The sequence below is a fragment of the Chaetodon trifascialis genome, chromosome 1, assembly GCF_039877785.1.
Source record: "Chaetodon trifascialis isolate fChaTrf1 chromosome 1, fChaTrf1.hap1, whole genome shotgun sequence".
NCBI lineage: Eukaryota > Metazoa > Chordata > Actinopteri > Chaetodontiformes > Chaetodontidae > Chaetodon > Chaetodon trifascialis.
Genome location: NC_092056.1, coordinates 12,069,334 through 12,137,816, shown reverse-complemented (window position 1 = coordinate 12,137,816; position 68,483 = coordinate 12,069,334). Strand labels below are relative to the sequence as shown.

Here is a 68,483-nt window from a genome sequence, read left to right as displayed (position 1 = left end):
TTAGTGGTGAAGTTCCAGAGTTGCTGATTCGTGGGTTAAAATGAGCTACGGACTTTCATTGTTAAGGTTATTATTGGGAAACAAATTTGAGCCTGTTTTGCTGCAGCTCAGCACATTTCAGGACGTGCATGCAGCCTCAAATCAGCCACTTTATTACTTTACCTTTCTGCACATGTATTCTTTCAGTTGTCCGCTGTTGCACGCAGCGTGGGAGGGAAGCAGCGACTCGTTTGTATAGCACAGATCACTCAGCAGCTATTTGAATGGCGGGCTTTCCGTGGCAGTGGCCGGGGTTGGCCTGGAGGCCAGGTATAATCCCTTAGTGATGCTCATCTATTACTAAACGTGCTCTGAAACTGTGTCAGATTGAAAACAGATCTCAAGGAAGCAAGCTTCCACATGTGTCAGCCATTACTGCAGACAACTCTAATTGCCTTTTTTTAAGTGCTGCACTGTGGCACACAAGGGGGTAGAAATTTTGATATCATGTGCCGCATGTTTTTCTTTCCCTCTCTCTCTTGTTTTCTTTGGCATTGTGTGCTTCATGTTGAACGTGACAAAACATGCTGTGAGGTTAAACAGCTGGAACCGCCGCGTTCTTGGGGATCTGAACAAGGATCCTCACCCACAAGGGAGCAGTGGTAACAAACAAATGTTGCCATAGGTCATGCATTTCTATTCAAATGTAGTGGGCACATTTCCCTCTTTCATGTCTCCTGTTTGATGTTTATTTTCCTTTCTAACGGTTCCTAAGATATCACGAGCGCTGCTGGGGAAGATGAAGCCATAAAGTGTGCTGACATGTGCGGGGAGGCGGGGGAGCATCAATGAATGTGTAATAATACTGGCTGTGCTAGTCCTTTCATGCTTTAGAGAAACTTTTCAGCATCTGTCAAAGGAGGCATTTATCACTTTAATCCCCACCTGGCACAAAGAATAAATGCGAGGGTAAGTTACATATGCCGACCGTACAGCCGTGCTCCCAAAGCAGATGAACAGGTGGTCATCTGGAGACAGTAGACAGAGTCCACACACTCACCTGCTCCCATTGTTCTGGGTGTTTCATGCTCGAGGTGCGTTGTCATGAATAGAGGCGTGTTTGAGCAGCGGTTATTGCAGCTTTATCTCCTTCCACTCCATGTTTAAGTGATTTACATTTTTGGTGAAAGAACTGTTATACTTGGACGGCCCTGACACAGCTGGATAGGTGGGATGCTCCTGGATTTCATTATATTTTAAACAATCTATATGGGAGAAATGTGCTCAGCCGCCTCCTCGTGCTCAGTATTCTCAGAATAAAACCAACTGTCTCAAAGCTGGTCCAAGAACAGGACATTTTATTCCAAACATTCCTCCATATGTAGCTACTTTATTATTCATGCCCGTTGTGTTAACTCACAAGCCTCTTTTTTATTAACTGCGAAGCTCAGCAGTGCACGTAAAATGTGCCTTCCTTGGATGTATAAAACAAGCGCAAACCAATCAGTTGTCACATTTAGCCTCTAGTAGATATAAGCCAGAGATTCTCCGCCAGTCCCACAGCAATTAAATGATTCATTGGCTTTATCGCATTTTAACAGGATGTTGATTGAGAGCATAAACCATATTGATTGCCCTGATGGAAACAGGAAATCACAGAGATAGAAATAAAATCATTTGTTGTTCCCGGTGTGAGGATACCCAGGGGAATGGCATGCAATTGCACACTGTTGAGTGGCATTACCCCCAGCAACTTCCTCCCCTCCATTCTCTCCCCTATGGAGACCTGGAAGAGACGTCATCTGTGGTTGTTATGCTGCGAAATGACGCTGGCACTCTCTCCACCCCCTGCTACTGCAATATTACCCCTGTGGTCTGTTACGGAAGATGCAGCACTCTTCGTCTGCACCATTTCCAGCATGAAGTTTGACGCCTAACAGTAATCAGCCCTCTGCCTTCATTTCCTTCATGTGGAAGTGGAACCATTTGAGTGCGATGCTGATAATAATATCAGCCTAAATGCATCCTACACATAAAGCTCGTGACTGGCCTCGATCCCGTAAAACCTACATGATTTTCTGTGCTGGGAAGCCTTGCAGAACACTCTTGTTCACAATGTGCAGGATTTAATAAGCTTGATTTTTGCATGTTAAATACGCTTTTATGAACAATATATAATGAAAGATGGATAATTAGGTCCTTCTTCTTGGCTTTGTCCTCATTGTTGTTTTAATTGGTGAGAGGAAAAATACCCCATCTCCGTGCAAACACATACAAGGCAGCCCCTCCCCATGCCCTCCCTCTAACACACACACTCACACACTCTGGAGGAGCACGTCACTGAGCTCGGGGAATGAGTGGCTCATTAAGAAGAAGGATGTGATATTCTGAATAGAGACTGTGAGACTCCCAGCACTTCTATTTTTAGATGAGATATCTCTATGGCAGTCACCGCGGTGTTGGTTAATTGCAGCCACGGCCCCAGATACCAATTAAGAATGAAACAAATGCTTTTAAGGTGGGGTTTCGCTCCTCCTTACTGTAAAGGTCCTGGTGTCCATTCTGAGTGGAGGCAGGAGTGTGTCTGCGTGCCGTGTTTTCCTCTATCAAGTTGGGACATGCAGAGTGCAGTCAAAGCCTCGGCCGGGCTATTTTTAAATAAACCCCTGTGGAAAGCAAGATCTAGATTATCTTTTCATTATTGTTGCTTTTATGTCTCGGGCTGTTGGATGTCCACCAATTCATTGATTTGCTGTGAATCTTAGAGCTTCTCAAAGGTAAGGGATGCATATGTGCTCAAGGATGTATGTACAGTATTTCCGCTACACCTGACCCCCACCCCCAGTGCTTTGCTTTTGCGAGATGCTCTCCGGAGCCTGGACATTGGTACTGTACAGTGCAGGGAGGATGACACATCTTTCTGTCATTCAGCTTCCTCATGACATCCTGTTAGTTCATCCTGCAGCGCTCTCGCCATCCACCTGCCAAAAAACAAACAGTCCCTCAACAAGCTCCCGGTTCCCATTCATGAATGTAAGGTTTAGTATATCAGACCTGTCTTGCAGCACGGACCACTTTAAGAAATCATAATAACCCCGCAGCACCGGTGTTTGTCAGAGCTGACACAAACACACCGTTTCCCACTCAGTCAAGTGCCGTCCATGTTGCAGGTTCCCTGAGTGTTGATAATGGTGATTTTGTCGTGGGGCAGTGTCGTAGTCAAAAGATAATATTGTACGTGAGCTCTTTAAACAAGCAAAACAAACAAAATCATATCCTTATGTCAACACACGCAGAGCCTCTCTACCCTTTGCCAGCTCACAATTGACCCTCATGTGGTTGGAGCCCAACATGCATCCACTTGATCAGGTATATTACAAAATCTAGCAATCCAACTAACTACTTTGGCTAAAAAGCATGAAGTTTGAGAATATAAACATATCACTGATGACAACACGCTGATTCAGGCGTCTTTGAATGATATAATGCTGCACTTCCTCATGCGCTCTGGAAACAAACTGTGCAGTTTAACATGCCAGCTCATAAATAATAGCAAGCCAGTACGGATGTAGTGACATCTATTTGTGTAATCTTTTGTAATAAGCGATCTCTCTGATGCTCAGCACAGTTTTTGTGCATCGCTGCCAACAAATTCAAATCTAAGCCAGACCTCACATAGGAACACAATGATTACAGTTTGCAAACAGTTTGAAAACACTGATGACACAGTGCCAGTATTAGTTTAATGACAACAACATTTTGTGTTTTTTTCAAAGCTACCGGCTCCCCTTTTGGCTTGCAAAGAAGCAGTAGAGAGTGTAAATAAGGCTTACATGGTGCATTATGGATCAAGAATATGATAACTTCATTGAAAATGCTCTTTGACTAACCCGTCTTGTTCCCTCTCTCCCCCCTCCTCCCCTCTTGTTTTCTGTCTTTGTCTCCCCCTCCAGTTCCACCAGGTTAGAAGAGTGATGACCATCCTGTTCCTTACTATGGTTATTTCATACTTCAGTTGCATGAGAGCTGCGCCCCTGAGAGACGCCCCGGGCATGCGGGGCCATCGGACGGAAGGCTACTTGGGCGCCGCTGCGACGGCCGCCAGAGGCCACGGGACTCCACAGAGTGGTGGTGGGCCAGGCCAGCGCGGGGAACTGCCCTCACTCACAGACACGTTTGAGCAGGTGATAGAGGAGCTGCTGGAGGTGGAGGGAGAGGCGGCACAGCTGGGACAGGGGGCTGATAAGAACCAGGGAGGTGGGGGCCCATCCTCAGTGGTCACGACAGAGACCAAGGATGTCGACCTGTACGACTCGCGGGTGATGATCAGCAACCAAGTGCCTTTGGAGCCGCCGTTGCTCTTTCTTCTGGAGGAATACAAAAACTATCTGGATGCCGCTAACATGTCCATGAGGGTGCGGCGACACTCCGATCCCTCGCGGCGTGGAGAGCTCAGCGTGTGTGACAGTATTAGCCAGTGGGTGACAGCTGTGGATAAAAAGACGGCAATAGACATGTCTGGGCAGACAGTTACCGTCATGGAAAAGGTCCCTGTCCCCAATGGCCAACTGAAGCAATACTTTTATGAGACCAAATGCAACCCCATGGGGTACACAAAGGAGGGCTGCAGAGGAATAGACAAGCGGCATTATAATTCCCAATGCAGGACAACCCAGTCCTACGTGCGAGCGCTTACCATGGATAGCAAAAAGAAGATTGGCTGGCGGTTTATAAGGATAGACACTTCATGTGTATGCACATTGACCATTAAAAGAGGGAGATAGTGTATAAAATGTATAGATTTTATTGAAGAGTTTAAAAAAGAGAATAAAGAGAAAATATCTATTTGTATATATACATAACAGGGTAAATTATTCCGTCAAATGAAAATTTTATGGACTGCATGTAAAAAAAGATGAAGTTTATACAGTAAAAGTGATACTACAGTCTATTTATTGAACATATTCATGACCTTGTAAACAATTAAAAAAAATCTGATCAGTCATTTGCGCCCAGTTTAAATTACTATATCACATTCCTCAAGACATTGTGATTTGTTTACGTTGCCAAGAATTAGAAAATGAAGGAAAAAAAAAACAGGCAAGGAATGAGAGAGGACAGTTCCATCTTCAAAAGCTTGCATGCTGCTTCAATTGTGAATTGAGAAATTCTCCACTTACAAAAAAGGATATGATGCTGACCAAAAAAACATTCCGTTTACATATTCAGCAGAAAACAATTTTCCTCTCAAGTAATTTATCTGTTTACTGTTCTAAACTTCTCAAGGTAATGTTGGAATTACATACTATGTCAAGGTGCTGTTGTCAAAGCTTTGCTGTTTATTTTTTTATCCCCACCAGAGGACAAGATATATATAAAAAAAACCATATATATATATATATATATATATATATATATATATATATATATATATATATATATATATATATATATATATATATATATATATATATATATATATATATATATATATATAATTTATTCATTGACATGTTTCTGGGTTAATATTATTCATTTTGTATGTTGTGAAGTTGTTTGCAATATTAAACTGAAATATTTGAAGAAATAAAAATGACTATAGGCAACTGAAAAACAAAATCAATGTCGATAAAGTTTCAACACTGCATTTCTAGGCAGGATAAACTTTATTATACAGACAGGCAAGCAGGGAGGGAGGGAGGCATGCACACACATACACACACATGCATTTGCACAAATGCTGCCAAAAATGGGCAAATTCAATCAGGAACGACCAGGATGCACAATAATAGTGGAAGTAGTTCCTTCAGATTCTACCCACTGCGAGAAAGTAATGTATTTTCAGTAGCAGAGGAGTCTGTGCATTTGGTGATATGTAGTGACAGCAATACTGACTGAGTTATGGGTGGAGAGAATGCAAATTATGCAGCTCTTGGTGCAGAAAAAGTGGGAAAAAAGTGCTCCTGAACCACTTCCTGCTCCGCACCAGCTCCATTTCTGCAACGCAAACCTACTGTAAGTCTTATGATGTGTTTACACGCAGGGACTTACTTAACTGTGACTCCAGCTGCAATTACAAGAACTTTGCATCACAAGAAAGTGCGTACACACACAGGAGTAGACTCGTACAAGTAGGCTACAGTTGTACATGACGCATGCCTGAGTTTGACAGTGATGGATTCAACCACCCATACATTTGTGTACATTAAAAATACACACGCATTTTCTCAGTACACAGTAATCCCACCTTTAAATCTTCCTTTTCTTTATGCAGCTGTACATTCACTGGAAATGGTATCTGGGTTAAAAGATGGCTGCAGCTTCATATCAACCTTCCCTCCATCAGATTATAACTCAGCGCGTCACATAGTGACAGCCCCTTGCTTGCCAAGTCTACAGGCCATAGTTTAAGGTTGTAGTGGGACAACAATAAAATGTGTTAAACTTCTCATCTTAATATCATGAAACACTTCCAAACTTACCCATGACATATCTCAAAAAGAGAAGACACCCATATATTAAAAACGAAGATACAAACCGTCATCAAAAACTTCAGCGATGTCTTACGTTGGTGTTACATGTGATCCCAACCACCTCATTTTACTTCATCCACCTAAAGGTAAGTGTGAGCTCTGAAGACACCTGGATCTACCATGTTGAGATTTGGAAAAACACATTTTTTCCTGACCAGAGGAAAGACTTTCCACGTCCTTCGCTATTTCGCTTGGATGGTCCAGAGGAAGCTGATGAAGATGCTGTAAGTTACTATTCTTATTAAGCTAAGAATAAATAGAGTCTCTATGCCATCATCTGACAAAAGATGACAAGCACCCAGTAGTGTCTCTCAAATGATCCATTGTCTTGAATTTCCAACAATAGGTAGTGAGGTTTCTTGTCATTGCCACAAAAACCAAGTAAGAATTAAAATTACCCTGAGTCATTCTCTATTATCCTGCAGTAAGAGTAGCAGTTGTTATGTCTTGCTCTACAAAGAAAATCCACCTTAAGATAGAACTGGAACGACATAGTAAAATCTGATCAACGTGTCTGTGCACTAACATAACGCCAGCACACAGGACCATGAATCAAACCCTCTGCAGTGTCTTTTAGACAAGATATTCTGAGATGCTCCATTTATCATGAGTAGAGGCTTCAGGCTATTTTTGTTTAACAAAGCTTGAGTAATAGAAAACTGCCATCCACCAGTCACACATGGATTAAAGTAATGGATAAATTGACTGTGAAATCACCAGTTGTCTTTCAGCCAGACTGAAGTCCATATTATCTTCACTGATCATAAATCATGCATGTGAGTAGATCTGAGAGTATGATATAGTATATCTTTGACCCAGAGCAGCTGAAGCTTAGAGACAACAACAAGAGCAAGAAAAATCAACATTTTTGCACAATGTGAAGCTGATTCTGTTGTATGGAGAAAAAGAAAAAAATGCTGCAGATCCACTATGTGGGTCCTGCATTCAAATGTGATGTGTCTCTAGCCTCATTATTGATGTCACAGCAGGTATATTTCATCAGCTGTTAAAGGCAAACACTTTGTATGTCATCAGTAGCTGGGTGTGGTCAGAGGTGAATCATGCTTGCTTGAAGTTTCAGCCACAAAGAGCAGTGCAGCAGCAGTTCTGCAGACTTGATGTGCTGAGGTCTCAAGGTGTGCCGCAGACAAACAGTAGAGGGGAGCAGAGAGAGCATTCCTCCCAGGTGTCAGCAAAAAGCCGAAGAATCTTCTGGCTTGTCCCTTGTCACCTATACACAGGGCATTATGTAACAATCCCTTGAGCTATGACCATCCATATGTACATTCAGTGCAGCTATTCAATGAATGATGCACTAGCCCACAGATGACAGCTGATTTTGTTGATTGTGGGATGGAATAGTGAGAAGGGACTATGATCAATGTGGACACCTTTAATCACATTTTTCCTGCATGAGGTGTAAGAAGAAAGGATCCTCAAGAATAATACAACTTTCATGGTCCACGACAGTCATGGTGATATTGTTATATAATGATATATGATATATTAAATAGTAATATATGTATAAATGGGTGAGGTATAACATAAATACTTAATTTCCTCCGGGTTCTTTAGAAATGTATAATATATTTAGTAATTATTTTGAGATAAATAATTTAAAACATTGACTAATTCACAATAATTAGGGAAGAGGCCTTCCATGTTCGCTCGTGAGCATCCATTAACCACGGAATAGAACGTGCAGTGTTCGGTGGCGTTTCCACTTTACGAGGATTACTGAACACACCATGACACTGGCAGCTAGCCTAGCCGGCTAACTTGGCTAATCTGATTTATCGTCTCGGTTAAGCGCACGTAACGCCAGCCAGGATTACCAAATTTAGTTTTCCATATCAAGCATTTAACAGAATATCTGTCTGACGTCAAAAACTGTCATTTCAAGAATGGCATCGCTTGGGGAGCCCGTGCGGTTGGAAAGGGGTAAGGTTAATCGGCTAACTAGCGTTAGCTGAGAAGTATTTGTTGTGCTAGCAGGGAGACATTTACCCTAACTTTAGCTTAGCTAGCGTTAGCCAAATGGCATACTTTGTTATTTAGTCCTCTAACGTTGTGTTAACGATGTCGTGCTAATAGCTGTTGGCTTTTACTGATTGTGGAGCTGAATTCATGGCAACGAGCGAAAGTAACGATAGTTTATTCGGCTACATTATTTTACTTTACGCTTCAGCTAACAAGCTAATATTAGTGCCAACACACAGTAATAAGTAATCATAGCTTGTTTGTCAAAGATCAAAAGTGTGCTTGCAAATGAAATTGAGGTTTCATAGATGTAGTTTTACTAGCTTGATCATTAGTAGCAAGAAGGATGAGCAAGAGGAAGTATTTACAAGTCAATTCAGCCTCGATCTTCCTTTTAACAAAATGCTTACATTAGCCCCTGCTGGGCCTGGTAATACACTGTGGACAATACAGAAACCCCAAATTAACAAACCCCCACACATGTAACGTTAGCTGAGATTGCAGAAAATCACATGTAAATACATGTGAATGAATCTCTTCGCTATTTGGTATGTTGAAGGAAATTGTAACGTTAGCTAAGGATTTCATTAGTAATTACCACAAATCCAGAGAATAGTCTCCATTCCAACGATTTAAGACTAAAACTAGAAATGCAAAACTATAAACGGAATAGTGGAGGAAAACGGCTCACACTTAATGCAATTTCACGTGGCTGTAATTATTTAGAACAGGTGATAATGTTTGCCCTGTGTGGTGGCAGAGAAAATGACCGTAAACCTTGATGAAGGTGCAGAACATCACGAAGCCATAACTTGTTCTGAATGTAGCTCTTTTTTGTGGTAGATAGACATCACTGTAAACCAAGACCAGCTTTCCCACAGCCACAAAGTCTCTATAAGCAGATCAAATATAGTACAAGTCAGGGTAGGTTAAACCTCAAACTAATTAAAAGACATTTCTGTCAACAAAAAATGACTCCAATTATAATGATTAGACATTAGCAATTTGTTAAGTTTATTCATAGATTGAGTTCTGAGTTTCAAACAGGGAATTGGTATTGTGCATGTCTCAATTTGCAGATACTAGTGAAAACCTTGACTGGTGTGTGTGTGTGTGTGTGTGTGTGTGTGTGTGTGTGTGTGTGTGTGTGTGTGTGTGTGTGTGTGTGTGTGTGTGTGTGTTCTTGTTGACAGATATTAACCGTGCTGTTGAACTGCTTGATAAGCTCCAGAGGACAGGGGAGGTGCCTCCCCAGAAGCTGCAGGCGCTGCAGAGGGTCTTACAGAGTGAATTCTGTAACGCTGTCAGAGAAGTGAGACACTTTGCTATTTTTAAAACACTAAACTGTGAGATGGCAGTCGTTCACTTTTCTGTTCTTATGTTAAACTTTTGTGTTTAAAAACAGAGTTTAGTTTGACATTTTGATGGACAGCTGTTTCTGGGATGTGACGAAATGTTGTCCAACAATGTCTCCTCAGGTTTATGAACATGTGTATGAAACCGTGGATATCAACAGCAGTCCTGAAGTACGGGCCAATGCCACAGCTAAGGTAGACCCCAGTCAAATACCATCTAATACACAAGCACTGGACTTGTGGACATGATTTTCTAATCTCAATTACAGACCATTTGTTTTTTAAAGTTGCTCCAGTTGAACACCTGCTTTTTAAATGCCACAGATACACCATATTTGCAAAGGTTACACACCACTTTGTTTTTATTTAGGCTACTGTGGCAGCTTTTGCAGCAAGTGAGGGACACTCACATCCACGTGTTGTGGAACTGCCCAAGACAGAAGAAGGCCTGGGTTTCAACATAATGGGTGGAAAGGAGCAAAACTCACCGATATATATCTCTCGGATCATCCCAGGAGGCATCGCTGACCGACATGGAGGACTGAAGAGAGGCGACCAGCTTCTCTCTGTTAATGGGGTGGTACGTACAATTCACAGAATCACGACTGACTCTGATGTTAGATTTGAAGCTTTGGCAAGACACGCACATCTGATTACACGTAAACATTTAACAGACGATTCAAGCATTTCCATAAATAGTAAATTACAGAGGCATACATGCAAAGCTGATATTTTTCTAAACTCAGCTTCATTATCCAGGAAATAAGGTGGTAAAATAAACAATAAACTACTATACAACTTTTCATTTTTACTATGCTCACCTCCAAAGAAGACAGAGGTGTCTCCAGAAATCAGGCCACAGAGAAATATCATCATGTTGGTTCACTATTAGTTATCAGAAGAACTGCATCTTAGAGGTTCCCTGTGGAGTTTTTGGCCTCTAGTTGTCAGTGAGATGGGATTGGCAGTTGGTGAATGTACGAGTTGTCACCAAACGCATGAAGCAATGCACCAAAAGTCAGGGAGAAGAAGGCTGTTAGCAAGCAGATACTGTGTGGTTGTAAAACAATGAAAGATTCTCTGCAGTAGTCTCAGCAAATGTTTAACGAGGAAGGAAATGCATTCAGCATGTTTATGAGGCCTCAGGGATACAGACTACAGACTCAGTTTTGGTGAGAAACTGAACATGAACATAAATTTTGTTTAGATTTTTGTTCGGAAAAAATAATCCCACAGGGTTCTTTAAGGCTCTTCCACATTAGACACAGCATTTAGCAGTTGTGATCGCTGCTTGCTGTGCTTAGGTTGCAGTTCCAGGATCAGCCAAAGATAATTATCCAATTGACTTTGTTTGTTGCTCAGTTTGTTCTGTCATTAAAATTTCCAAATTACAAACTTTTATATGGTATGTTGAACCAAAAGCCAAAGCTTATGCTTTATTCACTCAAATACCTATAAAATACTGAGATCATTGTTCCTTCCAAGTCACTACATACCTCGTGCTTACCAGTCGCCCACAGTGTGTTGCTTTTCGGATTAGAAATCTATAAAAACTGTAGATTTTACTGCAGTTGTTATGCCTCTTCGTCATAAAATCTTACAATACTTTTCTGTGTTTTTCCAGAGCGTGGAAGGTGAGCACCACGAGAAAGCTGTGGAACTCCTCAAAGCAGCTCAGGGCACAGTGAAGCTGGTAGTAAGGTACACCCCCAAAGTCCTAGAGGAAATGGAGTCACGCTTTGAGAAAATGAGGTCGGCGAAGCGTCGGCAACAGAACAACTATCCCCAGTAGGATTTTTCTGTGTTGATGCCCGGCTCCCTTGTCTCTCCTCCTCTGGCCTTCTGGCACTTTGTTCTGGTCTTTTTCTTATCTCCCTGCCCAAGAACAGCACAACAAACATACTACAAGTTCAGTTGTAGTTCCTACTCACACATGCTGTATATTGTGCTTCTACCCTTTTCTGTAGCATTGTTAATATTCACCATTGTTACACTGGACACTACAACTCTAGAGAAACACTAGAATGATCATGATTGTCAGTGTAGGTGGTCACTCACACATGTGCATTAATTTTGAATTGACAATTTGAATGCGACTTTGAGTGTTTTTGAGACCAACTACACAATTCCTTAGACTGGAAAAGTTGTGTTATCAATTCTTTTATCACAGCCACAACCAAGTGCCTCAGGGCAAACAAGTTCATCTCATGTACTGTGTTCACCGTTCTCTTTCTTTTTAGTGGTTCAAAATCAAGAACTGCTGCTTGGGCAGGAATTACAACATGCGTTACATCTGCATCATGCAACAAATATCACTTGATTTGATATAAGTACACACTGAAAATGTGTAAACTCTTTTAGTTTGTGAAAGCTGTAAAAAGATGCTGGTGTGTTTGAATAGAAAAGCTTTGGAGGAGTTGACGGTTTGACTTAAAAGAGATAGTTTTATGGTTGGTAATAAGCAAAACCGCTGAAAGGATGCTTAATTACAAAAGTGATGGATTATCTTGTAAAGGGTTGCTCTGGGCTTACCCTTTAAGTTTTCTAACATCATATCACGCTCTAAAAAGCTCAGCAGGTACTGTAAGTGATGTAATGGGGTCTCAGCAAGTTTGAGCTGAATTCCTGCCACCACAGAGACTCACGTTATTACTGGTATCAAAGGAATAAACGAGACGCGTAAACCCTGCAGTCAGCATGACATGAGATGAAACCTGTTGAGCTTCTGATTAATTTGTCTCGACATAAATCAGGAATGTTCTGCGTGTCACGTTTCTCCTTTGCTAGGCGCATTACTGAATGCGAAGTCAGTTACTAAACATTTGTCTTTGATTTTTGCGAAAAACTGCTTGTTAGCATCTTTTGCATCATTCAGTGAAAGTTCAAAATGAGACAACATCAAGCAATCTGGTAATATAAAGCAATGATACTTAAAGTAAACTTTCATCGTTGTTCTGGTGAATGCACTGACAGATGTTGATATCACACATACTGTATGTGGATACTGCATGTTCATCAAGACTCTACACGATGTTTAGAGGATAATGCTGTAATCCATTCATTTTTACTTGTTTTTATCCTGGTAATCATTGACATCTTTAATTGGATTAAAGATAAAAGATGACACCGGTGTTGGGATAAGAGAACCATTAACTTTTATGAAGCTTGTACTCAGTTCAAACACACGGCTACGCCTGAACATGTCAAGCCTTGAGCTGAGCGATTAGGTTCAGCTTTTTCTGACTCGTGTCACTGCAGATTTATTTCTGACCGTATCATCACCAACAGTCGTCTTTGCTCCATTAAACCCAACAGTTCAGTGGCACCCGTGTAATCTGCATGTCAAATACAAACTGCACATCATGTTAGAATAATAAAACCTTTCATTACTGAATACTGCCAAACGGTCAACTTTGTTCTGACTGCAGTTTTAAGCAGACTGATATCAAAACAGTGTCAATAACCCTCAACATACCACATACCGAGGCTCCCCTCCCACATTTACAGCACTGACAAAGTTTTGGTCGTTTTAAAATGCATGTTTAACTATCATACTGATCATATGCATCACCTCTCTTGTGTCATGAGAAAACTTCTTATGATGTGGAATATTAATGCTTAAAACGACGGAGCGAGAAGCCCAAATCTTACATGTCAGTCAAACATCGTGGCTTTTTTTTCAAATACTCTGTTATGTAATATAAAACAACAAAAGGGAGTATTCGGCAATTTTTCTGGCTTTCCCGGCGAAGGGTTCATTCTTTCACTGTGTGCGATAACGAAACATCCCCAGGACAAATTTAAAGTCAGAGATTTATTCAGAAAAGTCTTCTGTTGCTATTGTAGATGCAGTGTCAGGTACAATATATAGCGTAATGTAAACTAGGCTTTGGCTGACTAACCCATGTTATCTCCCAGCCTCAGAATCAACACATCACATAATTTGGACGGGAGGTAGCAACGACGAAGATAGTCGTGATTTATCTGATGTAGAATCGAGATGGATGGTGGGTTAAGTAACAAAACACGTTGCAGTGTATGAGTGCAGGTCCTGCACAAATAAGTTCCTTTTAAATGCAGTGCAGTGTTAAATGTATATCCATTTGAGTAGCTGCTTATGTGATGAAGTTACAGAAATGTTTTTTTCATTGTTGTTTCTGTTGCTTTGTCCACCATCTCTCAGCATACAGCAGGGTTTATTAAGGGTAACAGCCTATGACATTACTTCCTCCAGCAAATTGTAAGTAGCTCATTCAAAAGTATTGAGGTCCATAGGTACTTTTTGGCCAATTACATAATAATTGGAACTAAAATTGCAGCCAAAATTTAGAGCAAACAAAGTGCATGTTCCACATCTTACTTTTGTCTGTTACAGTCCCTACATGTGTCCATTATTGGCCTCCATGTCAACCCAAAGTCTGCTGTTCCTTTAAATATCAACTTTACTTGCTGAAATATCGTCACTCAAACCAGTGGAAGGCGTTATTAACCTTTATTGAATTGTGTTACTTTAATATTTAACATGGTGCAAGAAAAATGATGATACACGATGAGCACATAGCCCAGTTGTATTTAGCGTATGTGCTCCCTGTAATCCATTCCTCCTTATGAAAAATGCTGAATTTTGGGACGAAGTAATTAAATATAACACACACAATACTGCAAAACTAAATGGCAAATTATCTATGCAAAGTTATTTAAAAAATATCCTCTAATGGTGCAAAATCCCTGCAATTTTACTGCAGAATGTGCTGAACATTACTCCTTTGAGACCACACGGACACATGTGTGATGTGATATGACGTTCAACAATTTTGGGACTGCTGCACTCAGACTTATTGGAGTTACTTAATGTTATGACACATTTGCAATGTCTATGACATTCTCATATTGATCACCATTGAAAGTAGTTGCAGTAAATATTTCCATGTGATATTAGCCTTGCTGTTTGATTAATGATTGTCAGGATGCATGTAGAACAATAAGCTTATGTGAAAGTGTGCTTAGCAATAGACCATTCCACAGGCTACTTTGAACACACTTTTTTTTTTTTTTTGAGGCAGAGAATTTAGCAGAAGAGTCGAGGTGTACATAGAAGTTGAAAGGTCTTAATATAATGTATAGTTTGTCCCTTGATTGTGTTTAATCCAACATTAGCTCGCTGGATTCACTGCTTACACTATTGTATAGTAAATCAGGAAAAAAATTGCAATGAGACTTGGTATTGATATTGCACAGTCACACTCTCCACTGAATGTCACTGACCATTGTCCAACCTTAATTGCAACATTTTGTGAAGTACCCTTCAACTTTCTACCCGTTTTCCTTGTCTATATATCGGAATGGTCAATAGAATATTTTTTATAATATTTTTCTTTTGATATTTTTCTCAATTTTTATAAGTGATTTTCCTAAAAACAAATACCAGGAATGATTGGTACTTCCATTTTGACGCGTACCAGGGCCATATCAGCAAAGGCTCTCTGAAAAGCAGCACTGCTGTCGGATGGCAGCTGTATGAACTTACAGTGAAACTGTCCCGATCAGCACGTCTTTTTCTGAGATCTGAGTTGATCTTTTTCTTTCTGGTACCAAGACCAAACTTGCAGCATTTGTGAAAACTTTGATAATGTTTTGAGATATTTTAGTCAGTGCTTGTTTAGGATTATTAACTGTAGATTGTGTTGTGTTATTTTGTGTTCTCTGGTTTCTTACCTAATTTACTGTGTTACATTGATGTGGAATGTAAAATGTTGTGATGTAGAACATGATAATGATTGGACTGGAGGCTCAATAAACAGTGGTTCAATTTATGACTTTTGAAGGTCTTCTTGAACATCCTTAATAGTGAGAATTTAGGTGGTGGTAGGTGGTGAAAGAGGACTGAGAGGACGTGTATCATCCCCTCCTTTCATAATCAAAATAATATGTCTCTTATCGTTTAGTTCAAGTTCCAAACCTGTAAGACTTGTCTTTTCTTTTAGAAGATGTACTTACACTTCATAATAGTCTTTACTTATAATAATGGCCATGCCTTGATACACACATGTATGATGGAGGTTGATAGAAGTTCAGCATGAAGAGCACACACGTCACACACTGAGCTCTTTTTGATGTAGAGGAAAATATAAAATGTTTGCAGTCAAACACTTTTGGAATAATGAACCCAGAATGAACTTCAATTTTCAACTATGGAGACGGTTTATTTTTGTAAAGATCTGACTCATTCCCTTGTTGATGTGCACTGCAGCAGCTGCACCATCAAATGTTTTCTCTCCACTTCAGCTCTCCTCTTTCACTGTGTTGCTTTCATTTTATGAAAAGCGGGAAACTGCTTCAGAGATGGAAACAGAGACTTGGTGAGGGTGTCACAGCAGTTCACAGTTAAGTTCAAATTTTTCACTTAAACTCGCTATTTTGTGGTCAAAAACTATTTATCATGGGGAAGTGGAGACATTCAGATATACAAGGATGGACAAAGTAGTTTCCTACTTCTTTTGTCATGCCCTCCAAAGCCAAAGACTGCATTTTTGCAAAATGAAAAATTTTTGCTCTCAAAGGAGCAAAAGCTTTCCAGTTATGTTGAGCATTAGCTGGAGAGCAAGACAGGCTTCTTCATGTTTTGGTTGTCCAAATCTCTCCATCTTGTACTTCAAAGCAAATGCATCCTATTCATTACCCTTCTCCAAAGCAGACATTTGACGTATCAATGCAGGAAAAGCACAGGTGCATTTAAATATCATGATGATTGAGATGCTGAGGTAATTATTGCAATGCAGAGGGACTTCAGGTGATCCCTGCATTTAATAAAATGTGGGGAAAGCTTCACATTTTTCCTTCGAGTCATGTGCGTCCTCAGCTTGGAAACTACAGATGTAACTGATCTGAAATCAGTCATATGGTGTCAGTAAGCCTGCAAACATCCACTTACTGTACCAACAAATGATAATGATACGTTTAAAATACACTGTTTTTAACATGTACTTCTCCATCATTGGCAAATACAAATCCTGCATGCTGTATATACTACATATAGACATACATAAATGCATGTACGGTACATAACTGCCGACTTCATGTATATCCATTCAATATTTATTTCTTTGTGTTTCCTTTTTTATTTGAAAATTAACAGAAAGACTTGTATTTAGACACTGTATGTATTCAACTTGTATTTAGACACTGTATGTATTCATTTACGTATATGTACTGTACACCTTTTTTTTTTTACTCACCAGTATTTACATTTACATGAAAAGTAAAATTGGGCTGTAGCTTTTGGTGTCACCCCCAAATGTCTGCTGCTTCTGTCAGTGTACTTTAAGTATTCACACTTTGGATATAGTTATGTTTAAAAGGTGGTTTCACCCAGATACATCCATACATTATGTGGATGTCTGACAGGAGCTCTCATCCAGGAACTCAGTGGTACATCAGTGGCTGGTTGCCTGGAACCAAACAGTGCACGTGACAGCGATTCATTAGAGCTGGTTGTTCACACTACAGCTTGAGACCAGAGCACAGCTGTTGGTTTCTCATGGTGTGGATCAAATCCATTGCAGAGCCTCGTGTTATTTTGTCCTCTCTGGCAGCCAAAATCAATCACACCCAGGAGCAGGTCCAGCAGCAGCAGCAGGGGATGAGGATGAAGCAGGAGGCCAAACTGGACCAGGAGCCAAACCAGCAGCAGGAGTAGACAAGGAAGAAGGAACTGATTCATGCTCATATGCTGTACAGTAAAACACACTCACTTAGACTTGCACAAAAAGTTTGTTTTGGGGAAAAAGCTGCTAAGATGGTGGCGGTGCTGAAAGGTGAATGGAGAAATGCTTTGCACCATTATAGAGCATTAACCCTGCCACAAAGTAGGTAATTATAAATAAAATTAAATAGTAATTAATTCCAAATACAGGTAAATTAAGATCTGAGACACAGTCTAGGAGAGATCAATATGACATGAAGACACAAAACCAAACTGCTAACTGAAGCAGGGTGACTGAGACAATTTCCGGTTTTTAAAGAGGATTTGATTGGACAAAATCTACAGGAATATTATATTTTCACTGCTTTTTTCTATTTTGGCATATTCAACAGAAATAAAATAGGCATTTTTTAGGTATTACATGGTGTGAATGGATTGATTCAACATTTGCCAAGTGTTGTAGAGGTTTACAATGAACTAACTTTTATGACTGTCCAAGAAGATATCCTTAATGTAGAGCTGCAACGATTGACCCATTAACCGTCAGCTATTAAATTAATCACCTAGTATTTTGATAATAGCTTAACCATACAAACACGACACACACACACACTCCTGCGCAGCAGGCAGTAGTTTGACTTGCTCTCGGTCTTTTAATGGAAACACAGAAGAAGAAAGGTTGTTTCCGCCTACATCCGGTAACGTAACTTCCTTTCTGTCCGAGCTAACCTCGAAGTGAACACGCGTTCGCCTGTCTAGCAAGTGAGTGTACTTTTTACATCATAATGAATGCATTAATCATTGTGGAAACAAGAATGTTTTCCCAAGAAACAAGTAAACTTCCAACCCCGGTCGCTCAGAAACCTTAATAAACGCCATTTCTACAAAATTAATTCTTTAAACGCACCGCAACGTCGCTGGCGGCTAAGTTAGCTAAATGCTAACGGGTCTGAAGAACACGCCGCCACATGGGTGAAAAAAGTGTATCTTTATTTAATAGTTTTTCTGTTGTTACATGTTAATATTAGTATTATATTCACCACAGCGACTTTATGTTAAACACTTGCTTACCTGGCGCTCTTGTCCATAACACATGCTCGGTAGGGGCTCATATTTGCTGCCTGGCCATCTAGCTTGCTTATACTGCTAGAGAATAACCACTAAACTTTGTTGTATTGTCTTAAATTTGTCATGCAAATTAACACAAACGATTTCATTTTAAGATCTTGCAATTTTTTAGTGTTACTTGTGATATACCGAAGCTTTAAAATGAAGAAACATGCTACAACACAAACATGGAGGATTGTGCTGCTTGACACTGTCACTGCATATATTTTACGCACAGATAAAACACAATTATAAGGCTCTTTTTCTGAAATTGAATATATGTATCCTCAAATAAGTAATGAGCCACTAGGAGCTGAAAAGGTTTGGCCTTAAAAGCTGCCAGTCTTAAATAGAAAACTAGTTAAAACTGAAACATGCAAGACAGCTACAGTCAATCTGTAAGGAAAGAGGAGAAAGCAGACAGACTAGAAATATTGGCAGCTGGCAAAAATAAAAGAGGCTGTTGATTTTTAAGGTGTGCAATTTAAGTAAAGTACATGAGTATTAAGATCGCAGGCGGCCAAACTTGCACATGTTTTTAATTTGTTTCTGTCTGGTAAAGTCCATCTACACATCTGCTGAGTATGAACCTTCCTGGTTATTTTTTTAGGATGCGTTACGTTGCTGCTTACCTGCTCGCTGCCCTGGGTGGCAATGAGAACCCTGAGGCCAAGGACATCAAGAAGATCCTGGAAAGTGTTGGCATTGAGGCCGATGACTCCCGCCTGGACAAGGTACAGGGCAGTGTGCTTCTCGTGTTTCTGGTGTTGTGGAAGACACAGTCCTGACAGCAGCTAGTCACTGTCTTTTATGTAACGTTCATGTCTCTCAACAGGTCATCTCTGAGCTCAGTGGCAAGAATGTGAATGAAGTGATTACCACAGGTAAGTGTGCGAACGTGATGCTGTTATTTTGATGAATTCTGGTTTAGCTGAAATGAGTAGGTTTTATGGTCTCTCTACTTTAAAGTAGTGCCAGGCAGGATTTTAATGTTGAATTTATTTACACTGGTGCTTGTCATATCCTTTAAAGAAAGTGTTAAGAGTTGGCCTGAATTTGTTTCTGAGGATGGATATTGTGACATTCATGTATCACTCAGTGGTTTCATAGGCAGCAGTTTTCAGACATTAGATCAAGTGGGAAATCCTAAAATGCTGTGGACCACAGTGATGGCAATCAACACATGAATCTGCCATTAAGTGTATGTAGATTTTTTTTGGTTTGTTAAAGATGTTAATGGTATTCTGTTAATACAAAATTGATTCACTAGCAGTCTACAAAGAACAAGATGCACTTTTTTTCAGCCTTTACTGTATGTGTGGATGTATGTTTTCCACATGTCTCAAACTGGACAGCAACTTTTGACTATGTATCCTCGTACTGGTACAGTGACAATGCCATGAATATTGGATAATGGTGCTTTCTTATTGTATTTACTATATACTTAGAGTACACAATGATGGTCTTCAAAGCAAAATTGCCTTAACGATTGCAGGCAGAGGCAATCTGTTAATTTCACTTAGCTAAAACAACAAACCAGATTAAACATGTTCCCCAACAAGAGGAGATCCCTAATCTATGTCAGAGTATCACTATACAGCTAAATTGCCAGATTATATGTAATGAAAACAACATAGTGTTTCTGACCTCTATCTTGTTTCTGTCTGCTGAGTGTCAGTGTTATCACTATCAGCCTTTATGTCTGCCAACTCGTGTCTCCTCAGGTTACAGCAAGCTGGCCAGCATGCCAACAGGCGGTGCGGTGGCTGTTGCCAGCTCTGCGGCTGCTGGCGCAGGCGGCGCTGCAGCCCCTGCTGCAGGTGAGCATTGCAGCTTAGCACCTTGTTTGTCAGCATCAATGACACTTGGCACATGGTGCCTTTGCCTTTACCTTGTATGTTGATATGATTACATGGAGCCAAATCAGTTAGTCACCGTTAGTTTTTCATTGAATTAAATGCCACAAATCAACACCATAGAAACCTGACACAATGTGTGTGGTAAGTGCAAATCAGACGGGTCGTGTACTTACTTTTTGTTTCATTTATGGGACACTTGCTTTCAGCACAAACTCTTTGGGGAAGCTTGTCATTATTTGCATATTTGTTACATGTCTGTAAGTACAGTAACCTCATATTCATGCATTAGTTTTCTGTAAATGTGACTTCTTCAGTGACCTCATAAGCATGCCTTTTAAATGTAATGGTAATCGTAACAGAAATTGATTCTTTTATCTCGTTTTGCAGAGGAGAAGAAGGAAGAGAAGAAGGAAGAGTCTGAGGAGTCCGATGACAACATGGGATTCGGCCTGTTTGACTAAACTTTTTCAAAAGATGAATAAAGTTTATAAAAAAACTCCAAAGTATTTGTTTGTTTTTCATTGCAGGATGACAGTTTTATTGTTCTGTATTTATTAACGTAGAAAAAGATGCCATTGAGGTGCAATATGAGCCACGTCCTGAAAATTATAAAGCAGCCATCCCATGATTTTTAAGTTTGTTAAAAAAAAATACCTGGACTAGTTTATACATGTAAAAGTTGTATGTATTTGGTATATGAGATGCAACATTTCAATACTTAAAAACAAATTGATTAATTAGAAGAATTAATTATTAAAAGAAGCCCTATATTAGTGTCTGTTTTGTGGGTTGACAATGTTCTTTTCTTTGTGTTAACGCCTGAAGAACTACCAAACTATAACAGCTAGTCATTGATTCATTGGTCGTGTAATTCAGCCCAGCGATCAGCAGGTGGCGCTGTTGGATTCTGCACAGTAAAAAGGAGTAAGCGGGACACCGCAGGGCCGTCATGTCGGACAATGATTTAAAACATGAATTAGATATTTCCTTCAGGATAAATGAATTCTTCATGGCTCTGTGAGATGATGTTGATCTATGACAGTGTGTGTTTTCTACTGGTAATGTGGCAACTCACGCTATTCAGACAACTTCAGCTGAGTGTCCTGCCTTCAAAATTTTTACTTCAATATAACGTCATCAAAATATACATAAAGCACCAAAAGTAAAGCAGAATGGCCAATTTCAGAATATGTAGATGATGTTATTATAATATCGATACATTTGTGTGTGAGCATAACTTTAATGTTAAATCTGATAAAAGTCTGGCTAATTTTAATTACTGTATATGATGCTTGGCAGCTTGTGAGTTGACCCTGGGGATCAGGTCTTAACCTATAATATCTCCTAATTTATTTGTTGATTATATTTTATATCATTAATGTGAATCTGCAAAGTCACTAAAGATAGCAAAGAAATAGAATGGAGTAAAAAGGCACTATTTTTATTTATAATAGCAGAAAATGGAAAGTCAAGTAAAGTACATGTACCTCAAATTTGTACTTAAATATACTATTTGAGTAAGTCTACTTAGTCACTTTTCATGACTTCATTTATCTGGGCCTCAACGATTGTTATCTGCTTTAAAAAATAGTTGTATCAGATGCTTTTCAGGATAATCAAGCTCATTTTAAAATGTCATAGCTTCAGTCAGTGTTTAGATCAGGTTATAAGCAATATAAGTAGACTTTAGCTTTGCCCAGAAAAATGCATTTGCAAGACTTCTGAAGGGGAAATACATGATAGCTCTTTACAAAACAGCAGTTTCACTAATCATTGTGAAATCTGAGCTTTTTGGTGTTATTAACTAATCGTTTTACTGGAGTGAAATTGATGAGGAACAAAGACAAATCTCCACTCATACTAAGTTTAACACAGGTCAGCCTGTGTCACTCAGCTTTTCCACTTCAAATGGGTCAGCGGCCAATGTCCTGAATGTCGGTTCATCACTGTGGCATCAAAACGCAGGCAACTCATTTCAATAGAAAAAGTGAATCATTTGTAAACACTTCCCTCTTAAACTTTATGTTTCTTTAATCGCTATAGTAACACAGACCTTTATGCAGATTTTAAGCTTTTGTTCTTGGGGGTGATACAAGCCTTACAGAAGTTACTGCAGACTGATCAAGGCAAGAAAAGACAGATTTTCACATAGATATATTTACAAATACAGAAAGTTGATAGAAAGTTACATTTTATTTAGCTAACTTTCTTTCTTTCTTTGTGCTTCTCCTCTGAAAATAGACCCACACTCTTGTTCAAATGCATCAAAGTTGCTAAGTCATTTGGTGACCTGATTACAGATAGCACAAGTTAAACTCTGGATTTTCCTCAAGGCAACTTCATCATGTCTCAACAAGCCAATTAGTCATATCCCGGTGTGTGACAATAAGTCTGTTACTTAATCCCCAATTTTTCAGGTTTTGTAATCCCGCTAAAAAACAGCAGAGTCAAGTCATACTGTATGTTCAAACATGAGTCAGGAGATGGTATCTCTATGTGAGTGTTTGGGTTGAACGTCTGTGTGTCGAGGGTGCTGTATGCTGTACAGATTGTTCGTCTTCTGCTCTGCTCTCATATAAACTTGTGATTTTAGACTAAATAAACTTGATCCCTTTCTCACGCTCTAATGCTTCTAATCCAAAATATCCTGCCAAAACAAGTGAGCTAGTTTACCCATACACAGTCATGGGATAGGGGCACCACAATATTGATTCTGAGGGGATTCAAATTCTACCTGTTCTGGCCACATAGATATTTTGTTTGTGAAAGTCAAAAGGTCAATGGTTTCCTCTGAAAGCCAGAGCAATGGAAGTGTGGCGAAGCAGACGTATAAAGCAGCATACCACAGAAAATACTCCAGTAAACAAGTCACAAGTGTACTTCGTTACCCTCCGCCGCTGTGAAAAACACCCTGATTATGAAATAAATACACAAGCGACGAGCAGCTTGCTGCGTCGCCGCCATGTCCCTCCCTCTTCCCGTTAGTGACGTCACGGTCCACACCATCTGCTTATCTTTCGCCGTTCAGGTTGAAGCTCACAGTTGATTCTCTCGCTAGCGGACAGTGAAGGTTACCTGCTTCAACAGTGCTTGAACGGCAACCTCTCAACTGTCTTCAATCACCACATTACGGGAATAATCACTTTGATTTCTCCTACTACCGCCGATAACGTCAAATCAGAATTTTCCTGACCTTAAAACACCAACTAGGTGAAGTTATCCTACACGTTTAGCTTGCTAGCTAGCTATAACTGTTTTGCTAACAAGGCAAACCGCTCGGACAGCTTTTCGACCTCCTCACAAGAAGACCCGCCACTGAGTTTTGGTAAGAATGCATCTTTAAGCTTTCTTCTTATCGTGTGTATATTTGCCTTGACCACGTTAATGTTGGTAAATGTTGAGCTGACTAACTGTAAAGCCTGGAATAACACTGGTTCGCTTGTTTATTTCCTCGTCGCCGCCGCAGCCAGTGCGGCCTTGGCGCAGTTTGATTTTCAGCCTTGCGTAATCTCTTCAGGTGCCAGAAATGCCTCACAACAACACTGGGTCGGTCAAACAAAACACGGCTTTGTTTAAGTGCTGTATATTTTCGACACTTCAAGCTCTTCCCATTTCGTACTTTCATGCGACGTGTGACGCAGCTTGTGTCCATGCGTGAGCGAGGCATCAGCTGTAAAGTTAATATGGTGATCTGGTAACCGTTAGGTTTTACTTCCCTGACAAGATTTGGTCATATATAACACAATGTAGCCGCGCTATACCCGTTGATACTGAGGTAATACTTGGGTCTGCAGTATGCTGTATGTGATGAAGTAGCTCACTCCGTTGAAGGAAAGACCCATCGCTTTGCATACTCATACTCACTCAGTAAATATTTTGTTCAAGTCTGAATGTTGCTTCACAGCTTCAGTGCCTCGGCCATTAAGCTTGTAATATTACTCATTCATCACCAACCACCCTAGTCTAATGTTGTATTTTTTGTAAAAAAAAAAAAATTATGAAAGTTGGTCAATAGTTTTGACATCTAAACGTGCAAATGAAGCATCAGTTGAGTCAAATTTTTTCCAAAGTAAAAATCATTGGCACACCTAAGGAGGACAGCTTTGCTGTATTGTCCAGTGTGAAGTGATAGACATCAACTGGAAAATGGAAAGTATATACAGTAGAGTAAGCTTATGTGGTTACTGTGATCAGAGCTGCAACTCACATTCATTATTTTCATTATTGACTTGAGTGCATCTGTTACCCTTTAAAATACAATATTATATGTCAAATATCAAAAAGTAGTGATAATGACCCATCACAGTTTCACAGGCCTGAAGGTGATGTCTCCAAAAATCTTGTTCCATGTGACCAACACTCCAATTACAACAATATTAAACAAAGGAAAGCAACAAAACCACACATTTGATAAGCTTGAACCACGTGATGTTTTGCTTGATGAGTAACTGAATGATTAACCTGTAATCCAAACGCTGATTACTTTTCTGTTGGTTGACTAATTGAGTAATGGATGAATCATTTCAGCTCAAATTGTGATTATATACTGCATAAACTTGCCTTGTGTTACACACGATTTTAATAAATTTGAGTCGTGCTTGTTTGTCTAGTGAGATGTTTGTTTGTGTTTCAGAACCATGAGTTCTCAGGTGAGACAGAACTTCCACCAGGACTGCGAGGCTGCAATCAACAGGCAGATCAACCTGGAGCTGTATGCCTCCTACGTCTACTTATCTATGGTGAGAGTCAATAGGTGAACAGAAGACAGTGTGCAGGCGGTAGAAAAGCAGCTGAGTGAGTAGAAAAGGGCAGAAAACCCAGGGTGGAACAGCTGATGATAATACAGTTAGAACATGTTGGCGTAAGGGGAACAGTGTCACTGATACCCGTTATTATCGAGAAGTGATTCTAATTCCTCTTAAACTGACTGTTTTGTGGTTATGTAACTGTTGTGCTGAGTGGGTTTACATGGTGTGTATCCTCACGCACCCTCCAAGCCTGGCCAATGTGCCAACATCCTTCAGATGGCTGGAAAAAGCATGTGGGAAGTTTGGATGAGGCCAGTCAGGCAGCCATGATGAAGAAAAGCCACCATCAAGCAGTCATTTTCATCAAACATTAACTTGAGAAACGCGGGGGAGGATTTAGGTGTATGTTTGATATCATGTGTCCCAGTCGTAAAACAAAGGTTGAAGTTCTCTTCAGTACGGACGGGGCAGAGAGTGCATCGCCTGCCCTAAAAACATGTGCAGCACTCATCTATCGATCACACACAGCCGTGTATCTGTGCCGTCTATATGTTCAGTTTTAATTTTTAAACATTCTCTCTACTTTCTTTTTTTTTTTCAGAAAGGATTTACCAGGTTTATATTAAATAAATATAAACATTGCTTTTTGTTGAGATATGTTGTGTATTGTATCTGCCATGCCGCGATTCTGTGTTGTTTTTACTGATTCTTGTATTACTGCTAAAAAAAAAACGGGTAATTAACACGAGTTTATTGAAATAGTTGTAGACACAGTAGTGTGACCTTTTAGATAGAAGCAACACAGGGCTAACAGTAAAGTTTTATCACTGAATTTTAGCACATTAAACTCTGCTTGCATGGCTAGTTTTATCTGTGTGTCATAATCTTGGCACCTGGCTAGCTGTGTGTCATGTTTTCACCACATTTCAAGACCTTTTTGCGTCACCTGACGGAAATGGTTTGGTTTGGAGGATTCTAACATTCTCCTCTTTCCTCCTCGCAGTCATATTACTTTGACCGGGATGACCAGGCATTGCACAACTTTGCCAAGTTCTTCCGTAATCAGTCGCACGAGGAGCGGGAACATGCCGAGAAGCTAATGAAACTGCAGAACCAGAGGGGGGGAAGGATCTTCCTACAAGACATCAGGGTATGAGTTCATATTCATTCTAATGCTTTTTTATTTTGTTTGCTTTGTGTATGTTTTAACTTCAGCACTGGGTGTGAGATTTCTTGTTCTGGGCTATCACGTGGCCCATGTTAGGAGGGCAAAACAAGAGTACAGATATCAAGGGCGTGAGGGTGCTGTGTTGCTTATCTTTCACAGACACACAAACACAACCCATTTAACGTTTCAGTTAAACGTTAAACTGGAAACCCACTTGCTTGCTCTCTGGGCCACTCGGGTCACTGGCCTCCTAGCCCCTCATTTAGTAAGTGTCTCACTATTTTCCTGACCTGCTTTGTATTGCAGAAGCCAGAGAGGGATGAGTGGGGCAGTGGTGTTGAGGCCCTTGAATGTGCACTGCAGCTTGAGAAGAGCGTGAACCAGTCCCTGCTGGACTTGCACAAGCTCTGCTCTGATCACAATGACCCACATGTGAGTATGAAATCAGGACTGATCCTGTTACCTCCTGCAGTATGAGCCTGTTTGTAGAATTTAAAGATCTGACCACGAGCAATTAATGCATACACGTTGGTTGTACACCTAACTGTTAAGGCAAATATAGATTTGTTTCTTGCAATAAGCTGCAAATTCTGTAGGCTTCCTTTTTTATTTTCTACAAGATGTGAAAACAGTCAGACTTAGATCACAAGTTGCTTTTAAATTCAGTGGATTAGACGGGTAGACAGCTATAAATCACTAAGCGGTTTCAAAACAACACTAAGCTCACGTGTAGCATTTGATCATTTTCATATAAATGTATTTCAGCAGGTGAACGACATCAAAATGAACACAGTTTAGACGAACGTGCGTTTCAGCTCCCAATTTGATTGATTTCTCGTTCTTTCAGTTGTGTGATTTCATCGAGACACACTACCTGGACGAGCAGGTGAAGTCCATCAAAGAACTGGCAGACTGGGTGACCAACCTGCGCCGCATGGGAGCGCCTCAGAATGGCATGGCCGAGTACCTGTTTGACAAACACACCCTGGGAAAAGAAAGCAGCTAAATCCGTCCAGATCACATCACCAAAAGCTTTCTATATATGTATATTTGTATTTCGCGTCTAAATACTTTCAGAATAAGAAGCCATTTGCATGATACTGGCTAGTCCTTTAAATCTCTTATATTACTCATGTCATTATTGCCGTTTCCTCCACATAAGTCACTTCTACAGTCCCCACAGCTGTGAGCTGCTACATTCAGACCCACTTCTGTATCTTGCACCTCTCTGTGCTCTCAATGCCTGTGTCACTGCTATGTATTTGCTGTGTTTTATGCCAGTTAATCAATCCAAATAAAGCAGATTCTGATTCTGATGTTATATCATGTTTTTCTATATATGTGTAACCAGTAGATCACTTTAATGGTTAAAATTGAACTCCGTCCCTGTTAAAACAGCAAAACTCCCCCACTGACAAATGGATAATTATAGTACTCATGGTCTGTTTCACTTCCATTATCGCTAGCATAAAAAAGAGAACTAGGCAGTCAGCTGACGCATTTAGTAAAATTTCACTCCTGTCCCAATTCTGTCTTACTAACCTCTATCACGTCACGTCGTAGGATCCGTATTTAAATCTTGGCATGTTAAATGTCATATAGACCTGGCGTTTTTTACTTTAACTAATGGAGGACTACGTTTTGGTAAAGTTGAAGGACACCTCAGAGACCAGTAATCAAGAAAATAATCACAATGTTTACCTGAATGTGAGGAACGTAATTACTGTTTTCCTCAAAGCCTGTGGTTTCTGAAAATATACAGCAAAAGTCCAAAATAAGCAGCTTGATGTGAAACTAATTATGATCATCTGCCCTTCGTGCCTCAAGGCATTAGCAAATGACCACTGGTTTCTTTTGTGTCAAGGGTATTTCATAGACTGTTTCAATCTCCTTCTGTCTGTGGTTCCAAAGAAGTGTGTTCTGCACCATCAGCCAGGCTTCTAAAGAGGCGAGTAATTTGGGGATTTCCTACTCAAACTGTTGACATTTGACAGGAAGCGTAAAAGGAATGTTTGAGAGAAGACTTGAGTTCAGCGTGTCTCAGCAGGAAGTGGATGTCCTCTGTATTTCACATGGGTGATTCTGGATTTCTGACCAGCTGAAGCATTTTTCCTATTTGTGTCTCAACTGAAAGGCACTTAAGTTTTAGGCTGGAGCCTATCCCAGCTATCAACGGGTGAGAGGCGGGGTACACCTGAGCCAGTCGCCAGCTGACTGCAGGGCAACATATATCAACAAACACACTCACACTCACACCTAAGGACAATTTAGAGTCACCAATTAACCCAGTGAGCATGTTTTTGGTCAGTGGGAGGAAGCTGGAGTGCCCGGAGAGAACCCACACATGCACGGGAAGGCCCCACCCGACCTGGGGATCGAACCGGCGACCTTCTTGCTGTGAGGCACGCGCACTACCTGCTGCTTCACCGTGCCGCCCTGAATCTGCATCCATATTGTGAAATTAAAACCACATGAGTTGTAGATCGTGTAAAAGTAAATTTTATCAGTCATGTTAAAACTAGAATTATCGCCTGGTGGTTTTATGCCTCCACCAACCAGTAAAGTTGGAGTTTACATCCCTGTCTGTCCAGACTTATACATGTCCTGAGTACTGAGTTTATCTTTGAGTCCAAGTGGACATTTGTGCCAAATTTTAAGAAATTCCTTCAAGGTGTTCCTGACATGAGAATGGGATGTATGTATGCACTTGAGGACAAGCTAAAATAATAATGCCTCCAGCCACGGTCATCGCCAGTGGGGAGGAATGAAAATCCCAAACATTACAAATTCTGTATTAAAATGACATTGCACACAATATTACCATTTGATGTAGTTTTTAATTTTTAAGTACTTAACGTGAACTCAACATCTGGAACATTTTCAAATGAGGTGAAATCAGTTTGTTCCTGCAGCATGTACTGGACACTGGATGCAGCCATCCTACTATAGGACAGTAGAGTGAAGACCAGCTGGATATTCATGGAAACTGTCAAAAACAAACCACACTATTATTTACTCCCAGCAAATCAAGAGAGGCAAGAACAACAGCGAAACTGAGGCACCGAGAAGATCAAAACCGAAGTGCTATAAAGACCAAAATTACAAAAATCAACATTAGTTATCATATTGAATATCAGACGGACTGTGGAATATAGAAATGTGAATTAACAGCTCCAACACTCCCCATCAGACTGAGGTGTTCACGCTTCTTCAAGCTCCACCAGCACACCGTCACAGTCTTTAGGATGGAGGAACATCACTGGTTTCCCATGAGCGCCTATTCTGGGCTCTGCTGACAGAGTTCGGATGTTCTTCGCTTTCAGGTCGACAATTGCGGCGTTAATGTCGTCGACCTGCAACCAAGAGGAAAACTGTTAATTATCTTCATGACTCGAGGTTGGTCTGACACACATTCTGTCAAACTGATCATCTTTAAAGGAACAGTAATGTGTGAAATGTAGAAGATGTACTGTGTTTCCGTATCTTAGCACAGTAGAGAGATTGGTGGTTCAACAAAGGTTGCAGCCAACAACCTGTTTGTTTTTTTACTGCCAGAAGAAGAAATTAGATTATATTAGTGGATTTTTGAGGCTAACACCAACATTGATATTTGAGACTTTAAAAAGTCCAACAGCAGTTTCTATTTTGAGACATTTTACAGTTCAGAAAACTTGTCAGTGCTCTCTGGTGGACAAATTATGTAACACCGTTTCTACTGTTGGTTGACCACTGCATACGTTTCTCTGTAATTCTCGTTACCAATTGGTTGACATGTAATGATTTCTCTGCATCAAGCTAGTATTGGTTGATCTATCAGTTGAATAAATGATTGTTTACAGTGGTTTATCTGCACTGAGGAACCAAAACAATAAAGAGAACCAAATTCACCAAATAAGTTTTATACTAAATGTAAAAGCTGGAATTCAGATTAAAACTGCAAAAACTCCAGACTTCTGACGCTAAACAGCACATTTGGGATGAAGTGGAACAGACTGTTTGTTGAATAAGTTTTCTTGAATGTATTGAATCCATCCCTGTAACATTGGACCTGTCTCATGGCAGACAATTAATCTCCCCAAACACAGGTCTTACTAATAATGAATGATAGATGCTTTCCACTCATGTGGGTCAGGGTCATCAGGGCCCTAGATCTGGCCTCGTTCACTTCAACATGACACAGTGGTAATTAAAAAAAGAAAAAAAGTGAACGTATACCATCTTTGTGACTCGTGCTTCAGATCAAAAACTCAAAGACTTCTGCAGAATCCTGCACACTGTCCATCACTTGAACTCACTTTATCAACCTCAGATACGCAGACCTGCCGCAGCAGGAAAAGCACACGTGTAATTAAAAAAATGAATGATAGCTGAACTGTATTCAGCTACTTTGGTTTCAGGGTCCTGGTGTTGTACACGCTGCCTCACTGGCATTTCTCACTGGGTCAGCTGAATAGAACAGAGCAATAAATAATGCAACACCTGTGCTTGGTCAAGTGTGACAAGTCAAACATGTCTGCTGTGCCATGCACACATACTGTATGTTATTAGTAAGGTTGTCAAAAGTATCGATACTGCAATACTTTCTCGATGGCGACTCATCCCCACTGACATCTCACCTCAATACAAATGTGGTGCATCCCTCCAGACTTGTTCTTCTGTAGGAAGCCAGCGATCGGGCTCTTGTCCCCCAGCGGATGGAGCAGCTCCAGCTTGGTGTTGCCCAGCTCCACAAACACCGTGTAGACGCCGTGCTCTGGCAGGGGCACCTGGGCGCTCACTGTGGCCCCCAGCACATCCCGATACAGAGCCGTGGCCTTCTCCATGTCAGGCACAGCGATGGCAATGTGGTTCAGCCTCCCCAGCTTCCACAGCGATCCAGGAACGCCCTGATGGAGGGGTGCTGTTGTTGAATGTGCCCTCATGAGCGTGACACGAGAACATCTGGAAAGACCTGCCACTGGATACACAGATTGAAATATAGTGAGATTAGTTGTGGCTAAAACCTGTGTTTTTACAGACAGTTTTCCCTTCAAGTAGCTTCAAGATTAGGAAAAACATTTGATCTCAGGATCACATATAAAGTATACTGCACCAGCTTGTTCTAGCTCTTCAGGTAAGTTGTATGATGTCGACAGATTCAACCAAATAAAAGCCTGTGAGTTTGAACAATGTTTGGCTGCACAGCAAATTAAAACGCTGGTAAAATACCCCATTACACAAATACACTATCAAACATGTCTCGGGGAGTTTTATGTTAAATGTAAGTTGAAGAAAACATTTGGATATTACTCGACTATGATCAAGACAGAATCAAATTAGACTGCGTTTAGTTATCTTTACATGTCTTCGGATAAAAGTCACTTTTTTTTTACACTAAACACGAAAAGTACCATGTACCCACACGGTGCAACATGATGTTGACATTAGCATGGGGTCGACTGTGACACAGTTCACATTCAACAATAAATAAGAGGTCGACCATACTGATATTCACTGCCGCGGAATACAGTACATAAAATATGCGTTTGCGAGTGAGATAATCACTGACAGATACCAACCTGCAACCTTCAGCACGGCGGACGCCATGTTTGTATATCGGAACCAAACAGCAGCGGAAGAGTTTCTCGGAGAGCCTATTTACCTGCCACACACAGTGACACGCATGTGGGAGAAAATATGGCTAGTGGGGACCTGCTGAGCGTGTTGGAGGGGTGTTTAAAGAAAATAAATGCCAACACAGCACAGCCGGAAAACTTTCTGAGGCAAGTGTTTCCTGTCTTAACGCCTGTATTGTTGAAAAAGATGTTAAATGTGATCTCAGCCTCGTTAACGCATGTTTGAAGAGAGGAGGTTAGGCTAGCTAACTGTTAGCTAAAGCTAACTGCACGGACTTCACCGTGACCACCGCATTTCGTTAAATAGGTCTCAAGCTGTCACAATCAACCTCTTGGATACCATGAGGAGGGTTTTGGTGTATCAGTGGTTTGCCAGGTCGCGGTTTTTTCTGTAACTGTTACGGCATCGTTACTAACTGTTGTATGTCTGCGAACGAACTTGTGTAGAGATAACAGTTGGACCAGGTTAGAAAAAGTGCTACCCAGTTACGCCTTTTCTTTATCAATGAGAGCCATAACAACCACAGAAAACTCAGCTAGCATGCATCTATACTTGGGCTTTCTGTTAGTTTACCAAACGCAGAATTAACATAGTTGTATTTTGATTATTGGAAGTCAGCACAATACTATTACATATGGATAATCAGCTGCTGTGGTACATCAAAATGTTATTGTCATCAAAGAGGAACAAACAGAAATGGCCAAATACTAAGATGCAGAACTTTAGTCATATTCTTATTTATTCACCACATTTGAAGTTTATCTAGTGTCGCAAAATTCTAAAGAGAGCTCTGATTTGATGCCATAATGTAGGGTTTAATGCACACTGTAAAATGTATGTGTCTCTGAAAGGTTAAAACTAGCAAAACGTTGAACTGCCAGAAAGCAGAACAGTTCTGAAAGAAATTAGTCAAATCTTATTTCCCCATCAGTGCATTTCATAGATGAATGCTTAAACAATCACCACACTCATCAGATGTTAAAAAAACACCTGTAGTCATTTATGCTGACTGTTATTGTTTTATTTAATAGTTGTCTTTTTTCAGGTGAGGTAGCCAGGTAACTCACCCGAAAGGTAGCTCTGCAGTAAGCCATTGCAGGAAAAACTAAAATTGTCTCTCAAAGAAATCTTAAAATGCCAAATTGTTATTGGCACAATTGTTAATTGTTAAACATACATACATACATATATACATACATACATACATACATACATACATACATACATACATACATACATACATGAATGTTTTGCATTACATTGTTGTGGTGAGAACCTGTACCAACTCTTCTACTGAAGACTGCAAACAGCTGACCTGTACCCAACTTCATGTGTGTCCTTTGGACAAATCCAACAAAAATCACTGTCTTGCTTTTAATAATACACCAGACATGCCATACTGATCATGTGTTTCCACCTTCTCAGCCTTCAAGATGGAGTGGCAGCAGACTTTACCTCTCTCACTAAGACCCTGTATGACCTCCACAAAGCTCAGGAGCCTGCAGATTATAATGGCAGCCCATTGGCTCAGCTGGTGGTGGAAAACTTCGACGAAGAGCAGATCTGGCAGGAGCTGGAGCTGCAGAACAATGCTGTTCTGAAACACTTCAAAAAAGCTACTGACGAGGCTTTGTCAGACAAGACATTAACGTTGCTGGTAGAGGAGGAGGAAGAGAATAATTGGGAGCAAGAAGTAGTGACTGATGATGAAAATATTGATGAGGAAGAAGAGGAGGAGGATGAACCACCCAGACAGTCTAAGAAAATGGCTGTGGAGGCTGAGGATGAGGCAGAGGATTACACAGATGAGGACTCTGATTTAGATTTTGACGTGGATGCCCTGGAGAAGCGAGAGAAACAGAAGAGGGATATTGAAAGGAAAAGCCCCAAAACAAAGGTGGTTCCCTCTGAAGTTGATGATAAGTTCTTCAAACTGTCAGAGATGGAATCGTTCCTCGATGATATGGACAAGCGTGAGGGAAAGGAGGATGGGAATGAGGATGACCTCGACTATTTTCAGGATCTGCCCTCTGAGGAGGACGACGATCTTGACCTAGCTCAGATACTTTCGACCAAAAAGCAAAAGAAAAACATTGTATGTATTTTATCACTCATTCTCTCTTATTTTATTGGGTCCTGATTGTGCAGAATACAGGAAATAAAAAGATTGTTGTTCATGTTGACAGGCAAAAAGCTCCAGGAATCTCAAGTACAAGGACTTCTTTGATGCTGTGGATAGTGAACCTGCTAAAGCTGATGACCAGACAGATGGCGAGGATGACAGCATGGCTGAAAGCCAGGAAGAAGCTGAAGGAGAAATGGATGACGAGGAAGATGATTATGATGGTGAAGAGGAGGGTGATGATGAGTAAGTGTGATTAAAATGATGTAATGCATAAAATTATGTGTGGGAGAAGCACACTTGTGTGTATGGTTTATACCAGCGTGTTTGTGTTTACCATTTGCCAGTGATGAAGAGACAAGTCAGTCCAAAGCAGCTCGTAAGAAAGTGACCTTTGACCTCTCTGGGGACGAGGACAGCGAGGGAGAGGACATGGAGGACATTTTTGGAGGAAAAAGTCCAATCTCAGCAAAGTCTGAATCAAAGTCATCGTTTGAGAAACGGCAAGAAAAAGTAATCAGGTTTCAAATTGAGCTTGTTTGATTTGTCAGTCCATGTGGCTTAAATGTGGTGCAGCGGTCAGGTTTACACTAAATATTGGACACAAATATATTAATGCTGCTTGTGGGGCTGAGTATTGAGTTTCTGATACAGCTTCCAAAAAGATATGAGTTCCAGTACCAAAACAGTGCTTTACTTCTCATGCTGAGGAATAAGGAAATCTTTTTACAAAACCTCATTTATTTTTGACAAAATAAGCTAATCTTCTCTGATGCATCAGTCTTTAATTTTGTATTAAAATGAAGCAGCAGTATAAGAACTATACAAAACTCGAGGAGCACTTTGAGAGCGCAGACATCCGTCAGCACCGATAGTCCACTCTTCTATGATTATTGCTCGTTCTCTTAAAGCGAAAAGTGCACATTTTTCCTGAATATCTCTGGTGGAGACAGTTTACGTCTGGCTGTGAGTAAGAGTAGAATTACTTACATGATATGTGTCTCTTAACATTTCCATAGCCACACCTTAGTTAGAGAGTGGAAATACTATTACTTTAACGGGTGGCGTTCTAACCTACAGATGTCAGAGAAGATCAACGAGATGGAGAAAGCGGCTCTAGGAGAGAAGCCCTGGCAGTTGTCCGGAGAGGTGACGGCACAGAGCCGTCCAGAGAACAGCATGCTGGAGGAAGATGTGGAGTTTGACCAGACGTCCAGGATGGGTGAGTGGCTCCAGCATTGTGTGTCTGTTGTTTGATTGAGGTTAATGTTAAAACGACATGAATGTCTTTCTGTGTGCTTTTTCGATTCAGAAACAAGATTTTATCTTTGCTCTTTTAGCCCCTGCCATCACAGAGGAAACCACACTACAGCTTGAAGACATCATCAAACAGAGAATTAAAGACCGGGTTAGTAGAATAACTTGAGTTTTATACAGTTTTTTTTTTCCATTGCCTGATTATAACCTGGTCTCTTTGACCTGTGTTTCTGTGAGGCGTTTGACGACGTGGTCCGTAAGGAGAAACCCAAAGAGGAGGTGTTTGAGTACAAGAAGAGGCTAACATTAGACCATGAGAAGAGCAAGCAGAGTCTAGCAGAAGTCTATGAGCAAGAATACCTCAAGCAGACTCAGGTTTGACTTTTATCTGGTTTTCACCATTACTCCAACACCTGAATGTGCGCTGCATTCATTCTTATGTTTCTTTCTCATTTCAGGGAAAGACAGAGGAGGAGGAGAACCCAGGTCATGTAGAAATTCAAAAACTTATGGACACTCTCTTCCTAAAGTTGGATGCTCTCTCCAACTTCCACTTCACACCTAAACCGGTAAGTTCAGCCTGACACCGCTGACTGAAAATTGCCAAAAATGCTTAAAATATTGAGAGATTCTGATAGATGTAGAAGTCACATATTGCGCTCAGTGGTAATCAAAGGCTTATTTAGCTCAAACCTATTGTGTAGAACTTTGACCCTGGATCTGATTTGTGAGAAAATTTTAAGACATGCTGCACTTCAAAAAATGTATAAATGTAAACATATCCTTTAGAAAATGGTGTACTTTAAAGGTAGCAGGCCAGTACATTCATGTTGCCCTTTGTCCACAGCACGTTCCTGAGGTCAAAGTGGTGTCTAACCTGCCATCCATTACGATGGAGGAGGTGGCTCCCGTCAGCGCCAGTGATGCTACGCTGCTCGCACCTGAAGAAATCAAGGTTTGTTGTCAGTTCTCAAACATCTGTTTTGATCCTGGTATATTTAGTTACACAGCGTGTCTAATAATACTCTCCTCTAACCAAAGGAGAAGAACAAAGCGGGAGATATTCTGGGTGATTCTGAGAAGACGTCAACAGACAAGAAGCGTGAGAGACGTCACAAGAAGAAGGTGAAGCATCTAAAGATCAAAGAGAAAGAAAGGAGACAGAAACTTAAAGAGGCCAGAACGACTGGGGAGAACAAAAAGCCATCAAAGGCCGAAGTCACAGAAAACCTGAAGAAACTCACAAAAGGAGGCAAAGCCACAATACTCAAGGTGAGCGTTTTCTGCCCTGTTCTTTCTTGCATTGCTCAGATCTGTGTGCATTCAGTGCGTTTGTTTCAGAGTAGGAAATCTGTGTTTGCCTGTTCAAGCATTTAGAGTTCAAAGATATAAACAGGAGAAAGACAACTGTGATATATGAAGACTTTCACAACTTTGAATGCCAAAAAATGAACATTACATCACTGCTTAGATAGCACTGTGTATGTTCTTGACTAACACGGCGTTCCTCCGTTTCAGGACGAAGGAAAGGACAAGGCTCTGCGGTCCTCTCAAGCTTTCTTCTCTCAGCTGCAGGACCAGGTCAAAAGTGAGATCAAAAGTTCAAAGGACCCGTCTTCAAAGAAGAAGAAGCACAAAGAGGTTTCTGTCAGCAAACTCAAGTTATAATAACTGTGATGGTTTGCTGTGGAAGATCAACTTTTTATTGTACAGATTCTTTTTTATGAGAAAGCTGCAGTATATTAAAATCTGGAAGTCCCTGTTTAATGTTCCCATTTTAATTAAAATGAATCAAGGGCCCGAATGTTGTTTTTTGGCAAGAAGGAGAGCAATTTCAACTTTGATAATAAATGTTCAGTCACCTGAAAATATCTCTTGTATAAAGATGAATGTAAAGTGTCTGTCTGAAGACCCACGGTTGTTCATAACACTTTCTCACTAGAAAATAGACACCTACATTTAAAAAAAATATTATTTTACGCACTTGGGTAGAATAAGTTGTCACATCCCAAAAGTAAAGGTATGAACCAGTAACATGAGGCAATAATACTAAAGCAACATTTAACGTCTTCCCTACATCAAAGTATCAGATTTCTTAAGTGCATCAAGTACCATGACAATGACAAGCGCGCATTGTAAATAATGGTTTCTTTGACCGATCATACATTCAGTAATGAAAGCATCAAAAGTAAAAATATTATGCAGACACACTCCTCAGATTCTCATGTTACAACAGATATTATTGGATTATTATCACAATGGGATTTAATGTGTGAACAGCATTTCATGTAGCAAGTAGAGGTGGGAGTTTATCACATTTTAGAAGCTGATATGTGTTGTATGAAAAATATCTGCCAAATAACCTTTAAATATGGCTGTCAAACAAATGTAGTGGAATAGAAATCACCGTACTTTTCTCTAAAATGTGTTAAGGTAGATGTACTATATACTAATGCACTGTTACTTTCCACCCTGGTAGCGACTCTATATGCTGCTGCTGCTAATTATGTTGTAATTATGTTTTAAACATTTCATTTGCCCCCTAAAATGTTACACCAGAAAAATAAAACATTTAAATACTATAAAGTCAGAAGTAGTACTACGTAAAAATTCAAATCTCAGTATTTCAGTTAATGTACCTGAGTCACACCTGTTGTTGACTCCTGCGTGACGGTGTAGGAAGACCCCGCCCCGTGAGGTGAATTCCCATGACGTCACTACATATCGTTGCGGAAGTGAAACAGGCGACGACACCGGACAAAACACAGAAACCCAAATAACTTGTTGTCTTCGTCTGACTGTAACTTCCAGGTAAGTCGCTGTCGCTTTCTTAACTGTTCGTCGCTTCAAAATCGCCCCATTCTTCACACTAGTTTAGTGTTTGATAAGTTTGTTTTGGTTTTCTTTGCGTTGAGCGAGAGCTAGGAAAGTTAGCTAACGTTAGCACCAACGATGACAGAACAGAAGACTGCTAACAAAGCAAAGCCTAGCTAACAGTCAAGTTTGGCAACTGAGACACTGGTTCGGGTTTCTAAAGGCGTCTGTTATAGTATGGTTAAGTAAATAACGTAGAATAAGTGAAATAGATAAAATGGTAACGTCTAAAGTAGCATAGCTCAGGTATCCGCGTTAGCTGTCCGTCGTGTCAGGCTAAAGCTAACTGTTTTGAGCTTTAAAGCGTTTAATGTTGCGTGGTTTTGGTTAGCCAGCTAAATTAATGTTTTCGTGTGTGTTTTGAGTCTGCGGAGTCATTCTGCTGTGATGGGTTGGTCATGCTCACATGATTAAGCGACTCACAGGATCAGAGGTGGGGGCGAGGTTAGATGGACTCTGTAGATTGATCACATTTGTATGTAATGCTTCCGTGTGGATTGTGCTCCTCTCATGTTCACAGATAGTCTATCGTCATGCTGGGGGGAGGATTCAAAGCAGAAAGGCTAAGAGTCAACCTCCGGCTGGTCATCAACCGACTCAAACTCTTGGAGAAAAAGAAAAGTAAGTCCTGATAAATAATAAAAATCCTTTCCTGCTGTTGACGTGGATTCAGTGGTTTCTTGTTTGCGAGACGAGTGTGTTTCATATTTCCATTCCTTCCAGTAATGACAAAAACTTTTCCCGCTCTCATTCACAATTTTAAAATGAAGCCGAGCTTGCTCAAAAGGCGAGGAAGGAGATCGCAGATTACCTGTCATCTGCAAAGGATGAGCGGGCACGGATCCGTGTGGAGCACATTATCAGAGAGGACTATCTGGTAGAAGCCATGGAGATCCTGGAGCTTTACTGTGACCTGCTTCTGGCTCGCTTTGGCCTCATTCAGTCCATGAAGTGAGTAACTTAGACGTCAAGTTATATAAGTCATATAACTTGACTAAACATTGAGGTGTAAACATAAACATTTAAGACTTCAGCAGCGGGGAATGTGACAGTTTCACTTTATTATCTTTGTCTCCGGCTGTCATTGTGGTTGTTTTTGTTAAATCTTTCTCTGTTTCTCCAATTTAAGGGAACTGGACCCAGGCTTGCAGGAGGCAGTATCAACCCTCATCTGGGCAGCACCTCGTCTCCAATCAGAGGTGTCTGAACTAAAAATTGTAAGTACTGTCTAAATATAAGTGCTGGCAGCATTGCCAGCAACACTGAACCAGTTCTGTCCATTTATTCCGATCTATGCCAATCTTGACAGTCCTAACACTTAATGCTTATTTCAGGTGTCAGACCAGCTATGTGCAAAATATAGCAAGGAGTACGGCAAGCTGTGCAGGACAAACCAGATTGGCACAGTCAACGATAGGGTAGGCAACTTTTTTCCACTGACTGCTCATAAGTCTGTTCAAGAATGCATGAACCTTAAGCCTTGCAACTTTTCACCATCATCTGATCACATATCTGATATGTTCATAGCTGATGCACAAACTGAGTGTGGAGGCCCCTCCCAAGATCTTGGTGGAACGCTACTTGATAGAGATCGCCAAGAACTATAATGTGCCGTATGAGCCTGACGCCCTGGTCCGGGTGAGCGTTAAAGAATCAGCTATCACTCCCCATTAAGGGTGAAGTCATGCATTGCGTTTATTTACCCACTCATCCCCCCTTGTCTCTGGACAGCCTGAGGTGTGTTCCGGAGAGGAAGCAGACCTGATTGACGTGGACACAGACAAGAAGTCTGGAGGAGGAGGGGGAGGTGGTGGAGGTTTCACTGCTCCTCCTGCTGCTGCTATGCCTATGGCCATGCCTATGCCCATGCCCATGCCTATGCCAACAGCTTTCAACTACCCACCCCCCAACGGAGCTGTAAGATATTCATTTTCAAAGACCCTATTCTTGTTTGATTTTGATTTGGACTTTGAAAAACTCCACAGGAACATTTTTTGGGTTTGTGTTTTGTTTTTTTTCTTAAACAATGTCCAGGTCAGTCAAAGCAGTCCACAGATATCATTAAGTTCTTCTGAAACTGTTTCCCAGTACAGCTGCCATTAGAGAGATCAATTCTCTGTGATTTATTGGACTTACTTTGGAGGGATGGGAAGAGATGAGATTAAAAAATGCACTGACTTTCAGACCCTTATTTGTCTGTTGATTTCCTTCAGGAACCGTTTAATGTTGGAACCTACAACAACTTCCAGCACCCCATGGGAGGAGGGCAGCCCCCACAGCTGCCCACTTCTCCCCCCACATACGAGTCTGTAAGTGACCGCACCCATCCCATCCATGCCCCCCTCCCGTTCCCACAGATGGACAGACGGACAGGGCAGGGCACCACTCAGGGAAGAGCAGTTCGTTCAGCTTGCTTGCAGTTTTGTCTGTCCTATACTTTTTTAAATTATTTAGGCCCAGATTCTGCTTCATCTGCATGGACATAGGCATGGTGATGTGCTGATGTCATAACTACTAACTTTGACACTCACACTGAGTGAGTTTGGAATGAACAGATGAAAGTGTGAAGTTCATTTTACACACAGCTTAGGCTAGCTAAGTCTTGAAATCTGTTATGTGTAACCTACTAAAGGTGACGGGTTCCCCTACATTTTTCCCTTTTATTTCATTTTCTTAGTATTTGTTTTTACTTCTGTGCCGTTGACTGCAATTGTTACTACACTAATACTAACACACGTGTCAATATTTAGTTTAAATGTGATAATTGAATGATCCCTTACACATTTCCTCTGGGTTTCAGATTGATGACCTAAATGATACACCTTCTGTTCCTTCGCAGGCAGTAGGTGAGTTCTGCCAACCGATAAAGCTAAAACCAACAGTGCGTAATATATGTAAACCTCAGAATGCTTTCTGACTTCCCTACCCCGTCTGTCTAACCCCAAGCCCATTCATTCTGCCTTTTAGTTTTTAGCAAATCTTACCCAAAATAAGAGTAAATAGCATGTTTGTTGGGAACAATATTCAGCACCAGTGCCATTGTTCATCCTAAAGATGCCCACTCATGATTAGTGGTAAAATTGATCAAGTTTGACCGAGGTGCAGCAAACAATGGATGTCTGTGGCATGGAGGAATAAGCTATTGGGATTTGACACCACAAGCAATACTTAAAATCAATTTATTGTTGGTTTTGTTCTTTTTATAGGACTTTCTGATCACTAGATTTATCCTAGAAATATTATTGAAATGCATTTGTACGTGCCTTTAAATTACATTTTCTGAGTTTCTGTAGTTCTGCTCTGTCATCGCACATGAAGCCTTCATTTCCCACTGCATATTGTAAACTCACGGCTGTCTTTTTTTTTTCTTTTTTTTTTTTCGCTGTTATATAAAGTGCCAGGTATACTGCTGCATAAATTAAAATATATGCCATATATTGCTTTTCAGGTCCTGGCCCTTCATCTAAGCCATTTGACAACACTCTGCCAGAGCTCCCCTCTGTTCCCGACACACTCCCCACATCCTCGTTCGGAGGAAACGCCACCACCTCAGATGACATCGACTTTGACAACTTGACGCGGCGATTTGAGGAGCTGAAGAAGAAGACCTAATTGCTATATCCCTGGTCTATACACACACACACACACACACACACACACACACACAAATACACACAGACCTGTGTCATCACATACGCAGCTCAGATGTAGGAAATGGAACATGTTTAAGGCTCTCAATCAGATTTGGATAGTTCTCCTCCTCTTTCCACAGGGAAGTAATCTTTCATAGATATTAAACATACATGTATTCTTACCTCATTTATATGAACATGATCAGCTTACGGAAGGTGTGGTTGCTCACTCAAGGTTATCGGTTAGCAGAAAGCTAATATCTGTTTGCAGTACCAGTGAGTACCACAGGTTTTAATTTCTTGATGTATGCCACATCATATACATATATATATTCATACATAAAATCACATGTGTGGACCCTGTTCACTCCTTCTCATTTATGGTCATGCCGTCTTTAAACTTTTCCCTTGTGTCTGAGTGGTATTCTGTATAACCAAACTTAGATTTTAATTGTTGCTTTACCTGGGGTTTTGGGTCTGATAAGTATTTACAAAACATGCCTTGATTCTACTTTGTACATGCTGTTATCTTTGCTACTGTGCTACTCAGTCCCGTGTCAGACCAGTCGAACAAGTCTGGCTGGCTGCCCCAGTCTGGTGGAGAGCTGGCTTTCATGCTAACAAAGGCTCTAGATTGTTTCCGAGGCGAGGCTCTGATACCAGCCAGCCTTTTTAATGTAGTTATCGGAACACTTAGAAGCCATGTTTTCAGTATCCTGCCCAGTCATGCAGTTATGTCACTGTGCAAAGGACTATTTGTAACTCCCCTTACACTTCAAGGCATATTTAAATCAGAAAAGGGGGTGTGTGAGCGCCCCAGGGAAAGCTCATGGTGACAGATCTTACAGCGGTGGTGTGGCACAGATGTGTGTGATGTAAAGTGATAAAAACAATGTATGGAAATCTGTAATATAATACATTTACAACTGATATAGTTAGACCTATTTACACAAATGATTAAACTGTACAGCGAAACGAATTTTGGTTGTAGGGAGTTGTTCAATATTTGACAAATCTGTTTTATATACAGTATCTCCAAATAAAGTTTTCTTTTTTTGAATGTCAGTTTTACCAAATACCCGCACTTTCTTATCAATGAAGTACTTAATTTACAAGCAAATTGTGTGCAGACAAAGGCAGTTGCACAACATCCTAATTTGATATGGTGTAAATATTGACCCCAGAGTTAAGGGGTCTGTGTTGTCCTCTGTGCTTGTGTGTGCATGAGACTTCTACTCTTTGTCCACACATTTGCCTTAGTTACCAACTCTCATCAGAGGCCTTGCCAGTCTGTACTAGGATTATGCATTTGTTATCCATAAAGACTGGTTATGTGTTACCTGCATTGAGTCTCAGTTGATTATATTACACTTTGCTTTGTTTGCTTTACCTGTCAGCATTTCTCTAAAATCATTTTTAGTTCAAATTTGTAGATTGGATAAAAAAATAACTCGTCTGCGCTGGCAATAGAGGTAGCTGTTTCCATTTTCCTGTGGAGAAATTAGAGTGGGTTTTGTGGTCACACAGACCCAGGTCTGCTTGCATGGCAAATGGACTGTGGCCTTGAATAAAATGATTCAGCAATCTCTTGAAAGCACATTGAAAAGCTTTCCAGCTGGGTGATAGACAGGTTTTATTGATACGTTATACATGTGTAAATAGAGAGAGATTAACACTACAGAACTGTGATCTGCTCACTGTCCTTTCCATGCAGGACTGTTCTTTCATGCTAAACCGTGACACAAAATGGTGTCTAGCTGCAAAAAAGAGTTTTTTTTCCACTGTATACTAAAATAACAGTTTAATAAAATATTATTTGGAACTGGAAACTGGTATGGTTTTTATTGTATTTGCTCCTTGTGTTTGCATCACAATGTTGTAATGACAAATGGTAACCAGCAGGGGTCCTCAGTGTAAAAGGGAAGAATTAATCCTAGCCTTGGTGTCCTAAAGGAGAGTCTTAGATATTAGATATTATCTACCAGCATAAGAGGCCGGTGAGTGAGACTTTGAAAGCTGTGGAAGCCATTTTTGTGGACATTATCTCATTTGTGGATTCTTCGTTAAGTCTTAAATATTTTTAAAGTAAAATGTCTGTAAAAGAGAGCAGCCTGAGTTCAAATACTCAAGTCTAGAGTTTGCTGGAGGCTGCGCTTCCAGTGTGACTGAGCAGGAGATTTTAAGCGAGAAAGGTCAGCCATTCTCTAAACCAGGCTTTGTTGAATAAACAAATCGTGTTTGCTTACATGACATGCATTTGACATACACTTAAGTCCAAAGTGGCTTACAATAAGTGCATTCAACATACACAGGAACAAGAGCTATATGTTATGTCACAGTGATGCTCATGACCAGTCTACCTGAATTTGTGACCATAACACTTTATGTTCTATCACTGTGAGTTTTCCCCAAGCCTCCCATTAATGTCACAGGCCAAAATGACCTCAAAAAAACTGCCTTGCAAACTGATCATTATTAGCTTAGAGTACACAGCAGTATGGACTACGTCAATAATAATGATAATAATAATAATAATCCATCCATCCATTTTCTATACCGCCTATCCCTTTTCGGGGTTGCGGGGGGGCTGGAGCCTATCCCAGCTACAATGGGCGAGAGGCGGGGTACATCCTGGACCGGTCGCTAGTCGATCGCAGGGCAACACACAAGACAAACAACCATTCACACTCACACTCAAACCTAGGGGCCATTTTAGTCACCAATTACCTTAATGAGCATGTTTTTGGTCTGTGGGAGGAGGCCGGAGTACCCGGAGAGAACCCACGCATGCACGGGAAACACATGCAAACTTCACGCAGAAAGGCCCGGCAACCTTCTTGCTGTGAGGCACGCGCACTAACTGCTGCGCCGCCGTGCCACCCCAATAATAATAATAATAATAATTCATTGGTTTTATATAGCGCTTTTCTAAATACTCAACCCATCTTGCTATCGTAACAATTACTTCCTACACTGTGCACACACACATGCACGGAATTGACAGCTACTCTGTAACTTACAACTAAGAGAAAGGAAACACCAGACAAACGCTGCTGAAGCGGCAGTGGTACTTTTATCAGGTCATAACCTGGGATGCATGCAATTAAAGTACCTAGCTTTTGTATATCTGAATACTGACAAACATTGACATGTATGGAAGAGGAAATCTATATTTTAGATAACTGTGGGACTTCGGGAGGAGGCTACTACCTTAGTCTAAAACTGCGGCTAATAACAGCCCTGCAAATTGCCAGGTACTGCAACTCCGGCACTGATATGTGAAACAAGATACAACCCCTTGGCTTTACTCACTGATGGAGTGAATTAGCCATTAATGTGATGTCAATGTATAAGGGTCGAGCTACTTTGCTGAGGTGCTGTATAGAAAATGAGGGCTGCTGATACCTTTTGAGGTGTAAGCTGTTGGCCAGAGCAGGAATAGCTGCTGATTAGTTTCTTTTATGCACTTTCAAAGGTTATTTCACTGCAAGGATGCATTCTGTACAGGGAATAATGACAAGCTAGCTTTCTTGTAGAGGTTTTGTGTTGTTTGTGAGGTCAAAGAGGGACTGTCCAGTGCAGGTGATGTAAGCCTCACTTGGATTGGCCAGTCAGTGAAGGCATTGTAACTCATTAAACTCACATCTTTTTTCTTAAATCTGCTGTTGTGTATTACTATTGATGTGATTACTAGAATATAAACCATTGGTATGTATCTGCTCTAGGCGGACAAATGTGACATTGGCTGAATGACATTCTGTAAATACCCACTTTTATAAACACGTTAAGGATTATACCAATAATAGTGGCAAGAAGATACCTATTCAGCACCCAAAGGGTATTTAGTGTAACCAGAGTGTACAAATACTGTTTATATAATGAGGCACAAAACAGTGGTTTACAGATTTATCAGCTACTGTCTGTCTGCAGCTCCTTTAATTAAAAGTCAAATACATATTTTAATAGAGATGAGTTTATTCAAGCTCACACATACAGTATCAATAAATGAAAACATTGAATAAGTCAGTTGTTTTTGATTAAATAAAAGCACAGACGGTCTGAGACGTGTCTGCAGACCTGCTCGTATCCCTAAACCAAAAGCACAAACTCGAATGTCGTTAGGTCTGCTACATGAATCATTCAAAGGCAAGACAGCCTGAAGCACACAGAAGTGGGCATGTATGATGAAAAGTCATGACACGAACTTTCAGCATGTGTTACAGTGACGGAGGTAAAATGAAAAGGCAATCAATTAATAATTAGCTCCCATATATGCAATTACATAAAAGCACCTTCTCGCTCCTCTAAAAGTGGAAGTCCATGTTGGTGTACAATCAATGGTTGGCCGTCCTACACCGTGATGATGAGTCCTGTTGACAGGCTGCTTTGAATACTGACCATGTCAATATTTTCAGAGTCGCTGATAAAATAAATATCATTTTCATAAAGATATTCAATAATTACAGCAGGGCTTCTATTCCATTACTTGTTGATTACATTTTTATTTTATTGGGTCTTTTCCATTTAAGCCTGATTCAATGCCTTTTGAAGCTGTAAAGGGTTTCTACCAAATTTGTATGTTGACAGTGTATCCACACATGATCAAAAGCTGTTCAAAACAAGCAACCAGAGATTGTCTTTACATACACAAACATCGTCATTAATAGCAAAATTGAAAGAGCAACACTTCCACATGCATGAGCAAGAGTTATTTAATTATCCATTTATTCTGACTTGCCATTTCAGAAAAGTTTCTGAGTCACTGGAAATCCTGCACCTACAAAACATCAGAATGTGTAATGAAATTTTTATGTTCAGAAAGTAAAACTTCCAATAAGTGCAAAAGAGTGTTTAAGAAGCGAGGGCGCTGTGGATTGCAGCTGTGCCCGTGGGAGAAGACAGCTCGTCCCGCTAAACTGAGCTTCCTCACAGCGTGTGCCTGCCAGAGTACCGTCTACACTTGTCTTGTTGCTCTGTTAAATGGAGAAGACAGTGCAGTAAGCCTCACAGTACTTTACTTCTCATAAACTGAAGGAGGGATGCACTGATACACTTAAGAGAGAGAGAGAGAGAAGTCACTTGGGAGAAGAAGAAACTAAAAGGGTCACTAGTTTATAGTTGTCAAAGCAAATATTTTTACTGTTTCATATGCATCATTACATAACAGCTCTCTGCAGTCAACCTGAAACAAAATGGAATGGATACCTCTGTCTTCCTTATGAATTATGCATAAGTAGTTTGGGCTAAACAATTTATGTGATAAATTAAATTTAGAGGCTTCTTTTCTAGATCTTGCAGTCCAACATCTCTGGTTTATCCTAAAAGGCTGTTCTTTCCACTCACATGCTTTTGCTAGTTCGTCTAATTTCAGCTTATTTATTTTATGAAAGTTATTAATTCAAGTGAAAGCTAAAGTTTTATTTTGAAGAAAAAAAAAAGTGTATAGAAAGAAGATAATTATTCCTCAGGTTTACAGTGTTATTCAATTTAATATCATAATTCTTAAAGTCTTTAAAGGGGCAATATGAAAGAATTCATAGTCCAAGCAAATAGAGGGCAGCGTATCACCAGACTAACTAGTATTAGTTATAGTACTAAATGAGCTAGTTAGCTCAATTAGGCATGCAGCTAGCTGTCCTTTTAATGTGAGCTGACTGGGAGCTTGGAGCACCGAGGGAGCATTGGTGTTTACACCACTGGATAGGAACTTTGGACCACTGGGAGGAGGAGGCTTTCAGGCCCAGGGTGGGGCCCAGCGGGAAATGCTGGCAGGGAACTGAGATCAGCAGCCTCCCAGTGAACAAGGCCGGACCTGACTACAGGGATGACAAAGATACCGCAGGGACAGGAGAGGTGTGAAGAGGGAGAGGAGCGAGAAGCAGGTCAGGCTTCAGTCGGTGCCCCACCTCCGGAGGCCTGAGCTATACCACCAGGTTGCAGATATGGCACGTTTGCAGATCCAAGGTATGCAACTTGTTGTCTTATCTAGCAAGTGTTTACTACCATATCTATCATCTCTGGAGGTAGAAAGTGGTATTACAAGACAGGAAAGACTGGGGCTAGCTGGTTAGCATGCTAACTTCAGTGGGTACCTCTGCATCACAATATATAGACCTCTGTGATGTAACGTCAAAACTGTTGCTCCATGTCTGGCAGACATGTTTGTGGTGAATGTAAGTCCAATATTCACTCCCTTTAGCCCAGCTTTGGTCTCCACCAACTCCTGAGGGACATATTTGGCTCTTTAGCTGTTAATGGTCCTCTATGTTCACCAGTGTGCAGTGAGTTTTTAGATTTCTGCAACATCTGAAAACAACGCTGTGAGAGTGAACAAAACCAATAAAGTTTTGGGATGTAAAACCAAAACAATGACCTAAAAGACAACGCAACGCTCTGCTGAGCTGACAGGAACTGATAATGAACTGATGATGATGATTCTGTGTAGGTCTGACACTACAAGTGACACCTACAGTAGTCTATTGGCCCATTTAAAAATATTGATTATACCAACTTCAGCTACTGTACTGGTGACACTGCAGTAATAAATAATCATTGAAGACAAACAGAAGAGGCGCAGACTGCTCACTTAAAGCATTGAATATTGTTCACAGTGAAATTTTTGAGCGCATTAATTACAATCTTTTACTAACATAGAGGAACCTGTACACCTGAACGTGTTCTGGTAACAAAACAATGGTTTTCTTACCCAACAGCACTTGCTCAATTTCCTCAGTCTCCTCCACAGCTACAGGTTTCAGCAGCAGGGCAAAAACCACAGCGACACCTATCACCTGCGAACAAAAACAAGCCAGAGGAACTCTTTGAGAAATGTTGTATACCTGATACACAGAAATATAAAAACCACTTTTAAACAAATTGTGTTATACTACAGAATGTTTTCCCATCTTTACCCACCTTGAGAGGCTGCAGTATAAAGATGCTCTGGAAAAGGGAGAGGCCCAGAGACATGACCCACTTGATGGACTTCTCTTTGCCGTATTGAAAGCCATACAGCAGGGTGAAGAAAGTGGATACTCCACTGATGGACAGCAACAGGAACCAGCCCAGGAACACACACCACCAGGGCAGCCAGCAGCTCGCCGACTTCACCTTCTTCCTCACGGGAGGTGGGCTGAGCCCAGGAGGGGGAAGGAATGAGAACGAACAGAGAAAAAGAGGATGGCACACGGGATGGAAATTAAAAAAACTTAGTCTGAGAAGTAACTAAAGCTGTCAGATAAATGTAAAGGAGTAAAAAGTACCATATTACACTCTGAACTGTAGTAGGGTAAAAATATGAAGTAGTATCAAATAGAAATAAGTACAAGTACCACAAAATTACACTTGAGGACGGTACATAATTCACTGTACTGAGTTACTTTCCACAACTGTGTGTTTGTGTGCTGACCAGTAGGCCAAGTGGCTGGAGAAGACCATCTCAGCCTTGCGAACCAGCAGGTTGGTGATGTTGAGGGTCTGCTGGTACTCATATGGACTAGGGAAGTTCTTCACATCCAGTCTCTCCAAGCACATCATGAGGTGACAGAGACCAGCCAGGAGGAACTTGCTGCAGTACACCCAGTGGGGGTCACTCTCACTCTCCCCTTTGATTGGATTACATACAGACCAGTAGGTAATTGCATTTCTCTGAGAGTGACAGTGTTGAGAGATGCGCTCTTATTGACAAAAATGTACATTGTCTGCAGTGTTATCCTTGAAATCTTTCTTGCATCAGGAAAAATCTGTGTCATGCTTCATTTTTGCCACTTTGGTGTGACGGTCTTTTTCATCAACTTGCTCTGTCTTAGTCCATTTTCATTCTTTGTTTCTGTATAATGCTGTTCTGGTTAGTTGCAAATTTATTTGATTGTAGAGTACAGACAACTTTTTGTTCTTTTGCTCCTGAGTCAGGCTAACAGTAGGTAATCAATGCAATTTTTCTGTTAAAAATAAATAAATAAATACAATAGAACCTTGCATTAGCTGGATGAATTCATGCACCCTGTCCAAGGCAGGGCAGAGGTCTGTGGAGGACTCCAGCCTGTGCATCTCTGACATCTTGTTCCTCGCACTTCTGCTCACCAAAGAAATCACCTCCTGCGTATCCTAGAAGAGGTGCACAACCAACACCAAATGCTACAGGTATGCTATTTAATCAAATGCATGGAAAAGAAAGAGTACATATACTTCATTATACAGTAGAAGTCAAAGCCATGCAGAGCGCTTACAGTTGACTGTGGCATAAACTGAATGGAAAACATGTTTCAGGACTCATGTATTAGGTCAATCCAATGCACAAAGCCAGTCACACAAACAAGTGCAAAGCACACCTTCAGAATACTTGGTATGGTAACAGCAGGGGGTCTCAAGTTCTCCTCAGAGCTGCCTGTTTTTGAAATTATGCGAGGTCTGATGCTTCGGAAGATGGTGATGATGAGGATGTTGATTGGAAACATGAGTAGGCCACTCTCTACCCCCACCATGATCTCCTGCCATGTGATTTGCAATGAACCTGGAGAGAAAAAAACAAACAAACAAAAGGATGAGATGAGAAGCAACTGAAACCAGGCCCAGTGAGGAGCTGTCAAACTGACTGTAGGCAGCCTACCCAACACCAAACAGCACACAGACACAGATAGCTGGTGAATATTGTGGAACATCTGGCCGCTGAAAGAAGCAGATATTTCCCTCAGCAGTTGGTGGAGAACAAAACAGAGCTAAAAGGGTTCATCAGGTGACCAGAAACACGACTCCAGATGAAAGCTAATGTTGCTCCATATCTGTTGGATGTGTGCTAAGCAGCTGCCTGCTTACAAGTTTGCTACATCAACTTGAAAGGTCACGTGTCAAGAAACCAAAAAGAAGCAGCAGTTTAGGAGTTTAGAGCTGCAGATGTAGACAGACCAGAGAGCGCCATCTACAGGCAAGAAAGGCATCTAGTTCTGAGATTTTGTCGTTTGTACAACGTGCAGGCAATGACGTTAAATGATGTTAAAGTTACGTCTTGAAATGGTATATTGGTATATGCTGAGTATTGCTAAATATCTGCTGTTTAATTTTCAAAAAATAACATGCCAGAGAGCGGACCATTAATGTGTATTATTTCATTTTCGCAAACAGGTGTAAAATGTGAAGCACATACACACAGATGCACAAAGAAGACAGCCGCTGCCACATGGCCTGAAGGTAGAGTTTGTGTTTGACTCACTGTAACTACTACTTTCTTTTGCCTGCAGGTGGTGACATCAACGTGGGTGCATCTGCAGGTTTTTCTGCTGGTCTGAGACTGACTAAACAGCTCCCTCCTGTGGACAATCTACATTCTGCTAATCGGATGTGAGTGAGATACCATCCAGCTGCATGATGTGATTCTCAAAAAATAAAATAAAATTTGGGACAATTCATCCATATTGTGAATAATTCTAGCTGACACTGGAGAGTTCCTGGTTACATACGCCCACACAAGTACGTGTGCAGCAGGATTATTGATGCTACTTGTATGCCTGTTCAACCACCTGTGACCTCTGTGAGGCAACAACAGGTCAAAAGGTGTCTCTATTCTCACATTGCGCACATGCTCTATTTATTTATAGCTGCAAGGCTGTGCTCTGGCCTCCACAGGGCTTCAGTTTCACATCTGGAAGCAGAGGTGCTGGAGATAATACGATACATTTACAGACAACAGAAAGCCAAAGACACCTTCCACTCCAGCATCCAAAACTTAACATCCTAAAGAGAACCTCTTACTTTATGACGTTTTAGATATTAGATATTATTATTATTATTTGTCCATGATCACACTTCCTTACTAACATGTGGGTTTGTTCTGTGATTCACCTTATATTCTAGATACCCTTGAGCACGTAAATAAACTATAGGCATCTTTTAGGTCATAAAGCTGAGAAACAGATAAAATAATTAAAGACTCTGCAGTCACCCAATGCGAAGAGAACTGGCGAGTCTTCATCTGTAGGAATGTTCCAGAAGGCGATATTGATGGCCATGGTGCAGAGGAGCAGGCTCATGCAGCAAGAGACCCTCTGGGCTCGTGTGAACGGACTGCGAGAGGGAGGATCCACTATGGACACCCAGATATGTTCATCCCTGAAGCCAGTCGACGTTCTGCTCTGGAAAATGTTCCTGACAGAGAAAAACAGAAACCCAGTAGAAACATGAATCCATCAGCATGACCTTCTCAAGACCTGAGCAGGTTCATTTCAGCGTTGTAAAATGATCCAGCTCTGACCTGAAGCTGGCAATCTCATTGTTCTTTGCAGCATTGAAGGTTTTCTTGGTCATGCCGTCCCCACGGTCAGCGCTCAGCCAGCAGTCACAGAGGAAGTGCCACACCTGTCGGGTCTGGAGGTCTTGTATGGTCACCTTGTTTATATACCTTATCATAAGGGAAATTCACACAGCGACAAACATTATACATTCACCATATGGGTAAATTTAAGTGAGAAATGCAAATGTTTGATAAAAGCACCAAATGACATTATATGGAAAGAATTCAGTTTGCATATTATGCATGTTGTGTATTTTGCTTTGAAATTTCCATATACTGTAGGCAGAGGTTTCTTGCCTGCAACCAAAGCCAATGTTAAAGAAGCTGAATATTAATTTCATGAAGCAAACCATGACATATTTATCATATCATGAGTATAGACAGCATCCACCTCAGATACTGCATTGGTCATAGTATTTTATTGGAAGTACTACAGTTCTGTATATTGCCCAAAGCATTTTGTGTGATTATTTTTGACTAATCTTGTGTGTGTGTGTGTGTGTGTGTGTGTGTGTGTGTGTGTGTGTGTGTGTGTGTGTGTGTGTGTGTGTGTGTGTGTGTGTGTATAATCTACTATAGCTCAGATCTACACCAAAGCATATGCATGTGTACAGTTGGCTTGGAGTGGTATTTAACAAGAGGTGATAACAAGGTAGTGCTAAATGATGATGCAGTCCTGACATTTCAAAGTGTCACTGTGAAGAACAGGCAATAACCACCACCTGTATGCAGCTCTAACAAGCCTGTTAACAGGCTTACACTGACACCCACCAATTATCCACAGGTTCAGCTGAATTAATACATCAGTGCACAATAACAATCAACTAAAGTATGCTCAATCTAAGCCTGTACCATGATGGTTGACCTCCAGAGTTGTCGTGCTGCAGTCTGAGGTTTCGCACTTCGCCGAGCGGAAAGGGTGTGGCCAACAGAAACATATCAACAGCTCCTCTCTCAAACACAGGCTTGTCAGGATCTGTAAGGTTATGTATGTCACTTTCGCCCTCTGAGCCAGTCAGCTTCAGTGTCACCTACAGGACAGAGATAACGTACTTAAAACAACAGCACTGGGCTCACACATCAATGTCCTGAACTGAGACTGAGTAATATCGTCTTGAACAGTTGGTTGGTCTTTCATCCCAAGAAAAAAATCACTGCTCAATCAGAGACTTCAGCTCATTCAAGCTCTGCAGCTCAGCTATTAACCAGAACCAGGAGGAGAGATCACATCAGTCCAGGTTTAGCTGCTCTGCACTGGCTTTCTGTAACATTCAGGATTGATTTTAAAGTTGTCCTCCTCATATACAGACTAGGACCAAGCTACAGCGCTAACTCCCATTTATTATTTGCCTTGGTATATAGCCATTCAAGGTATTCTGGCTGGGTGCGCCATTCTGATGCATTCAAGTGCTGGTGGAAAAATCAAACATCCAAGACTTGTGATTTCGCCAGAAAACAACTTAATTCATGTCTGTCTGAAAGAAATAGTCCTGTGTTCATAGGACCATTGAAGTGCATTTTACTTGCTGTAATCATTCCTCTTGTTCACACTGGCTGTAAAGAGAGTTTGTATAAGCACTTCATTGCTGTTTCAAGGCAGACTTGAACATATCCTTCAAGGACGCCTTCTGGATTATATTTTCTGAGAACTGCTCTCCATGAACAAAGAAAACAGTCTGTGCTTCAACATCAAAATGTTGAACATCAACGAAATTCATATTGTAACTTGAACTGAATCTGCTGGCTGTCTGAAAGGTAAGAAAATTAAAATGCATTTATCTGAAGTATACACAACTTGTTGGAAACAGGCTTAGATACAGTATAGCTCTTTAAATCAAGATTTATGGCAACCTCAGTAACATAATTCTTCTATGAGCTATTTCAATTCTCTGCTGGAAATATTAAAGATAAATACATTTCAAATCTGTGAATGAAAGACGACTCTTACATTGGCAGTAGTCCCAGCATTCTTGCGATGGCCAGTTTGGATACTGATCAGATAGTTGTACAGAGCGCCTGGGTGATTGTCCTCCAGCAGAGTCATCTTCCTCTGATACAGTTCAAGATAAAACATTGTGGTGCACAAATATGAATGTGTTGGCAGGAACTGCTTTATTTGGGCACTGGAGTGAATATAAAGAGTTTAGTTTCCAAACAAAATATCCATCATTCAATAAAAAGGACCCTATGTAGGACAACGTGGCTTAATATTAGAAGATGATATGCTTATAAATTCGTAATGAAGAACACGATACATTCTTTTCTAACGTGTTTCTGGTAGCTGAAGATGAAAAACACTTACAAAAGGCCTGTTTTATGAGTCTGGAGAGACTGACCTTGGAGCGTGACCTGCGGTCAGCGTAGCACGCCCACAGCAGAGTGATCAGGTAGAGGCCGAAGAAAGCGCACAACAGCGACAGCACCACGTAGTTCTCAGACACAGTGGCAAACAACTCTGATGTGCGAGATATGTCCACGTAGTTTGGCATCACAAAGACGGAGCTCCCAAAGAGAGTGAGGTGGTTACACAGACACTGCGCTCGCTCTGGCGTGCTCTTCTCTCCCACCTGAGACAAACAGACCACATCACTGTCTGACCGTACATGTAGACCCAGAGCAATGTCAGACTTTATCCAGGTGGAAACGCACCCGGCAGCCATCAGTGCTCCATGTCTCCTTCTCTATGTTCCAGTACAAGCACTTGCTCATAAAGGAAGCGATCCTCAGCACCAGGCCTGGCTCCCAGGTGGAATTGAAGAGTCTGATGTCAATATACCAGACTCCAGGAGTCTGCTGTAACATCTCTGGGGTTATCATCCAGCGATAGCCTCCTGTTGCAAAAATCAGCTGTCATCTGACTTTCATAATCCAAAATAAATACAGTTTGTCCAACTGATACACACCAGCCACAATCCAATGTGATCCAACACAACAACCTCAGCCATAGTCTGCCTTTACAAAAAACAACGTCAGAACAAAAACAACTAAAGTTAGCAGAGCGAGGCTGCATATAGGCCTACGGAATTAAAACAAAACAAACAAATATGACTTTAAAATTTGCAAACTATGCAAATGCAAATTATTACCTTTCTGACAGTGTCAACAAAAGCTGAAAAATTACAAGCATTGTAACGGCAGAGCAGTTATATTGGATCACATGACAACTAACTAATGAAGTGGCTGGTGAATCTATAAAAACCTGAGAGAAGTGTGCAATAGCATGTAAAACAAGCCATGCTAAATTGGTGTGTTTAAGTATTTTTTGGACAGAGGTCAAGGCATGCAGCAATAGATCAATGCCTGCTTGTAGAAACAGTTACCTGTTTGGCTCAAGATGGTTGTGTTGCTGGAATATGTACTGTTAGGAGGTGACCCGTGAGACAACAGAAGAACCAGCGACACTTTGGCGCTTGGCTCCACACTGAAGACTATGGTCATAGTCGGGTCTGAGACATTGATTGTGGTCAGTGCTTTTGTGTTTTCCTCCAACACAACAGTGCTGTTCGTGACTGTTGAAGCATTTGGATGAGGCATAAAGATCTGGAGAAACCAGAGAAAAAAAAATCACTAATTACATATATGTTAATTGAGCAAGAAATAAATTAAAGATCTTTAGCTGCACAATTAAGTGGAGGTATATTTTTCTGTAGTCAATAAACTTGGTTGATTCAAAAATATCCCAGACAAAAATAGATTGTGTGAGCTCTGTGAGGATAAATGGACAGCAAGTTTCATTTTCTCTGGACTGTGTATACTGAACCAAACAGAGTCCATTTTTCATGAAAAGGAATATGAAAAAAATAGATCTGACTTTGATTGATCGAGTAGCTTATGATAGCATTAACTCTGTTAATATAGTATATATATTCCTGTATTCTGTTAATATGATTAAGTTATATACATAGGTATTCTTATATTTTTGACCCACATTACACAATAACAGATATTACTTTTTCAATCTTAGCAGTATTAGTAATAGTAGTATATTTACCACCTTTTCCCTCCAAATCTCCTGTTTTGTGGTCCTTGTTTCTGCTAACTCCACTGTTGATCTGGGAGGGGTGTACACAGCCGCGCGCTATTTTTCATTTTCAACATTGCGCTCACTGACCCTACATTGTGTTGATGTTGAATTGTCTCTGTGTGATGCGCAATGTTCTGCAAGTATCACCTTTGCTTTCCCTTTGCTTGACACCTACATTCAAAGCATTTGTCTGTACCTCTATCATCTCTGTCAGGTTTGTCAGCTTTATGTCTGAGGCTCCGTCACTAAGCAAAAGGCTGCAAAGAGTCCCCGAGATGTTGTCTTCAGATGGATGAGGATTCCCTGAGAATGCAGCCATCTGAGAAGGAGAAAAGGTCTGTTTAAAGGGCTGCAGATCACAATAATGATCCAAACACACGATGATAACACACACACACACACCTGAGAGATGATTTTGTTGTGTTTTCCAAGCTGAGACTCAAGTGCTGAATATGAGGGGAGTTTGATGAACTCCCCATCTTTCTCTGAACCCAGCACTGCATTGCTGAGGTCAGCAGGTGAGTGACTGCGGAGAGCGACACGTAATGTAGTTAAAAATGAAAGAAAAGTTGCAAAGGCGATGGAGGAAATACACCAACCTGCTCTGATAAATTGTGCCTGTTGGGTGCTTGATAATAATTGTCTCTGTGGTTGCCAAACCCAGCAGCAAAGAGACTGTCCGAAAGATCTCAAAGACATCTTCAAACAAAGACTGGAGAGGGGAAAAACAGATCATCACCTCACTGCAACAGCAACAATGACGACAAAACATGTGTAACTGCTTTAAGCTGTCACTGTCGCACATTCCTCTGAGCTTACCTTAGGATTTGGGTTAATGTCGATGTCACATTTTGTCATTGAGAGGAGGAGGATGCCGGTGCTACAGTTGATGATGCGATTGATTGTGACATTGTTTTGCAAAGCAAATTCTGGAGTCAGTTTTTTCGTGCCCTCCAACAAATATTGAATGAATTTGTCCTGTGAAAGGGAAAAACAACATAACTAATGTGTCATGACAATTACAGTAATGCGGTAGCAGACTAATGCGGTCTGGGGGGGGTTACAAAGAGCATCAACTGCATGAGGTGGGGCACCAGCGCAGAGGAAGTCCACATGCAGTTCCAAAACCATGATTTGGATTATACTTCATTGTCTTTTATCTACCATGGGAGCAACCAAGATGGCCCTTTTGTAGTGTTTTTTTTTTTCTCAAACATTGGGGCATCAGGGGGGTTATCACCATTAGTGCAAGATGGAATACATTCCACAGGCTTTCCAACGTGAAGGTACCCACCCTGTTAACATCTGTAGGCTCCCCGCCTGTGATTTCCATTCGCTGTAGTTCTTTATCTGCTTCCTGCATCAAAAAAACAGCACTTGTAAACTTTGAGGTATAATTAGCAAACGGCCAATTATTGTATTATTCAAAAGTTCTCATGTTTCAGGGGTCAAACAGGCTGTATGTAAAAGGAGGCATCTCTCACCTCAAGAAGTCTGTCAATGTCTGTAACATAGATATTCATGTCCTCAGCGTCCCTTTTCAGCCCTGCAATGAAAGTATGTTTGAGAAGTAAAGAGAGAGAGAGGCAGGAACTGAGTTTTATGACTTTTGTTCTTCACTTCATTGCTTTCATCACATAAAGTTTCAGTTTAACTTACGAGCTCTGGTTTCATGAATGGACATGATTGTTTTCTGCAGAGAAAACGTGAAACAAATTACAAAGAAAACTAACATGAGAATTCAGTCTGGATGGCTTCTCACTGACTGTGAAATGTGTCTCTTACCTTTGTGTTTGATGATGACCACACATCTTTAAAACAAGAATGACACTTTTAAGAAATAGCATATTGTATTTAAAGCGAAAGAAACTGTAATTATGTTATGAATGCAGGGGAAGACAGGAAGGAAGGACGATAGAAAGGAAGGAAGGAAGGAAGGAAGGAAGGAAGGAAGGAAGGAAGGAAGGAAGGAAGGAAGGAAGGAAGGAAGGAAGGAAGGAAGGAAGGAAAAAGCGCAGGGAGTACAGCATTAAAGCAGTGATTAAGACGCTGTTGTTGCATACTGTGGGTGCAGAGGAAGCCTCGTCTCTGGTTGCAGTCAGATGTTATGATGAGCTGAAGAGGATTCATCTTCATGTACATGCAGTTGTCCTTTGAAACTGCAACATTTTCTGCACATAAACACACACAGACACACTGTTAGGAGCTCTAACTTTTTGCGACATGAGCTATGACTGCATTCCCCTAAACCCAATGAAAACAAAAATCATTAACTATCAATTAATCTGTCAATTATTTTTCAGACTCATTGATTAGTCTGTAAAATGTCAAAAGACAGTGAAACAGCCAAGTAAATGTTTTCATGTTGCTTTGTTGTCCTTTAATTTTCTGTTGATTGACCAATTTTTAGCAATAGAAATAATTTTTGTTTTGTAAACACATATGTGACACGACAGCAAGTGTAAGCCATATTGAAAGTGGGGTTTACATATAATTAAACAGAAGGCTGCTATTTTTCAGACTGTTTTCCAGCAAAACTCTTGTACTGTAGTTCAAGCTCAGACAGCATTAAACACTGAGGCATTTGAGAAGTTTGTCTTATTCAGTTAGATTTCAGATGAAAGTCTCATACATGCATAAGAAAGTCAGGAACCTCCTTTCGGTTGTGATATCATTTTGAGGTGCTATGAAATAATTTCTTTTATTTGTGCTGTTTTCTCTTTGAAATATTGAATAACCTTCAGCTACACGGCCTCGGATGATTAATTCAATCAGACAGCCTTGCTTGAACTGTGCATGTGGCAGGAGGTCTCAAACAGGCTGCTGGATTTTAAGGATCACAAGGCAGCAATACACTGAAATTCATCCGTCCATTTTTCTATACTGCCTATCCCTTTTGGGGTTGCGGGACATTGAAATCTATAAAGAGAAAAAAGAACAACAACAACAACAACAACAACAAAAAACTAAATAAATGTTATGAGCGTGTATTTTACTCACTTCTGTCAGGTCCGTGGTACATTCCCTCGACTCCCTCCCCCAGCCACCAGGTGAAGTTGCTGATGTTTCTCTCTCTGGTGATGTTCTTGAGGAAGATTTTTATTGGGTTGTTCATCGCCTTCAGGAGTTCCCCTCCTCGCTTTTCGCAGCTGCTTCTGGCCTGGAACCAAGTTGTGGACCCCTCAACAAACTCAAAGCAGACATTTCTGAAAACAAATTCACACAATGCAGGGAAGTCATTGCTGCCTCTGCAGGTTTCAGATATAAATCCAGCTGAAATCCACAAAAAGACAGCGGCTCGGAGAAACATGTCCATAGTTATTATAATGCACAGAGCTAAAGGACATAGTGCTGCAGGATCTGTGGCAGGAGCAGCAACTGAGCAAGATCACTTCTGTCAGTCACATGGAAATTAGGGAGCTTTCTCCAGGAAATCTCTGCATATGTCCTCAATACATTAGGAAAATCACCGCAGACACTCAAACAAGATGCAAAGTGTCAAGAGACTCAATTGGCATCACCAAAGGTCACACAGTGAACCTTCAATCATCTACTGACCAAGGACAGGTTTCTGCTTTGATGTTAACATTAAAAACATGCTGTATATCATTATCCTGTTTGTACTATAATGTGTCCTTAAACATCAATATAAAATTCTCGTATTAAATCACCCTAATTATTCACTGCCTTCACACTGCCTCTCTTAACTTTATGACCAATATCCCAGCAGCTCCTCCAGCTTCCTCAGCCAGCATTGAAATATCGCGAGACGATGTAGAGGAAGCTGTGACCGCGCGTGTTTGTGTAACATGTTAGGAAATGCGTTCAGTGTCCTTTAATGCAATGACAGAATCGCGTCTATGGCGGGACAGCTGAAGGTAATTTCAGAGACAGTCTTATATCTGTTTTTTGGCAGAGTCAGATTACTTTAAACGTCGCCCCGAAACGAAGCTAGCACGAACTGCTAGCCCGGTTTCTCCGCCTAAAAGTAACGTTGAGCCAGGAAAGGCGCTAGCTGTGCTGTGTCTTTATGTTGAAACACATGCACCGGTGGTCTCTGCAGGCTTGCTTGCTTGCCCATTGAAAATGTTGTTGGTTAATGCAAGAAAACTACATTAAGACAGGCAGGCTTGGGTCACGTGTTTAGCAGTATGCTAAGTTTTGGGCTGTTACACAGAGAAGAGAAAGTCGAGTCTTTTCAGTGTCCCCAAAAGATGACCTCTTATCGCATCTTAAGACGCCAGCTGATCGCATAGAGTCAATGAAAACGATGGAAAGTGAAAATCAGTTGTCAGCAAACTGTTTTCATTCAGCACAAGTTAACTAACATTTGTCCAATTTATGCCACTTCATACCTTTACTTCACTGCATTTCAGAGGGAAATATTGTACTTTGTACTTTACTACCTTTATGTAATGCTGCAGTTACTAGTTGCTTTGATTGTTACAGTCAAAACATACGATCAGCTATGTATGCTATATATCAGATATGATGCATTGCTGTAGATTAAAGGCCCCACATGCACACACAGTGACACTGTCTGTTTGCATCTGCTCAGGCCGGGGCTGTGCAGCCATACTAGGACACATGTGAGGTCATCATGTACTTGTGTATATATATATGTACTTTTTTTTTTTTAATCTTCCTACACACAGACGTGACTCATCTGTGCAAATTATTATATTGTGTGCATATCATCAAAAAAAATCTTTGATGGCTCCATATTTAAACACTTTGCAGAGTGAGTACTGTTAATTAACTGCCTTTGCTTATAACACCTATTAGGACTTAGGACTTAGACTGTGGTATTGCTACTTTTACTTAAGTAAAGGATTTGAGTGCTTCTTCCACCACAGCTAGCAGCTTTTATACTCTTTGTCTGACGTTGTCTGTCACTGTTCAGATGTGACTGCCTGCCTCGAAATCGTAATAACAGTTACCTGTTGTCCAATCTCTTGTCTACATTAGTTATTATATTACTTGCACTGCTTAATCTCTGCATAACCTCGCAGATGCTGTGTAGGTTGTTGTCTTTTGCCAATTGCTTGTGAGAACATGTACGGGGAAACAATGTATGGGGAAAAACTGATTGAACGGTATTCTCTACACCCAGTGACACACTTGTTTAATCAGTATATCATTCTTATCCTGCCTTACTCAGCTCTATCATACACAACACAGCTGTAGATTTTAACCAAGCACACTTAAATGCACATGTGATTACGCTTCCGAGGATAGAATTCACTATTGTCATGTAAATGCCTCAGTCTTATCGTTAAAGTCCCTGTCCAATCTTGTTCAATTCAATTCAATATTGTTCCAGGTGTTTGCAGTTACTCTGAATGATTACACCTCTTTAAAAGAATGAAACCTGCAGAGAATTACCACCTAAAACTAAAGAGACTCTTACTGTGCTCTTGAGCAAAACATCTATGAGGTGACTGATTTGATCTGCAACTCTGATTTCATCAACCTTGTTTCCAGCCCCGGCAGAAGCTTTTTGTAAACTTAGTAGCACCAAACGGTACCGATGATGTTAGCAACTAGCTTGTGTAGGGGAACTAAGTTAATGTGATGTTGCATTCGTTGATAAACTATCGGGGCACCACCTTCCTCAGCTAAGAAGGACTGCAGAAATTAACTGCTATGACGCTGATGAAATATTAACGAATGAACTAACAGTAAACCAGTCTGATAATCTGAAGTGTAAACTCTGCATACAGGGATCGTATATATTCAGCTCACACCAAGGTTGAGAGCTAATATTGGACAGTGATGATTCAGGAACTGGATTTCGACGGCGTCGGTGACAGGCGAGGAGCGGCTTTGGATGGTTATCTGACCCGGACCAGCGGGTTAGCAGCAGGCTGCAGGGCTTTAGCTTGGTCGGTAACCACGAAGCAAGACTTTAGATTTAACAATAATAAGATTGATAACCTCTTCGATGGCCGGTCGAAAAGTGTCTCCAAAATTATTATTACTTGACGAGAATTTACTAAAGACAAAACAAATCATGTGACTTAGCGTGGCGAGTAAAAATTAAAGTTTTAAGGAGAGCAGACTTGAAAAATACGTCTTCTGAAGAATGAAATCAGTACAAGGGACTTAGAAAATGAAGGAACACAAACACGAAGGACAACTAGACAAGAAGAAACAAAAAGACAACTAAAACTAACTGAGTAACGCGCACTGAATTCTCGCTGCGGGTGCAGACATTTAAATTTCGCTCCGGGACATACGTGCCTAATCAGTAGGCCGTCCCTCACGTGGGATGGTTCATGGATGCCCAGTTTCGTTTTATGAGGCGAGGAGTAACTAATGATTTACACGAGGGGCTCATCTGCTTCTCACTATAGTCAATCACGTATATTTTAAATGGACGATTTTCAATGGCATTTCAACACTGTTCATAACATGCATAAGGCAAATCTTATGAGTGGACAACAATAATCAAGACAACAATTTCTAACACTCATCGTAATATGACAACACTCAACAATAGTCAGACAACAATTACTAATACTGATCGGCATATATATATATATGATTGTTCAAGGGAAAATTATCATAACATATCAATGGAATTATAGAAAGGCAGACTGCATTTGCCCGACATGATTATCACCATTATGACTACTCCTTAATAAATGTCTCATAAAGCACAACCAACTTTAAACACTACAAACCCTTAGATGGCAGGATGGCTCCATGGTGGAACCTCAGACAAATTTTGTAAGAAAGTTAAAATCACAGCTTTGTCATTTTATAAGATACAAACACGGGAAAAACATTGATATTATACAGATTATGAGCTTAGTAATGTGAAAACATCCAAAGTTAAGTCAAATATAGAGATTCAGATCTACAAACAGTTTGTTTCAGGGCTGTCCAATTTACGACCCATCAGTATGATCTGGTTTGTGGATTCCTCTGAGGCCTGGCCTTTGTTCTCCCGGCCAGTTTTATTGTCCATATCTCTTATGGGGCTATCATGAGAGAGCATTAGCATCCTCATGACAAACATTGTGAGCAAGGTAATCTTTGATGTAAAGGTATTGGTAATCCCACTTCCTTGGGAGAGTGTAGAGAAGATGTCTCTAAGCCAGACATCCTGTCTCTCTCTGAGATGACCTCTACCTGTGGACATTCCAGATGGTAAATAATTCTTAAAAGTTAGTCTGTTTTACAACTGCATTTGTCCTGAGAAATGCGGAGGGGAGAAGAGAAGGTCAGTTAGAGGCCAGTTCTGCTACACTTGTGAACATAATGGAGAACTTGTTCAACAGTGAAAGAGCCAAATATTTCCAACAGGAGTTGGTGGAGACCAAAACAGACAGAGATAAAAGGACAGTGAATATCTGACCACCTAATGACTCCAAATGAATGCGAATGTTGCTCTGTGTCTGCTGGATAAGTGAGGAGCTTAACTGTTAGCGAACACATTTCCTTTACTGACTTGTTACGGTGATGATATGTCAGATATCTTTTCAGCTGCTTCCACTCCTCTTCTGTGGTCTAGCATATTCGTCAAGTAACATAGCCAGTGTCAGATCATCTTTAAAGCTGCCATAAACAGTATTCAAGCCATATACTTCCCTCAGGAGTTGGCATCCTCCAGGTGGCCTCAAACACGACTCCAGATGGATGCTTTGAAATTGCTAGATGTGTAAATAAGACTGTTTGCTTAACAGCTTATATCAGTATGTTAACAGCTTGTTTCTGTTGCCCCCAAATAGCAAACGAAAAAAAATTGCAGTCGCAGGTTAAAATTAATTAACTTGAAACACAGCACACAACAACAACCTGATTACTAAATAAAAAACTATACAAACTGTGGAACAATCAAGAACGTTGTTATTGGCTCTGTCTGTTCACAGTAATTGAAGTCTGATGTGAATCCTGTTAAGGACACAGTTTTCAGTTTTCATGTTCTTGTCCACAGAAGCAGTTGAAAGACGCAGTGAAGGTCATCAGCTCAGGTAGCTTTCTGTTTGCCTCTTACCTCACTGCGGTTGGAGATGAGCGTTTCTATGCAAACCAGCTGATGCCCCTGCTGCAGAGGATTGTGGGAGCAGAGACGGCGCATGTGTTGGCAGTGAAGATGATTGGTCTGGGTCTGGTTCCTCTAAACCGCTACCAGGACCCTCCGTCATTGGTAAGCTTGTAATCTTACTTTCTCCCCGGTGACGTTTCCCGTTGACACCAGAACGATCACAGACACCCCGAGACTTTGTGTTTTGTATCCACAGGAAGTGAACGTCCTGGGATTAAAGTTCAAAAACCCCATTGGGATTGCGGCAGGCTTCGACAAGCACGGGGAGGCCATAGACGGGTTGTACAAGGTGGGTTTCGGCTTTGTTGAAGTGGGCACAATCACTCCCAGACCTCAGGAGGGGAACCCCAAACCACGTGTGTTTCGACTCACTGCAGATCAGGCGATTATTAACAGGTACGTTTTTGATACTCTTTTGGGTGAAGCGCAAGTGACTGTACGCACAAACAGGTGATACTGATTGAAATCAGTGTCTTCGGATATTGAGATGCAGCCCAGCTTTTCAATAAATTCATTTCTTTCTTTGTTTTACTCTTATTTATCCATAACCTGCCCAATGATTTGAGTCATACAGATGTTGAAATCAATCAGGTAACTCTGCTAACTTCATAGCAGCAATTAGTGACCTATTTTTCTATCCCTTTTAATGACCATGTCGCGTAACTTCATGGCCCACATTTCTGTCGCATCCCACAAAGACACCTTTCAATTTATGTGACAGTAAAGGAGCCACATTACTCTTAGTTTATGTTAATCCTGAAGCCTGGAAACAAGAGCAGGAGAGGTAATGCTTCTGTATAATGTTCCTCTCCACATGGTTCTGTATGTGCAAAGAGATTAGGCTGCCTACAGGTCTGCTTTGATAGAATTCACATTCATCAAGCCATGAATAACAGTTAATGGGTTTACCTCATTTTATTTGGAGCTTTAATTTGCAGCACAGATTTTACTGAGCTACATGAAGGGAATCTTTCTTTACCAGCGCTTTTCCTCACGTTGTTTTTCTCTCATTATACACAGTGAAATTGGTCATTTATGTCAATTTGCATTTAAGGGTTATTGCAACAGACAGTTTACCTCTGAAATAAAAACTTTGCCAGTTGATCTTGAACAATCAGATTTAAATTATTCAGTATTCTGTGGATTGTTTATATTAACAATGCAGTATCTAGGGCACTTGATTACAACATGAGGAATAATACAACATCTTGGATATGGGAGATGAATATTTCATTAGAGTCCCAGAGTGGACGCGATCATACAGTTTCCTTTTCATAACCAAATTTCTTAACAAATGCAAATTTTCAATGTATTATTCACCCTAAAAGAGAGATTTCATCACTTTATCTACATGTTCACATCATTATTTATGTACTATAGTGGATTGTCACTCAAAGGATAAAAGCTGGAGTAACAATATGATAAAATCTTTATTTTTCAGCTTATTGCTTCTAAGTGCTTATTTGTAAGCTGAAAATTGTCATATTGTATATATTGTATGTGCTTCTCATCAGGTATGGATTCAACAGCTGTGGTTTGGCAGATGCACAACAGAGGCTGAAGGCCAGAGGAGACGCACAGCAACACCAAAGTAAAGGTTAGCAGGCGCTCTTTGCACTCTGTAGACTTGTGGGGGAAAAATGTTTCGCAATGGAGAGCCAAGTGCTAGATTGGGTATGTGGTTAAATGCATTATTCTGTTTTAATGGTCCTGACCTATCCTTGCCTCACGTTTTATTATGTCTGATCCATATCTGCTTACAGCCCATTTAGCACATCAGCAGCCTCTGCCCCAGTTGAGTCATGTGTCTGATGATGCAGCCTGTGTTTGTGCTCGTCTGAACTTTCCTATTTGTGTGTGCGTGTGTATTTGTTTGCATACGTGCATGTGTCTGTGTTTATAGCTGGCCTTCCCCTGGGCATCAACCTGGGGAAGAACAAGCTGTCCCAGGACGCAGGGGCAGACTACTTGGAGGGGGTGAGAGTGCTGGGCCCGCTGGCTGACTACCTGGTGGTTAACGTCAGCAGTCCTAATACGCCAGGTCTCCGCAATCTACAGGGGAAGGCTGAGCTCCACCAGCTCCTACAAACGGTACGACTGTCCGAATGTTCATGAAATTACTGGCTGGGGACCAAAAATGACAAAAACACTTCCCATCCGTCCTGCAGAGTATTAATGAATTCAGAAAATGCACACATTTAAGGTTGCTCACTCCTGGTACAAGCCCAGTCTAATTGATTTGTTTAAAAGTTAATTGCTCACTGATAAAGTAGAAATAATTATATTTGCACGTTCTTGTTTTTACATTACCGTCTGCAGCTAACGCTGCTTACCCCTCACAGTGAAGGGAAAAATGAGTCAGGACAGGGTTAATGAGCGTCACAGAGCAGTGATGAAAGCCCTTCACCCTTTCTGTGCAGTGTAATCTCAGAGGTTTGGTCATGAAACTCTGTGAAATAAAAACAGGACGTTTCTCAACAAGCTACCTAAAATGATTCACTAGAGGACTTGAAAGAATTCGAACTTAATGGATTCAGGTGCACGTCAGGGTTTGAAGGCATGCTTTGGATCTTGTTGTTGAGCCCATCATCAGTTGAAAGCTTGATTTTTATTTTTTTATTTTTTTTTAAATCCTTCCCGCTCCTAAGGCTTTACAGCACAGTACACCGTCTTTCTGTCTGGTTTCCAGTGGTTGCCGGTCTCTCTCCCCCCTCACCCGATTGTCTCACTCTCTCATGTAATCTGCTCAGGTGTTGAAGGAGCGTGATGCCCTGCAGGGAGAAAGCAGACCTCCGGTCCTAGTGAAGATCGCTCCTGACCTCACTGCACAGGACAAACAAGACATTGCTGATGTTGTCACTGAGGTGGGAAGTTATTTGTTTTAGTCATATAATTTCCTATTGCGCCTAATTCTTGTATTTTAAGTGTGCGTACAGGTTTTCAGAGTCTCTTTGGAGGGATTCGGATATGATTTTTAATTCTCATTTTATACAATGCCAATCTGGCCAACAAGAAAAAATACTTGTCAAGTCTCCACACTCTGCTTTTATAGAAATAAAACTTGAATCTGTAGTTTTATGTTATAAATTCTTGTGTTGTTCTTTTATTACTTGTCGAGAATTGAGGAAAAAACATGCAAACCTTTCGCAGGAGAAACCAGAACTCATATTCAGGTCTGTCTCTGAGGTGGCAGGAGAGTCACCTATGTCACATGCTCTTATGCAAACCATATACACCCTTTGCACGGGCACAGCCACCTTCTTTTTGAATGACAGTTGGGATGCTGGTCTGATCATTGTGATTTTACAAAACATGAGTGCTTTAAAAGACGTAAGGTAAATTTCCCTCTTGCTTCAGAAAGGTTCTAAGTTGGCACCCATGGTCAGATAGAAGATTATAATTGGCTTATTTTTAACCTCATTAGTACACAGTTTATGCAAAAAAATCCTCAGCTGATCACAACAATCTATTTAAAGACTTTTGGACCCCCTCTTCCTCTCTGCTCTGGTAACCTCCACTTGATCACCACTTGAGTAGGTTGTCCTTGTCTTTTTTTTAAATATAGGGTGGTGTTTTTGTGCTCGATGGAGCGAGGAGGAGACAAACTTTAATGGAAGAGACAATAAGAGGGCAAAGAAAGCATGATTTAAACAGCACTCTCTTTTTGTCACAGTACATTTCATGTTAGAGGTCTGTCATACATCAGCTCTGCTCCTGTGCGTTCATATACATACAGAATGTCACTCACTTCCTGTCCTCTCCTTGAACATACTGTGTTTGCAGCTGAGGGTGGATGGTCTAATGGTGTCAAACACCACGGTGTCCAGACCAGAGATGCTTCAGGATCCACATAAGTCAGAGGTCGGTGGACTAAGTGGTCAGCCTCTCAAAGACCTCTCTACTAACACTGTGAGAGAGATGTACAGCCTCACCAAAGGTACTCATTTACACACCAGTGTTTTCTGCTCATTTTCCATTACAGAGAAAATACACACACATATAGTCATGTTTTTGTAGGTAAAGTACCGATTATTGGAATCGGCGGTGTGGCCAGTGGACAGGATGCTCTGGATAAGATCCGTGCTGGTGCATCGCTCGTTCAGCTTTACACAGCTTTGACCTACCAGGGTCCGCCCGTAGTGACGAAGATAAAGCGAGAATTGGAAGAGCTTCTTAAGTGAGTATGACT

At 40.8% G+C, this 68,483-nt stretch overlaps 9 protein-coding genes across 17 annotated transcripts in view; 7 read left to right on the top strand and 2 right to left on the bottom strand.

Annotated features, from left to right (window-relative positions):
• bdnf (brain-derived neurotrophic factor) overlaps nt 1-5,047 on the top strand; it is a 15,269-nt gene extending 10,222 nt beyond the window's left edge. For 4 of the 7 annotated variants that reach the window (XM_070961589.1, XM_070961606.1, XM_070961614.1 and 1 more), the window contains one exon: nt 3,933-4,983. In XM_070961589.1, the coding sequence (XP_070817690.1) occupies nt 3,933-4,763 (831 nt within the window). In that variant the 3' untranslated portion in view covers nt 4,764-4,983. Of the gene's footprint in view, nt 1-3,932 lie in introns of all 7 variants that reach the window. The other 3 variants (XM_070961640.1, XM_070961598.1, XM_070961623.1) reach the window with 2 other exon arrangements.
• Nucleotides 5,048-8,262: 3,215 nt separating this feature from the next.
• On the top strand, nt 8,263-14,296 carry lin7c (lin-7 homolog C (C. elegans)). The gene is made up of 5 exons (XM_070963748.1): nt 8,263-8,453; nt 9,686-9,804; nt 9,971-10,042; nt 10,218-10,427; nt 11,472-14,296. The coding sequence occupies exons 1-5, from the start codon at nt 8,417-8,419 to the stop codon at nt 11,637-11,639; spliced, it is 606 nt and encodes a 201-aa protein (XP_070819849.1). The 5' UTR covers nt 8,263-8,416; the 3' UTR covers nt 11,640-14,296.
• A 3,961-nt stretch (nt 14,297-18,257) lies between these two features.
• LOC139332117 (large ribosomal subunit protein P2-like) lies at nt 18,258-21,011 on the top strand. 2 transcript variants are annotated; one of them, XM_070963846.1, is made up of 5 exons: nt 18,258-18,311; nt 19,267-19,390; nt 19,492-19,540; nt 20,381-20,476; nt 20,903-21,011. In XM_070963846.1, the coding sequence occupies exons 2-5, from the start codon at nt 19,268-19,270 to the stop codon at nt 20,974-20,976; spliced, it is 342 nt and encodes a 113-aa protein (XP_070819947.1). In that variant the 5' UTR covers nt 18,258-18,311; nt 19,267; the 3' UTR covers nt 20,977-21,011. The 2 variants fall into 2 exon arrangements, with proteins under 2 accessions (XP_070819947.1, XP_070819940.1); XM_070963839.1 differs by lacking the exon at nt 20,903-21,011 and having other exon boundaries at nt 20,381-20,596.
• A 2,516-nt stretch (nt 21,012-23,527) lies between these two features.
• On the top strand, nt 23,528-27,751 carry fth1a (ferritin, heavy polypeptide 1a). Its single transcript, XM_070961653.1, has 5 exons — nt 23,528-23,840; nt 25,149-25,254; nt 26,267-26,413; nt 26,738-26,863; nt 27,279-27,751. The coding sequence occupies exons 2-5, from the start codon at nt 25,153-25,155 to the stop codon at nt 27,435-27,437; spliced, it is 534 nt and encodes a 177-aa protein (XP_070817754.1). The 5' UTR covers nt 23,528-23,840; nt 25,149-25,152; the 3' UTR covers nt 27,438-27,751.
• A 1,499-nt stretch (nt 27,752-29,250) lies between these two features.
• Nucleotides 29,251-32,035, bottom strand: mcee (methylmalonyl CoA epimerase). Its single transcript, XM_070966496.1, has 3 exons — nt 31,990-32,035; nt 31,048-31,388; nt 29,251-29,784 (listed from the first exon to the last, which is right to left on the bottom strand). Exons 1-3 carry the CDS (start codon nt 32,015-32,017, stop codon nt 29,632-29,634), a joined length of 522 nt encoding a protein of 173 aa, XP_070822597.1. The 5' UTR covers nt 32,018-32,035; the 3' UTR covers nt 29,251-29,631.
• Nucleotides 32,036-32,076: 41 nt separating this feature from the next.
• Nucleotides 32,077-38,015, top strand: mphosph10 (M-phase phosphoprotein 10 (U3 small nucleolar ribonucleoprotein)). Its single transcript, XM_070969882.1, has 11 exons — nt 32,077-32,193; nt 33,473-34,142; nt 34,234-34,415; nt 34,517-34,682; nt 35,250-35,391; nt 35,510-35,577; nt 35,664-35,801; nt 35,885-35,995; nt 36,274-36,381; nt 36,468-36,698; nt 36,945-38,015. Exons 1-11 carry the CDS (start codon nt 32,108-32,110, stop codon nt 37,092-37,094), a joined length of 2,052 nt encoding a protein of 683 aa, XP_070825983.1. The 5' UTR covers nt 32,077-32,107; the 3' UTR covers nt 37,095-38,015.
• A 111-nt stretch (nt 38,016-38,126) lies between these two features.
• ist1 (IST1 factor associated with ESCRT-III) lies at nt 38,127-43,758 on the top strand. Its single transcript, XM_070965507.1, has 10 exons — nt 38,127-38,237; nt 38,821-38,921; nt 39,071-39,251; nt 39,430-39,517; nt 39,635-39,718; nt 39,828-39,938; nt 40,032-40,217; nt 40,514-40,609; nt 41,101-41,146; nt 41,749-43,758. Exons 2-10 carry the CDS (start codon nt 38,834-38,836, stop codon nt 41,910-41,912), a joined length of 1,044 nt encoding a protein of 347 aa, XP_070821608.1. The 5' UTR covers nt 38,127-38,237; nt 38,821-38,833; the 3' UTR covers nt 41,913-43,758.
• A 3,030-nt stretch (nt 43,759-46,788) lies between these two features.
• Nucleotides 46,789-51,970, bottom strand: pkd1l3 (polycystic kidney disease 1-like 3). Its single transcript, XM_070969652.1, has 7 exons — nt 51,870-51,970; nt 50,263-50,444; nt 49,906-50,038; nt 49,341-49,536; nt 48,848-49,064; nt 48,639-48,723; nt 46,789-46,905 (listed from the first exon to the last, which is right to left on the bottom strand). The coding sequence occupies exons 1-7, from the start codon at nt 51,955-51,957 to the stop codon at nt 46,859-46,861; spliced, it is 948 nt and encodes a 315-aa protein (XP_070825753.1). The 5' UTR covers nt 51,958-51,970; the 3' UTR covers nt 46,789-46,858.
• Nucleotides 51,971-60,002: 8,032 nt separating this feature from the next.
• dhodh (dihydroorotate dehydrogenase) overlaps nt 60,003-68,483 on the top strand; it is a 9,989-nt gene continuing 1,508 nt past the window's right edge. The window contains exons 1-8 of one of the 2 annotated variants that reach the window (XM_070961167.1): nt 60,003-60,119; nt 64,184-64,396; nt 64,491-64,690; nt 65,809-65,891; nt 66,198-66,385; nt 67,045-67,158; nt 68,078-68,231; nt 68,312-68,471. In XM_070961167.1, coding sequence (XP_070817268.1) covers nt 60,102-60,119; nt 64,184-64,396; nt 64,491-64,690; nt 65,809-65,891; nt 66,198-66,385; nt 67,045-67,158; nt 68,078-68,231; nt 68,312-68,471 — 1,130 coding nt within the window. In that variant the 5' untranslated portion in view covers nt 60,003-60,101. The remainder of the gene's footprint in view (nt 60,120-64,183; nt 64,397-64,490; nt 64,691-65,808; nt 65,892-66,197; nt 66,386-67,044; nt 67,159-68,077; nt 68,232-68,311; nt 68,472-68,483) is intronic. The other variant, XM_070961175.1, reaches the window with a different exon arrangement.

Bases quoted from the DNA above. Each gene is read 5' to 3' on its own strand.
- pkd1l3 (XM_070969652.1), bottom strand. From the start codon at position 51,957: ATGAGCCTGCTCCTCTGCACCATGGCCATCAATATCGCCTTCTGGAAC. The intron at 50,445-51,869 runs GTGACTGCAGAG...TTTTCTCTCCAG, and splicing joins GCCAGTTCTCTTCGCATTGG to GTTCATTGCAAATCACATGG. The intron at 48,724-48,847 runs GTGGGTAAAGAT...TTTTGTTCGCAG, and splicing joins TTATACTGCAGCCTCTCAAG to GTGATAGGTGTCGCTGTGGT.
- ist1 (XM_070965507.1), top strand. From the start codon at position 38,834: ATGCTGGGGGGAGGATTCAAAGCAGAAAGGCTAAGAGTCAACCTCCGG. The intron at 39,518-39,634 runs GTAAGTACTGTC...TGCTTATTTCAG, and splicing joins AGGTGTCTGAACTAAAAATT to GTGTCAGACCAGCTATGTGC. The intron at 39,719-39,827 runs GTAGGCAACTTT...ATATGTTCATAG, and splicing joins TTGGCACAGTCAACGATAGG to CTGATGCACAAACTGAGTGT.
- mcee (XM_070966496.1), bottom strand. From the start codon at position 32,017: ATGGCGTCCGCCGTGCTGAAGGTTGCAG. The intron at 31,389-31,989 runs GTTGGTATCTGT...CTGTGTATCCAG, and splicing joins CGCCGTGCTGAAGGTTGCAG to TGGCAGGTCTTTCCAGATGT. The intron at 29,785-31,047 runs GTGAGATGTCAG...TCTTGGTTGCAG, and splicing joins TGCACCACATTTGTATTGAG to GTCGACGACATTAACGCCGC.
- LOC139332117 (XM_070963839.1), top strand. From the start codon at position 19,268: ATGCGTTACGTTGCTGCTTACCTGCTCGCTGCCCTGGGTGGCAATGAG. The intron at 19,391-19,491 runs GTACAGGGCAGT...GTCTCTCAACAG, and splicing joins ATGACTCCCGCCTGGACAAG to GTCATCTCTGAGCTCAGTGG. The intron at 19,541-20,380 runs GTAAGTGTGCGA...GTGTCTCCTCAG, and splicing joins GAATGAAGTGATTACCACAG to GTTACAGCAAGCTGGCCAGC.
- lin7c (XM_070963748.1), top strand. From the start codon at position 8,417: ATGGCATCGCTTGGGGAGCCCGTGCGGTTGGAAAGGG. The intron at 9,805-9,970 runs GTGAGACACTTT...ATGTCTCCTCAG, and splicing joins TCTGTAACGCTGTCAGAGAA to GTTTATGAACATGTGTATGA. The intron at 10,043-10,217 runs GTAGACCCCAGT...GTTTTTATTTAG, and splicing joins GGGCCAATGCCACAGCTAAG to GCTACTGTGGCAGCTTTTGC.
- fth1a (XM_070961653.1), top strand. From the start codon at position 25,153: ATGAGTTCTCAGGTGAGACAGAACTTCCACCAGGACTGCGAGGCTGCA. The intron at 25,255-26,266 runs GTGAGAGTCAAT...TCCTCCTCGCAG, and splicing joins CCTACGTCTACTTATCTATG to TCATATTACTTTGACCGGGA. The intron at 26,864-27,278 runs GTGAGTATGAAA...TCGTTCTTTCAG, and splicing joins CTGATCACAATGACCCACAT to TTGTGTGATTTCATCGAGAC.
- mphosph10 (XM_070969882.1), top strand. From the start codon at position 32,108: ATGGCTAGTGGGGACCTGCTGAGCGTGTTGGAGGGGTGTTTAAAGAAA. The intron at 32,194-33,472 runs GCAAGTGTTTCC...CCACCTTCTCAG, and splicing joins CAGCCGGAAAACTTTCTGAG to CCTTCAAGATGGAGTGGCAG. The intron at 35,802-35,884 runs GTTTGACTTTTA...TTCTCATTTCAG, and splicing joins AATACCTCAAGCAGACTCAG to GGAAAGACAGAGGAGGAGGA.